This window comes from Filicampus tigris, chromosome 11 (assembly GCF_054856515.1).
Source record: "Filicampus tigris isolate MCC_2025a chromosome 11, RoL_Ftig_1.0, whole genome shotgun sequence".
NCBI lineage: Eukaryota > Metazoa > Chordata > Actinopteri > Syngnathiformes > Syngnathidae > Filicampus > Filicampus tigris.
The window spans coordinates 4,400,344-4,472,432 of NC_141227.1; the positions used below are offsets into that span (position 1 = coordinate 4,400,344).

General features: G+C 41.3%; 2 protein-coding genes across 5 annotated transcripts; one reads left to right on the plus strand and one right to left on the minus strand.

Annotated features, from left to right (window-relative positions):
- Positions 1-9,777: 9,777 nt before the first annotated feature.
- On the minus strand, positions 9,778-14,212 carry LOC147139485 (heme-binding protein 2-like). Of its 2 annotated transcripts, none has more exons than XM_086045916.1 (4): positions 14,069-14,212; positions 13,832-13,958; positions 13,347-13,512; positions 9,778-13,092 (listed from the first exon to the last, which is right to left on the minus strand). In XM_086045916.1, exons 1-4 carry the CDS (start codon positions 14,210-14,212, stop codon positions 12,921-12,923), a joined length of 609 nt encoding a protein of 202 aa, XP_085902042.1. In that variant the 3' UTR covers positions 9,778-12,920. The 2 variants fall into 2 exon arrangements, with proteins under 2 accessions (XP_085902042.1, XP_085902043.1); XM_086045917.1 differs by having other exon boundaries at positions 13,347-13,413; positions 14,069-14,207.
- Positions 14,213-17,288: 3,076 nt separating this feature from the next.
- Positions 17,289-43,325, plus strand: LOC147139486 (uncharacterized). Of its 3 annotated transcripts, none has more exons than XR_015088761.1 (4): positions 17,289-17,898; positions 23,113-24,192; positions 42,605-42,662; positions 43,179-43,253. XR_015088761.1 is itself a non-coding variant. In XM_086045908.1 (4 exons), the coding sequence occupies exons 1-4, from the start codon at positions 17,662-17,664 to the stop codon at positions 43,192-43,194; spliced, it is 1,380 nt and encodes a 459-aa protein (XP_085902034.1). In that variant the 5' UTR covers positions 17,289-17,661; the 3' UTR covers positions 43,195-43,325. The 3 variants fall into 3 exon arrangements, 2 of the variants coding, with proteins under 2 accessions (XP_085902034.1, XP_085902035.1); XM_086045908.1 differs by having other exon boundaries at positions 23,113-24,181; positions 43,179-43,325; XM_086045909.1 differs by lacking the exon at positions 17,289-17,898 and adding an exon at positions 19,287-19,356 and having other exon boundaries at positions 23,113-24,181; positions 43,179-43,325.
- Positions 43,326-72,089: the final 28,764 nt, after the last annotated feature.

Here is a 72,089-nt window from a genome sequence, read left to right on the forward strand (position 1 = left end):
AAATATCTTGATTATGACCATATCAGTGGATTATCCTTGGCAACTTCACACATTTGCAAGAATGTTCTTTGTATACTAGATGCATGTAGTGCATCTAGGCAACCGGCCGTAACAGGGATGAAAAAATACAGTCGGTTGGAAGATATATTAGACTGAAATACTGCTTGATTTTTTTCTTTGTTATATTGCAAGGTTCCTAAAATTCAGTTTTACAGTCATGTAGTTCCTTACCAGAGTAAAATGTTTGATTTTAAGATCCAAACTAGTTGTGTGGCTTGATTTATGCCAAACGTCACTAATAAATACTACTGTAATCTTTCCTTAGAAAGGGGATACTTAGGACTCTGATATTTTAAGGTGAAATTGCAAAGCAGCCTCCATTGTTATTTATGTGTCTTATTGTAAGTGACACCGCAATAGTCATACACTGTGTTGTCAAGACAACCACTCACTCAATGGGGCTGCTAAAATACAACTGAAAAGAAAGACCAGTGTTTCCACTAGATTTTCTAGTAATCTGATCAGTTATATTGGATCAACCGAGATTTGCGTTTTATGTAAATTTTGTGATAAACTACCGTCATAATTTACCTCGGACATCAGATCTGTAACACACAGAACGGGTGATCTGGAGCAACAATTAGCGGTAAATCACGAAGTTCGGAACTGTTGCATTTGTTAATCGCGGAAACCTGGCTACACAATCAGATTCCCCATGTGTCCCATGATCCCCCAACTGTACTTCAGGCTAACCGCTAATTGCTAGATTATGATGTCCAGTAATGCGCAGACTACAACTGACAACAACTTTATTGCGCGCTTGCGGTTCTAATAATACGGACAACAACTTTATTGCGCGCTTGCGGTTCTAATAATAACAATTCTGGACGGTGGTCGACTGGTTAGCACGTCCGCCTCACAGTTCAGAGGTCATGGGTTCGATCCCGGCTCCGGCCTCCCTGTGTGGAGTTTGCATGTTCTCCCCGTGCCTGCGTGGGTTTTCTCCGGGTACTCCGGTTTCCTCCCACATTCCAAAAACATGCATGGTAAGTTGATTGGATACTCTAAATTGCCCCTAGGTGTGATTGTGAGTGCGGATGTTTGTCTCTGTGTGCCCTGCGATTGGCTGGCAACCAGTTCAGGGTGTCCCCCGCCTACTGCCCAAAGACAGCTGGGATAGGCTCCAGCACGCCCCGCGACCCTTGTGAGGATAAGCGGTACAGATAATGGATGGATGGATATATATATATATATATTAGGAGTGTATAGTTTTTGTATAGTTTTAACGGAGAGCAAGTTACAATTAAATTTTCTATAAACCAAAAAACATTCCCTGTTATAAAAGCACAAAATAGAATAAAAACTTGCGCATTAGGGTTGTTCATTAATAATATTAATAATTATGATAATAATTAAACACAGGAAACCCCCCATTCTTGTATGGATAGAATGAGGTTGCAGATAAAGTCAGGTAGCACTTGCCAACTAGTAACTTTTAATTTGGTTCTAAGAGTTAGGGCGCAGCAGAGGACAGCTCATGTTCCACCACAGCTCTTGTGCGATAGTATATGCTAACATGCTAATATGTGCCCGGGATGGAACATTGTATCGTGGCTCCAGCATGTTTATTACACTTTTGAAGCCCGGCTCCTCAACTAAAGCATATGGGCGCATAGATGTTGCTACTGTATGTATATGCAGATTGTTTCAGTAATTACGAATATTGTTGGCTCTGTCTGCTTTAACTTTTCCAGGCTGCTTAAAAGTAGCGGGGATAAGTTGTTGATGTTGAGCGGGATTTTTTTTCAGGGTTTTTTATTGTACCGGGGCGATGTTAGCATGTTTGAAGTGTTACCTGCAACATACCAAACGGAGGTCCAACAACGCTGTAACGACAATGGATGGCACGTCGGATGAACACAGAGGCTTGACCCCAAGCCTCCCCCGCCAGACCTGGAATACACATCGGGGAGGGGGGGCCCTTTTAAGTGCCTCCACCCAGCCTTTGGAGAGACAGAGAAGGACCAACGCCTGGTCTTTCCACCCCCCTAATGGCATGGACATGCGAGCTCAACAGGGGGGGGGGGGGGCGTCTAACTGGCGCCAAAACCAGCTTCAGGACACCGGACCCCCCGGGTCTTGATTCAATCAAGCCGTCTCTGGCGGCTTGGCTGAGACATCACACCCCCAGGACGCGCCTCCCCAGGCGTCACCACCCAGCTGGAATACGCATCTCAACAACCAAACTGCACATTGGTAGAGCATGTGCCACTCCTAGTGGCGAGTGTGAAGATTGACTGACCCGCAACTTCAACGAAAAACTAATTAAAATGATGTTTTAATTTGTGTCCATTGTGTTCGTGTTGATCTTTGATCTCTCAGGACATGTCATGTCATGTCATGTCATCTTCCAAACCGCTTATCCTATACAGGGTCGCGGGTAATTGCTGGAGCCTATCCCAGCCGTCAATGGGCGAAGGCAGACTACACCCCGAACTGGTCGCCAGCCAGTCGCAGGGCACTCTCAGGACATATGAAATGAAAACAACACCCAATGCATGATGTTTGAATTATATTGCAGTTGTAGTTGTGTTTGATTCCTGACCACTTAGGCAAAAAAACAACAACAACAAAAACACAACTATTATGCGTTCCATCATGTGAAGGTGATAACCTGTTGTTAAAAAAAAAAAAACACAACAACAGGCACAACTGTTCTGCTCATGTGTGCCAAGCTCTAAAAAAACAAATTTTGGAAAATTTTGGAAAGCGCTCAACGCGGCCCAGACGTGAAAGGGGAGGGGGCACAGCACTCTTATTAACATGCGCACCTCCCTTTTAAAAGGCAGTGCAGAATGTCCTTCTCTCTCTCTCTCTCTCTCTCCCCTGAAAAGAAATGGAAGCCTCTCTCGCTTGGAAAAAAACAAGACTCTCTCTCGCTTCTGAAAAAAACCTCAAGATTCTGGAAAAACGCTTCCAAACTCACTCTCTTGAGAACGTCTCGTGAACTTTCTATACCTTTTTTTTAGTTAGAGTGGCTCTACTAACTCTTCTCTGTCATCAGCCACCCTCTGATCCGTCCCGGGTCAGAACAACTGCTCTTCTTTTTGTTTGTTACTTTTGAGTCGCCCGTCGACCAACCACGGCACACGTGGGGACCTTCAAATCTCCTTGTTGGTCCGATCACGGTTCCAGCCTTGCCGAGCTAGCACAGCGCGGCCGCATCCTCAAAAGGTGTGCCCCTTCCCTCAAACGGGGATCACAGCGTGCGTCCGGCAAAAAGCCAGTGTCTGGACGCCTAAAACAGGTAGCCCCACTTGGTCCGGAAAAGCCGCGTGCTGAGCCACAGAACCCCATGGCCGTTGTGATCAATTTTCCTTGGTTGAACCCTTTTTTGTTTTTCAGTTTTGGACTCGACTTTTCTTCTGGCTCCCTTGTGACGTCACTCGCCGCGGCAACGCTTCCTCCCCTTCTTCCGTCCGGTGACGCCAACCAAAAGCCCTACGGGCCATACTTTTTTCTGGTCTTTTTTTTGGATAGGGGCTGTGTAACATCAGTTTGCTTTCACCTTAAAAATGGACAGATAAAGCAGAACGCATACTGAAATATTATCACAATGATTTGGAAAAGGCAGACATATATTAGTGCAGTCACAGACTATGGTAAGCCGGCCAGTGTTTCCTCTTGTTTTTTTTGTTTTTTTTTAAGCAGCAGAAGGAGGACATCATCGTAAATACGATGTGCATGCTGTGTTGCGCTCGGGGTCTGCACAAAGACGGTGAGACTGAGAGCTTTTCTGGGCAGCAGCGGTTTACATATATAAACAGATGTTTATATATCGCGTGTTACCATTTAAGGGTACATAAAGAAACAGAACCAGTTATTTAGCGGCAAGCACCACCACAATTTGACTGGAGTGAAATAGCTAACGTTTGCCCTATAATGCACAAAGCTGAAACACAACACTGTAATTTTGACTGCAACCCGCTGCTTCGACAAATGAAACTTAACGATGCACGTTAATAATACGTCGCACATAACAGCAACTTCAGTAAAACCGGGTCATATTAGTTAGTAGTTGCTTGGATGAACTTACGATCCTCTAGCTTTTTGCTTTCTGTTGTCTTCCAGCAGCACCTGGGTGACGTCGCTTCAGGTGTTCGTTCATCACTCGGATTTACAAAGGATACAGACGACCAACTCGTTTGACTTTTCGTTGAAATATGTCCATACTTTGGACTTTCTTGGTGCCACTCTCCTCTTCTCAACCCTGAACGCACAAACCGCTTTCTGCTGTTCTCCTTTTTTTTTCTTCTCCTTTCTTTTCTGCTGTGCGCACTTGTTTACAACTGGCAGTATGCAGATGTTGACGTATTTACATCATCGACACTCGTCGTCGATGGTATGCAGTGCGGGCCGACGTATTTACATCATCGGTGACGTCGACTATGTCGACTATAGCCAGGACAGCCCTATTTCAATGCGAATGTTCCATATCCTTGCATTAAAAGGGGAAGTCAACGCAAAAATGTTCTTTACAATTCTTCTGCCCTGACCATGTGTGGAACTGGGGACACAGTGTAGACAGCGAGCTAAAATAATTTCCAATAAAAACACAAAAGAAGAGAATCCAACTTCACATTTTTATAGTCCTTTTTTTGTGAAACTGTGAACAAAGACTGTCCTACAGACAAGGACACAGAAATAAGTGGATAAGCATGCAAACAGATCTAAACATATAGATGCACACATAGACCTGTACACTAAGACTGTTATTGGATGAAAAGATAATGCAAGGTACATTCAACTACAATAAAGGTAATGCTAAGTACAATCATCTTAAACATAGCAAGAAAGCCTGTAAAATAAGAATATTCATGAAACTAATGAACATATTGCATACATATGTGCTTAACAGTATTTGTACTCACAGATTATGCCAAAGAATGAGCTAAATCAAGGAGGACGCATATGGATGAAACTAAACCCTTCTTCACTGATGTGTGTCTGTTCAAAATGGCTTGTTTTAAAAATGGGTGCAACAACCTTCGCCACTGCACTCACATCTTTTGTCATTTCTGGGGCCAGAATAACAATACAATGTTCTATGTAGTCCCACTAGCCTAAACACGGCATTCTGATTAGAGGTAATATCGGGCCTAAAAAAAAACTAGCCCGACCCGACCCAGGCCCGAGGGTATTAAAGCCTGACCAATTAACTTGATTTGCAGGCCCGAGCTCGAAGCAAACCCGGAATTTCATATTTTATTTGTGAGGACTCGGGAGGAGGAGGTGTGATTTATGACAACAAATTAAAGCCTGTCTTTTGTAACGAAATCTAAGTTAAACAAGACTGTATAAACATTTACATCTTTTATATTTCTGTGTCTGCAGAGGTTACATCAACCATCAATTTTCCATCATTGACGGATTTTTTTCAAGAGTTGACGGGAAAAATTTAAAGCCGTCCGTCATTTTGACAGGTTGAAAATTGGGGCATATACCTCAGCAACAGTACGTCCTTAAGAATCTAGCGCGGCACTTTAAGAGAGAGAGAGAGGCAGAGAGACAAAGAAGAACAATGACGGGTGGATAATAGACAGAGACAGGAAGGAGTTCTTTGAATTGAACAGCACCTTCTCTGTTTTATCCAAATTATTTATTTCATAACAAGTATTCCTTAGTTTAGTATCCACACATGGTTTTAGTTTACATTTTTATAAACATATTCATTTTTTAAAAAGTCAGCGAGAGAGAAGCCCGGCCCAACCCGACCCGAACGTAATGATTTACATTTTAGGCCCGACCTGGCCCGAAATTCGGGTCAGGCTCGGACTCTGGCTTGGGCTTAAGATCTTACCTCTAATTCTGATTGATATTGTATTTATGGAATATGAGACAATCAGTAAAATCCACCCGTTTTTGTCCAACTCAGGGAATGGCCATTTTGTCACTTTCTGTCAACCCAAAATGACATCACAGTTGCTCAGGGCTCAGGTAAAAAAACAATCATGGCTCAGCTTCAGAAAACAGGTGAGGTAACTTTGAAACACTAACACAATAAGCACTGATGGAAGCGCACTCACGAACCTGAAATTTTTTTTAAAAAACGAGGGGCATTTTAGGGTCGAGAAGCAGTGTTGTAACAATAGCATTGTTAGTTTGTGTGTATGTGTGACCTGGGGGACTGTTAAGTTGCTGCACAACGCTCAAGGCGGGAAGCACAGTGTATGTGAAACATGCTGTTGAAATAAAAGTAAGCTTGAGCAAATGTAAGAGCTCTAACCGTCCATTCTGTATATGAGACAGAACAGAATGAAACAGTTGTGTATATATATATATATATATATATATATATATATATATATATATATATATATATATATATATATATATAAAACATTTTTTTATGTATAGTGGTCTAATCTGTTTCTAAATGAATACAATTCATTTATTCATTATCCATACTGCTTATCCTCACAAGGGTCGCGGGCGTGCTGGAGCCTATCCCAGCTGTCTTTGGGCAGTAGGCGGTGGACACCCTGAATTGGTTGCCAGCCAATCGCAGGGCACACAGAGACAAACATCCGCACTCACAATCACACCTAGGGGCAATTTAGACAGTCCAATCAACTTACCATGCATGTTTTTGGAATGTGGGAGGAAACCGGTGTACCCGGAGGAAACCCACACAGGCACGGGGAGAACATGCAAACTGGTGGCCGGAGCCGGGATTGAACCCACGACCTCTGAACTGTGAGGTGGACGTGCTAACCAGTCGACCACATAAATACAATTGTATGCTGTTATCCTTGTCACCAATTTTTTTTTTTTACTGACGATCCTAAAAATAGTGGTGACGGTCCATGTAATTTTGCATGAAGGAACCGCGTTAAAAATAACAACGACGGACAGTGCTCACTACTGACGATGACGGACTTTCGGATCCGCCGCTGGTGAATGACCGAAGTTCACTGAAAATATGCAGTATGTCTGCCTGTGCTAGAACATGTGTATGCACGCGTATGAAAACACACACAGGCACACAACTGAAGACTGTCTTGAACATTACATTCTTAGTGCATTCTCCTCCACAGAGCAAACTCTATTAGTAAGCGTCTTCCCCCAGGGCTGACACTGACATCTCCTATCAGAATCTCCTGTGCAAGAGAAAACACACACAAGCACACACTCACACAAACACACACCAACACGCACGCACACACACAATTCGAGGAGGACTATTTGAGGATATGCATCAGGGAAGAAAGGAGAGAGGAATAAAATACTCAAAAAGAATGGAGACAAAAGGACAAAAACAGGCAAAGGAACTTTTTGAGTAGTTCTTATGATATATAGTTCAAGTATACTTTTTGAAAAATGTTTGAGTGGTATGTACTGCATATACCTTGAAGATGAAAGACATTACATTGTTTTTTTTTGTTTTTTTACTTACATCACTGATTTTAACAATATGACTCTAACATAAGATGGTGTGTTTTAATTTTTAAATATCACAGAATACAATCATCAGTGCTACAATCAGTGATGTTTCTTTGAGTGAAGGCGAAAGCACATGCTCCTTCAAAGAAGCCTGTTAGATGAGCCACGCACACATCACTGGCAATGATCAGGTTAACTTCTGGATCCACTATGCAAGTTAATTACACATTAAAGTGTGGCAAATGTTCCAAATGGATCTCCATGGAATTTACCATGTCTCATGAAAACAATAATGAAATTATAACCACCGCCAGACTTCACCGAATAATACCTTTTGTGATTGTATACAAATTTCCACGTTATGCATGTTGGGTGTGTCAGAAGTCTGGATGGGAAAATCGCCACACCTTGAAGGTGCGCAAACCATGCGAGAGAATATGCCCCCCCTATTAGTAAGTCAGTGGTTGTAGTGTTACTCATTTTTACATATTGAGTCTGATTACCAAAGGTGGGCATTTAATTCAAATTTGCCGGGCCGTTTATCACCATCCTCAGGGCTGGGCATCGTTTCTCCGTCAATAACTTCTGGGTATTTCAAGCGGACCCACATAGGTCACAGTCTGTCCCCCGTTGGCGACAATCAACATAATTTTCATGTCAGACGCTGGCGCCACACAAGCAGACACGCTGCCAAATAAAGAAAAAAATATCAAATAAACAACAGACACACACGCACAGATCAGTGAAATGCAACAAAAAGGGGCAAGTCATTGCATCTGTGGGACCGAAAGGTATACAACACTGTATTATTTTTTATTTGAGTGGGGCACCTGCCAGTGATGTGGCGAGAGCGGTAAAGTCCGCTCTCGATGCCGTTTGACTGACTCATACCGACCGGGCGGGTCTGAAATATAGACGGGAACTCATAAATGGAATAAAGCACAGAGCTGGACATTTGACCCTTTTTTCCGGTCAGTCCTCCGTCTGGGACCTGGGTACCCTTCCATCCTCCGACCCCCCACCCTTATTCATAAAAATTATCACCCCCGCCCCGTTCCGCCCCCCGGCCCAAAAAAAAAAAAAAAAAAAAATTCTGTGATTGACGCTGCTGCGGGAGGGATGCGAACGGCAGAGGCTTTTTAAGGATCATTAGCTGACTAATTTACTATTCAAACCCGCTGTGGACACGCTTCAAAATGCGCCACTAGTACTTTACTACTTACCCAACTGCGTGTGATTACTTCCATTGCGAGCCTCGGGGTTGGTTTTTGTCCTATTGTATAATTATTTAGGTCCAACAGATGGCCAGAAGTCGCAGTCAACAAGTTATTTATTTTGCACACTTCCCCTCCTTCAAAATAAAAGCATACCAGCAAACCACTATACACGGCAGATTTGCTATGGCATATTTCCGGACGTAGAGAAGACGCCAGATGAAGTGCATGAACTCCACCTTGATGAGCCAGCGTCATCCTTGAGTCAGTGCTGCGCGCAGCTTGAATATACTCGTGGACACAAGTTGTTTTGAAACAAGTCGGGGGGCGTCGCTTCAAAAAGACAGCAACAACAATGGATATTGTGCCTGCTACAACCATAAAGGGACCAAGATGACTAAAAACCTGTCGCCAACAGCACAATGCGTCAGTCACGTGAATCAATGCGGCAGTTGTCGCTCGCGTCGATGCGGGAGTAGAAAGAAGCCTAAAAAGAAGCCTTTAAATGAGTAGGCTGAGATGAAATTTGGCCGCCTCGCGACGACGTCAAACTCATGAGGGCCGATTAATGGGCCGGACTAAAATCCACTTCCGGCCATGCTTAGTCCAGCCAGTTTTAAAAATTTGTCACAGCTGTTGAACTTTACTAAGACGGCAATATTGTTTGCATTAGTTTTATCACAGTATCGACCACTTGATTGTGATGTCGAAACCTTTTTTTGTTTTGCCAGTCGTCGTCTCCTTCCGAGCAAAGCCCCTCCCCTCTACGATGTGCGCAAATGAAGCGGCTGCAGCATTGAGGTTTCAAATTTTCTGCGGTCAAACGCCAGCACTCGTCCGTCTCATTCTTCCTCTCCTTCCTTTTCTTCTCCCTCCATGCAGACTGAACGTGTGCAGTGCAATGTCTCAATGCAAGTAAGTACGCGCAGTTAGGTAACTAGAGGCATGTTTGAAGCATTCAGAGGGAATTTTGGTCGGTTTGCCCTTTTCGCAGAGTAGGTTGAGATGAACTCTGGCTGCCTAGCGACCACGTCACACGCATGAGTGACGATTAGTGTGAGGGACTAAAATCCACCTCCGCCCTTGCTTAGGGAACGTACCACTACGCAGACAAAAGGGGTGTGAGAGCAGTGACACAGGCTTTATTCCAACTGGTTAAAAGCACAAGAAAATATCAGTAACGAAAAACTACAAATACAAAACATTTTCACGAAAGCAAGAACAAGACTACTTCACTAACAAAAGTTGAGCGACCGAGCCACAGTGTTAGGAGGGCAACCGCAGAGCTATTTACAAAAACGGAAACACAAAGTCACAGTAGACTTTAACTTACACAAATGTTAAGTTCTACTGGAAGGTTGACCTTTGTTGTGATAGAGACAATGCGGGAATGGCAAGCAGCAAGTCAGCACACAAACTACTCCAGCATGTCCCTTGCCAAACCTAAATACTACCAACTGCTGATTGGAAACAGGTGGTCTGGCTAATTGCAGGTGCTGCGGCGGAAAGACCCCGCCCACGCTCAACTAGTGTAGACCGAGAGAGCACATTATAAGAGGCCAAAACCCAGGACTTGACACGGAATGCACAGCTCTGCTAAAGCATAGGCGAATGGCCACCTCTAGCCATACGTCTGCAGCCTGGGTACCCTTCTGCCGTCCATCTACCCGCCTTTTTGTCAAGCCGGATCAAATAGAAAACGGCCGGTCCATCAGTCATTTTAAACGCGCTTCCGAAGGGATCTCGACCAGCCCCTCCTGCAACGGGAGCATAGTTTAAGACACAGTTGGTGATGTGTGTAAGTGTTTTTTTAATACCGGCGTTTAAAAAAAAATGGTATCGAGCCGTTTTTGATGCCGAAAAATCATGGTACGGTACTGGTACCAGTATCCCATGCAACATTAATGCAGGGTGTACCCCAGTGCAATATAAGCCTGGGGGGCATTGGTCGTGGCCCCACCACAAATGAGCCGTGCATTTTCCTGTGGTTTTACCTTCGCTGCTGCTTCGATATTGGATGACAGTACATATTGACGAGTTTGGGCGACTTTTTACCATGCTTTCCACATCCCGGACGAGAAAGCGGAACCTGCGAGGATGGTTGGCTGGTTTGGCAGGCAGCGCAGGCAGTGGAGGCACTGGAAGCACTGGAGGCAACAACGTAAACAAAAGCGGGACTGCTGAGATGGGCTAACTAACAACAACTTTATTGCAGGCTTGCGGCCCTGAGGGTAAGTGGTTCAGAAAATGGACTAGCAAACGCTATGACACTGTACTGTGTCATTACTGTCATATTAATTAATACTTGTTGGAATACAAATGGCTACTGCTCGTTGAAGTGCACCTATGGTAAGTGGTATTTTTAGTCATCTGTTTTATTTGGTCGTTGAAAATGTTTTCACATGAACCATTAGCACTATTGTAAATACAGTACACTAATGAAAATAGAATATCTACTATAAAGCCTTCTCTATCTGTCTTAGAATCGACTGTGGTCTTTGTAACAAAAGGGGGAAGTGACGTATGCCATAAAGCAGTCAGCACATTTGTAGTTTTTTTGTGTGGCAGGGTTCCTACCAACCTCCTCAAAGTTGCTTAGTGCCAGTAAAAGCGATACAGACCCCTTCAGTCCATGACAAAGGTAGGCGTACCATTCAACTATTTGTAAGTCAATGTTTCATCAGAAGAGTTACCAAAGTATTTTATGAAGGTTGAAAACTTAGTGTTGCTTTAATATTTTCATAAAAGTAAAAAATTGTGTTTTCCAATTAAAATACAGAGATCTGGAAGGAACAATGAATGAAAAGCCATTTGCAGTAACAACTCCAGTGCTTCATGTTACCATTTTGTTTAATGTAACATTTAGCCTCTACCAGAAAATTTCAGGAGATATATAGTATCTTTCTGTCTAAACTCAAATGACCAATTTGGGCAGGCCAAGCAGACAGAAAAATTGATTGGTCATTACCTGAACTCAACTTTGATGTCATATTCAGTCTATAGAAGTGGCAAAATGGCCACCCCTGAGATGGCTAAAAGTGGATTTTGCTGCTTAATTTATATTCTACAAACACAATAGTAATCAGAATGCTGTATTTCAACTAGTGGGCCTGCATAGAAAATATTCTGGAAAAAAAATATGTTTGGGTTGACTTCTCCTTTTATATAAGTGAATAAATTCCATCTATTAATACACCAAAAAGTTGATTTTCAGAGTGCTCAATTAATTTCTTCAAATTTGGAAAACCCAGTCATCAAGAACATTTTCAAATATTTTACAAATTGCTTGTCTCAACCCACTTTTAATGCTGTGATTGGCTCAAGACCAGTCCAGGGTCACACCTCTTTGAAATAAATGGACGGATGGCTTTTAACTGACTGTTATTATGAGTTTCTTTTATGATAAATGACGTCAATCATGAACATTATTATGGTTTTCCTGTTATGCTTTTCACAATATGCATTTTGTAAGTTTGGGCTAAAATTTAACAACTGAACAGGTGTGGTTGTAAAAAAAAAAAAAAAGTCTAAGTTTATTTGAAAAGGAAAGGAACAATAATTCCAAAAAGTGTGTGCGTGTGTTTTGAATGGTTAAGCCACATCAGATCTGAGCCTATACTACCACCTAGTGTTAAATACCTGGAGTGGAATTAACCTGGAAATGAAATGAAATATCTTTAATTTTTGCTGTTGGTGTTATTACTTTTGGTTTATTTCCAAAAATCATTTAAGCTATTTTCTGAAGCCAACAGATGAGGGGTTGCTCTGCATTATAACAAACAGGCTAACCAAGAAGAACAGGATAAACCTAATCTTTTCAAGAGGACATTCACATGACCTCAGGCAACAAGCCTGTGGATGTGTATCTCTTGATAAGTGCGAAAAAATGTCCTAACCATACACACAACGATTCAGGAATGTAAGTATGGGTGCTTTTAAAATGTTTGATAAGCCGAAAGGATAACAACTACCTAACTTGTTTGCTGTATATTTTTATGCTGATTTGGACTACTACAGTATATTCATTTAAGCGGCCTAAATACATTTAATTTTTTTTATTTTTTTTTTTTTTTATGCATTTAACTTTTATGTACAGTAAATGCTAAATTTGTTACTTTGGATCTTTATTGTCTATGTGTTTAATTTCCCAAGTGCTCTTATTTTTATTTACAGAAGTTCAGATAAAGCAGGCTAAAATGATCTTGATGTAGGATATGCTCAGAAGAACAACATAAGGTTTACAATGCACAGTTGAAGATGAGATTATAACGCAGGAATCCAGACTTCATTGTACTTCCTCAGAGCCACACTGGAATTGTAACCTGCGCCTGAGAAGTAGTTGGTAACAAAGGACTTCCCAGCTTTATTCAAGTGGTCTCGCAGCTTCTTTACATTTTCTGTGCCTGCCTCCAAGCTTGGCATTCCTCCAAATGCTCTAAACAGGATATAGAAAAGGGATCACGTTAGATATTAAATTGAGATAGTCTGTATTGCCATTCATTGTTTTACTTTCTGTATGCTCCACATTCAAAGATCTGCTTCAAATCGTAAACTTCTCAATTTTGACTGCAATACTCATCAGACTTTAAAAGTTGTACTTTAACTATTGCATGCAAATGTTACTGTACACCATTCATTAACACTGCTGATAGCTGAACCCTATGAAGAAAGCATGACTTTGCTTCTTACCTGACATAAACATAACCGCCCGGCCTTGTTTGTAACCACACATCTTTGTTACTGGTTTCATCCGTTTCTGTTTTATTTGGAACAAACCAAGACATGTTTGCATACACTTTATCTGCATCTTGAATGACTGTGATGAGGACAGGCCAGGTGTTACACGTAAGATTACCTGTATGAATGCAACTCTGTATTATAAGACGGACATGAAACAGGAAAAAACTTGCTCAAACACAACCGACCTTTACAAAGGCAAAACACAGCTCTGACTGACACCGTCTGACATTTAATACTTGGACACAATTATCCTGAGATGCAGTAATCAAGGTGTTAAAATACAGGATTGATCCAACGTGAGCAATGCCATCTTGTTAAAGTGTGTGTGTGTGTGTGTGTGTGTGTAATATATATATATATATATATATATATATATATATATATAACATTTAAAAACTAATATGGAAGACAAATTCAATCCCTCAGAGCCATACCTTTAGCCTTCTGTCTGTCACAGAACCGTTTCAATCTGTAATGCGCAGCCATCACCTCAATGATTTGTTGACTTTTTATTTGAGTGGTAATCCAATGTGTTTCAACATACAGGCGGGTTTCAAAATCCTGCAGATAAATCCCCCAAAATTCATAAATTTACAACCATATCACGTAGAATTCTATATTTTCTTAAGAATAACATATCATTTGAGAATGGGTAAAAATCAGCAACTTACCTTGTTTGGCGTAACAACTGAAAAGTAGTCAGGGCATGTCTTATATGTTTTGCAAATACTTTCATTGCTCATTGCTTTACATAGGAAAACAAGGAGGAACAAAAACAGTGCAAAAAGGAAGTGCGCCATCCTCTGTGAATCCATCAAAACTGGATGACCAAGGTTGTACTTCACTGTTATCACAGTGAGTAGGTGTGGCTTTGACCCCAAAAAAAACAAACAAAAAAAAAAAAACACAGGAATAAAACTGCAACTCACCTGTCTCTACACAATTCTAATTACCTGTGGTCCTAATTATACATATAGCTCAAATAGTACAGTTAACATTAACCTACAGAGCTGGGCATTTTAGTAAAAATTGAGCGTCTGTTATTTGTCATCCGTCTGCAGCGTGGGTACCCTTCCGCCATCTGTCATTCGCCTTTTTTTCTGCGGGGGAAAAAAATAGTACATACTATAGGCCGGTCCGCCTCTAATTTTAAACGGACATCCGTCTGTGATTCAGACTAAATTTACACTAGCCGCCCGGCCGCCCCTTCCCTTGCTTAAAAACAAAATGGGAATGTATCACTTCAATTGCCGGGTCCATTCAGTTCGTGCACCGTTTTACCACAAGCTTCAGTATTTCATCCACAAGTACACATGAAATTGTAAATATGGTTAAGTACTGTTATTATTATACAGTAAAACACAATAATGTACGGTGTATGTGTACTGCATGCACTTTTTTGTGCCTTTGCAGCAGCCATCGAGCAGCTGCATCTCGCTCGCTTAAACCTGGAAATGTCGTTTTTTGTATGAGTTTGAACGCTTCTGTGCATTTGATGGGCTATAATTTGCGACGTCGCCACAGTGTTGCCGCAAAATTCAAGACTCAGTAGTTTGTGAAACGCGGCAGAACACCGCACCCTGCAAGTGTGCAGTGGGGGCTCGCAGTTGAATTGATCCCGCTCCAAATGATTTACACCTGTTGCATTGGAGAAGCAATAGAGGCCAGTCCAGGCCAAGCCAGGTCGCGATAGAGCGGGGCCAATTATTGGTCAATTTATTCAGCAAACACCTGTTGTGAGTTTTGCCATTCAGCTCGTTGTTTGTTCAATATTTAAAACATGTGTCAGTGCAAAACAGAAGCTTGCTGTGCTTCCCAAACATTTCAACAAGCCAACTGACAAACAAATTGAAATAGACATACTCCTGGAATTCTGCATATTCCATGCTGCAATGGCTATATAAACAGCGGGAACCAGTCATAGCAACTTTGTCAGGCCTCAGAACAGATCTCTTGAAGAAATAATGAATGTTTGGAGGTTCTTTGACCAGCTGCATCTAAAGTAATGCCTACTATCACTTTGGTTGAACATGAACTGAAGAGCTTACTTCTGACACTTGCTGACAAATGACAGCTTTTGGAATCTTCTGGACAGCAGTGTTTGTAATAGCCAATAATTAACATATGCATTGATTATTTTAATTTTAAAAAGTATGCACATTTATATTTTTTCTGTTTTAGTTACAAATGTAAAGATCACAAAGTGCCAGAGATGGGCACATTACCCTTTTTTACCGGTCCGTACGCAACCTGGGGACGCTTCCGTCCTCTGACTACGTCCGTCCTTGTGCTTTTAAAGCGCTTCCATCCTAAAATTCTGTCAGTCCACCCCGTTACCTTACAAAATAAGGCAATGTTATTTTAGGTAGAGAACGAACATCTTCCACTTCCGGGTCATAGCTTTCAGTGTTCTTTTTTTCTTCATCAGTGAAATGGGCGTCCACTAGAGGGCAATACTGCAGAGAAGGAATGCACATGAAAAGGAGTAATCCAATGTTGTGCAGGCTTAGCAAGGCAGTCTTGCTTTTTAAAAGAACCCAACACAACACGTCAGCCGGGACTTGACCCAGTTAGGGACGATCAGAGGGACGGATGAAAATCGACCTCCGTCCTTGCTCACTTCGTCCTTTTTAAAAGAGTTCTCGTCCTCCATCCACATAATGGGATGGACGGAACCTTCCGTACCTGGGACGGAATGCCCAGCTCTGATAACAGATCTTGCTGTCATGATGTTTGGAGTGTGTCACTAGAGTTTAGTTCATAAATTACTTAGACTAAATTTACATGTGGATCAATAATTCCATATTAACACAAATACAAGCATTCGTCTGACAACACTCAGACTCACCCAAACAGCAATTCTTTATAAACAAGTTCCTATTCTTAGTATTGTTTATATTCATGCACCTTAATCATGTCTTAATGACAAAGTGAATTATTTCTCCCGCATTATGAACCTCCTTGGATCAATATAATTCAGAACAGTTTGATATGAGTATAATATATACATGCACACCAAACAATGGGGGAAAAAATGGATAAGGTGGATTGTACAAAGATGGTCATGATATGTATGAAACATGTAAGCCTACTGTTTAAAGAACGTTTCAGTATCATTTGTTTACAAAAAAATAGTACCATTTCAAAATAAGTTATTGGACTTTGGGTTTTGGAGTGCGTTACTAGAGCTGTATTAGTAAATTATACTGAAGTTTACCTGTCTTTTCGCAATTTCGTATGAACTGAAATAACAGTATCAATGGGCCTAGACTTTACAACATGAATCGCAATTCTAAGTAAACTTATAAGCCAAAAAGTTTCCAGTTTGTATGCTGTTTGATAATGCTGAATAATAGTTTTTGCATAATATACAGTGCGATTGGAATGCATGTAATTACAGCTGACACCTGATTAAAATGTGTATTAGCATTTGTGGTTCCATATGTCGATTTTTGTCTATGCTGCCAGACAAGTGACAGAATATTATACTAGCAATGACACTCATAGTAGCACGTTTAACACGCAGAATTGTCAACTAGTGCACAATTTTGCCTCACTGGTAGTTAGTTTTTCTACAATGCCAAAGTTGTCATACTTCTGTGCAAAAATGTCAGTTGTGGAACGCAGTAGAGGCAAACAATGTTTCTGTTACTGTTATGTTGTAAGACACTGTCGTTCTGGTTGTTCTACTACTGCGCTAAATTGTCTTACCAGTGAGGACAAACAGCATCCTAGTAAATGAACCGTAACTTAAATCGAATAAATGCCAAAACTATGATTGGCCCTAATTGACATTGGTTGTAATATTCTATATAGCACACCAGATGGCGCACAAGGACAAAGAAGACCCAGAAGCACATTCAGAGACTTTTCAACATGAACACACCGGTTCATCCTAGCTCTCTTTGCACCTGCAGCCTCCCCTCGGGTTGCTCTGCTCGATCTTCTTTTCTGCGCAACGGAGGTGGGCACCGAGCGGCGGTTGGTGGGCGCATGGCGGCCTTAAGCACCTGGACAGAGACTTGCACTTATCACCAAGACATTCAAGGTGTCGGGCAGCGACCGGGCTATGATACGGTCTCATATGTAGTATCAGAACAGCACGGGGTGGTTGACGGAGCCGCAGCAACCTAAATGACAGATATTCCGAGAAATAAAAAAGGGCGGGCTGGGGAACTGCAACCCTGTTGGGTAAGAGTAGTGTAGTCTTGTTTTCTGGAATTCTTTGGACAATACTTTTTGGCCCTTTTTGGAGTTGTAAAGGATGGAGAAAGGCACAGCGCACAAACCGCAGCCGTCCAAAAGGACTGCAGACATTCATGCTGACGACATCGCAAAGGTTCCCGACGAAGAACTGCTCCTGTGGGGCAAAGATGAGCTGGTGAGACGGTTGCGGAGGACCGAGGCAGAGAAGAGAGGCGTCATCGTTGAGCACGGGAACCTCATGCGGGAAGTGAACAGAAGGCTCCAGCAACACCTTAATGAGATCCGGAGTTTGAAGGTGAGATGGCATGGGGGTGAGTGTGGGAAAAAAAAAGGCTTTTGAAGCGTTTGAAAGGGCAAGTATATTCATTTAAAATAAATAGTGGCCGTGGATTGTGGAGAGATACTTCTTTCGAATATGGTATTTGTCAGGGGGAAAAAAAGCCCCCGGAAGGCCTCCCGTAATAGACTACTGTAAATTAGAATTAAATCTTATACCATGTTCATTTTCCATGTACACACAGTAGTTTTACTCAGACTAAAACTATCATTATAATATGTGTTTAAATGAAAAACAAACCTATTCAGAAATGTATTATTAGCCTCTCTGATATTGATAAATAGATGATGAACCCCAGAAGCGTAACTAGGTTTTATTGACGAGGGTGACAGAGCCCCCCTGAGATGCACAGGATGTGAGCGAACATAGCGCACAAGCACACAATTAACAGTTAACAAAAAAAACAAAAATGGCTTTGGCAACATCTTTGGACAGATTTAACAAGGATATCTAAAACGTGTGCATGCGCTTTTGTGTGTGTAGGGGTGTGTGGGGGTGTGCATGTGTGTGTAAAACATGGCAGCTGCCTTAACTGTGCAAGTGTACGTATGTGGTATGGAAGCCCAGTATTGAGCAAATTATATCATTTGCTAATATACCAAATCAATTTAGCAAATCACAATAAAATGACAAGTAGCTAAGCTACATCAAAGCTATACATTCGGTTGAATAGACTTTACTAATGCAGTGACAGCATTGTTTTATTACAGTAATCCCTCGCCAATTCGTGGTTTGCTGCCTTAGTCCATCGCAGGGTTTTCAAAAATATTCATCAAAAAATAAAAATGAAAAAAATACAGACATATCGGCAGCCATATTGCAGAAAGATGTGCTGTTGCATTTTGATATGTGAGAGAGAAGGTTTCCGAGCATGCCAAACAAAGAGATGAGTTTACTGAGAGGCTTGGTACTTACCCACGGGGCACTCATTACAAGACGTGTGATCCGGATGACGGGTGACTACTGAAGTTGGCCTCTTCTCACTTCGTTCCGTCTCTTCCATTTTCTGGGTGGTTATTTTTTCCTACCCGCGTAGGTTTCCTTCTTCTGATTGGATTTTGTGACCATACTTTTTCATTTAGTCTTTTAATCGTTGACGAGATTTTAATGTAGTTATTGTTATCGTCTCGAAGAATGACTTCTATTTTAGTTTTCGTTTCGTTTCTATCTGAATAAAATATTTGTGACGACATAAATGATGAAAACTTTTAGTCAACGAAATTAACACTGCTTAAAAGAAGAAGGAAGGGAGAAGAAGAACACGACAATGAAGAAGTAGACAATGAAAAAGTGGCAGCAACAAGAGCAGAAGTAGTGACACTAACTTTCGCTTTGCACAAAAACAAGGGTTTTAAAGTGCACTAATCCACCAGGATTGTATTTTTGGCTATAATGCACTGTGGGATTCTAGTTAAGGTAAGCCAATTTTATGATAAAAATTAAAACTTTAACGTCGTTAGTAGCCAACGTTTCATCATAATTGTCCACTGCCGGATTTGTAGAGCATGTTCCTCTCACAGCCTGCATCTTGGTATTTATTCTTCGGTTTTCAATTTTAAAGTTAAATTTGTGGTGTAACTAGTATTTAGAATGGTGAGAACCATGTCGGGGTGTGTGTGTGTGTTCTCAACGGCGTAATAGAGGCGTACACCCCCCTCCAAGATAAAAATTAAAAATAACAATAATGATAAAAAAAAGTCAACCTCTAATTCACGTTTTTTCACCTTCCACGGGTGGTTCTGGTTCCGTGAGAAATGAGGGATTACTGTATGAACGTAAAGCAATAGTATATACTAAACAAATATACAATAATTGCAGCTGTTGTCATCATTCTCTCTTGAATGTTATTTAATCTAATTAAAGTTATTAAACAAAAATAAAGAAGATAAACTGCACAAATATTATTTCTGAGTAACACATTCCAACTCAGGTCACTGATAGTGTAGTGGTACACACGCCTGAGTTGTGTGCGGGCAGCGTGGGATCGAGTCCCGTTCAGTGACGGTGTCTGTGTGTGCCCTGCGACTGGCTGGCGACCAGTTCGGGGTGTAGTCTGCCTTCACCCATTGATGCCTGGGATAGGCTCCAGCACCTCCCCACGACCCTGTATAGGATAAGCGGTTTGGAAGATGCCATGCCATGACCACACTGCAAAAGTCATGCGGCGAAACATTGACTTTCCAACTCCATCAACCTTCTCATTTTTCCTACCTCCTGTTGAAATTCACTTAACACACAGACACACACATAAAGTTTTATTACATTGCTGCCCAAATATTTCTGCTAGTTAGTTCTATGTTGTTATCTGTTGATGTTTGCTGACTGGATTGTGATGACAATCTTAGCTGACGGTTGTGGTTTGAAATTCAGATCTTATCTGAATGTGTGCTCTTAAATATGTATGTCCACCATCTTTGATGTTGACATTAGCTTCCTTCTGGGGCAGGGGTCTCCAGGTCCTGTCCTCGGGAGCCCATACCCAGCCTGTTTTATATGTTGAGGGCTTGTGCAAAGCTTGCTGATGAGCTGATTATTTGAATCAGGTGTGTTAGAGCAGGGAAACATATAAAACAGGCTGGGTATGGGCTCCCGAGGACAGGACTTGGAGACCCCGGTTCTAGGGGTTTACAGAAAACACCAGAATGTGTACGTATTTTCAGATTGTTGTGACTTGATAAGCAGAGCTGGGCATCGCCTAACCGCCACCGGGTTCCGTCCTGCATATTTAATCGACCGTGTGGTCCCGGTCCATCCCTCGTTGGCGACAGCCAATCGGCGTCGAGAACGTAATCTTTATGTCACAAGCAGGCGCCGCATGAGCAGACACGTCGCCAAACAAAGTAAAAATATCAAACAAAAACAACAAACACACGCACAACACTGTTTTATTTTTTTTTTTTTCCTTACTCGGTCGCACATCAGGAGTGCGGTACCTGCGTGTGACGTGGTACAGGTTAAGTCCGTTCGCGACGTCGTTTGGCTGACTCGACCGACTGGGACCTTGTGAGTCGATTAAATGTGCAGACAGAAAATAGGCGATGCCCAGCTCTGTTGATAAGTAGCATGAATTTGTTAAGGCAAGGTCAAGGGGGTGAACAAAATCTACACATCCGCGTCCCCTCCTCTGCCTTTGTGTCCAAACTGCTTCACACAATTTGTCAACACCGTCTTGGGCGAGTATTAGCATGAGGAAAGGTATGGAAACGTGACGTCAAACAGAAGAGATGCATTTATTGTGGAGACTGTCTGCGCAAATGTAGCTTGTGTGGATGCTAGGATGTGATGTGACCACAAAGTAGCTTCCCTACTGAAAAGCTGTTTGATGTTGAAAACAGTGGCACCACTCCCCAACCATACTGACAAATAGTTAGTGCAATGCACATGCCAGAGGCAGTTTTGTTTGCAAGATATCGCATACTGACCTCTCCCCGCCGTTCAGGAGTTAGTCCAAAGTCTCCTTTTTTTTTCCATTGTTCTTTTTTTTTTGTTTGTTTTACCGATCCGAGCAAAGGAGCTGTCCAAAGTGCCTCTCTTGCCATGACTGGCTGACAGCTGCTTGTCCCGCCACCCTAAAGACCTGTGACTTTGGACATGACTTTGGTGAGAGCACATGATGATCGGGTGTGGTCTGGTCACTGCCATGTGTGGCCACTCACCCGGTCCAAGACACAGAAGAAATTTATGACACCATGTCTGTCAAACTGACATAGCGACTGTATATAATGTAAATAATGATCATAGAAATACAGATAAGTAGTAAGTGACGCCCACTCAAAAAGATTTTGATCTTCCTCACTTCGTCATAAGATGTCTGCAAAGCACTTTTTTCACTAGACAAGGCCTGAATAAAGGTCTTACTCTCATTTTGACCTCAGTCCTTTGCCCCAAAATGAAAAGAAGGCTTTTGTAATCAATGTACAAGATAACTAAACTGATAACACCTGCTCTCACCTTGAGTCTTATTTTTGTGAATAATTGTTAATTTTATTGTGTTAATTGTTAACAATGAAGTAGGTGGTTTTGTTGAAAAGATGTTTTTGTAACATAATTAAGATATCAGTACTATAATTTGCAAAGCTGGGCATTCCGTCACAAGGGCGCCCATTTAGTGGACGGTCAGACGAAGGACGAGAACACTTTAAAAAAGGACGGACTAAGTAATGACCAAGGTAGGTTTTCATCCGTCCCTCTAATCTTCCCTAACTGGGTCAAGTACCGGCTGATGTGTTGTTGGGTTCTTTTAAAACAACTGCCTTCTAAACAGACTGCCTGCTAACCCTGCACAACACTGGAGTGCTCTTTTTGATGTGTGTTTCCTCCCTGTAGTATTGTTCTCACAAGCATAGTCTGCCCACTTCACTGATGTGGGGAAAAAAAGCTATGACGTTCATTCTCCTCCTAAAATAACATTGCCTTATTTTGCAATAATTTTGCAATAAAAAGTGAAAAGGTGCAACAAAACGCAATAGTATTGTGTTGTTACCTTAAATACTCTCGTGATGTGCCCTGGCTTGCTCCGTCCGCATCATCATCTTCATCATCACATCACGTCGGTGGTTGCTGGCAGCTAAAAGCTTTCTTAGTTAAACAGTTGTAAACAATTCATTCCACTCACGATACCCCCTCATGAATAAGGATGAAGGGACGAGGAGGGAAAGGGTACCCATGTCGCGGACGGAGGACGGACCGGTAAAAAATGGTAAAGTGCCCACCTATGATTATTTGTGTTATATCGCTACTAAATAAGATTATGGAGACAGACATTTTACAGATCAACAACATGTTGTTTATGAACCCAGATTTGGGATTGTTTTGTGCTTGTGTACAATGCAAGAATAAGGTCAGAAAATTATAGGCCAGCTGGGGACTGGTGTGGGTCAAAAAATCCAGGCTATTGGTTAGTCCCACTTGACCCCTGAATAGCATCACAGCGAACACACCACACACACTATTAGTTACAGACAATTGCGGTGGGCATCTTTTCGGGGCCCAGGAGGTTTGGAATCCCCGCCACCCCCCCTTCCCCCCGTTGCTCTGAAATTTAATACACCCCGCATTAAATACACACAATACCACCACTTTTTTTTTTTTATCCTGACATAGCCATCCCTCACTGCATGGTTCTGATCTGTGTGTGAGCTTCCCTCTCTTGTATTTGTGTCTCAATAACAGGATGTGAACCAGAAATTGCAGGAAGATAACCAGGAGCTTCGGGACTTGTGCTGCTTCCTGGATGATGACCGTCAGAAAGGGAAACGGGTGACACGAGAGTGGCAGCGCCTGGGCCGCTACAGCAGTGGTCTGATGAGAAAGGAGGTGGCTATCTACCTGCAGAAACTGAAGGAGTTGGAACAGCGGCAGAGTGACGTTATGCGAGATAATTTGGAGCTGAAGGAGGTGTGCCTCATGCTGGAGGAGGAGAGGGCTGCAGCTGTTGCTTTTGGGAACAGTGGCGGTGGGCAAGAGGGCCCCGGCTGCAGGACTTCCATTGACAGTCAGAGCAGCCTGTCACAGCTGGGGGGAGGACTACCTGCACCTGGCCTGCTGCGTGATGTTGGCGATGGAAGCAGCAATTCCAGTACAGGAAGCACAGACAGCCCTGATAATGGTCAGCACAAACCGTCACCTCTGGGTTCCAGTGCTAGCCCTGGATCAAGATGTGCTTCACTGGAACCCCCCGACAGACTGGGAGATATGTGTGATTCCACAGGCAGGAGGCATAGCTCCACTCCAGAATACCACACCTTCCCCCAGCCATGCCGCCCACGAGGGGGGTCCCTCACCAACCTGGACAATCAAGACTTTGGAGGACACAGCCCAGAAAAACATAACAAGTCTCCCAAAAGGCAAGCATGCGACTTCCACCGGAAGGCCTGCAGCTCTGACCTACTTGCCCAGAAGCAGTTATTAATTTTAGGGCAAGTATCACCAGGGTGTGGGAAGGGCATGGCCAAGTCCAGTCCAGAGTTGAATCAAAGACACCGTACTGATAACACTATGGGGGCAAGCTGTGGGAGCCCAGAGGCAAAGAAAGCAGTACTGGGAACACCCGAGCATCTAAGAAAAGGGAGAGTGATAGTGGGGAGTCCAGAGTCAATACGACACCACCATCACTATAAAATCAGTCCTGGGCGGGAATACAGCAAGGGAGGGAATAGCGGAGGATCCCCGACCCAGGATGCGGTTCACAGAAGGGCTGCTGGAGAGGAGATGTCGCCCCAACACCAGAGTCTGTACAACGGTAGGCACAGGGTAATATTCATTTGTCTTTAAATTCATGTTGTCTTCTTGAACCATCTACCATTCTTTTTTTTTTTAAATATGTTAGGCTGCTTATTGCTATGTCCATGTCAGTGTACAGTGGAATGGAACCGCGATTTAACTGAGCCAGAATCACCGGACTTTGGATTTAATAGACAGAACATTGATTTCAGTCCACTCAAAACGCCCCTTTGTACAATAGTCGTCGAAGTCTCATCATTCCAGAATTGATACTGTACAGTATTTACTGGTGCTGAGGTGCAATCTACAGCCAGAGACTGGTACACATATTTTCGGGTTGTGCCACTATTGTCACAGATTTACAGTAGACTAGAGCAGGCTACGTGGCGGCCATGTTTACAGGTGCGATAGTCCCAGAAAAGCATGCACATTAGCTTAGCACATAGGCATGTGGCTCAAACGGAGACGTGTCATATTTACTTATCGATATCCATAGTTATTGTTTAACGGAGTAAGATTGTGTACGCATCTCTTGAACATACTATTTTTGGTACGGTATCCAGTTGTTTTTCTGGCGTCCAGTCGTAGTTTAGGTGAAAAAAGGTAACATCGCGTCTCATGAATGCGACCAGCTTCTTACCATACCCCAAGCACCAGTGAGCTAAGTTTTGAGAAATTTCAGAAAATTCACTTTCAAGCTTTTTCAAGGGTTCAAGGGCTAAAGCAGAGTTTTATATATGTATAACTCCACATAGGAAAGTGAACTCAAAGCTGTCAGGCAGATGTGCTAACTACTTGATCGTCATGGATGAGATTGTGAAATGTGATAGTTTCGATTTACAGCAACACTGGTAATTAACAAGTTGTTTTCTAATTTAATCTGCCTGATCTTGATAAAAATAAGCTTGTAGACAATTCTTTATCAACTAAAGTCGTTTTCGAAAGGTTCATTTAACACTTCAACTATTTACACACTGTAAAAAAAAAAAGTTGGGTGAGCTCAAAACTTCAAGGAAACAAACGTCGATAACATTTTAAAATGGGCAGTTCAACTGAATGTTTTTAATTTTGCGGTTGTGAAAATTGTCTTTCCCGCATTTCACAACAAAACACACAGCAACTAATAATTTTGAAAGTGAGCCTCCTAACATGATTATGGCATGATGTGTAAGTTCCCCTCGTTTTCATAGTGCATGTCCACGCTGTTATGCAGAGTAGTGGTATTTGTTTGATTGACACTTAATAGGTGAGCGTGGCGTGCTTTGACTGCATTCTGCCACATGGACACAGTGTGAGTGGATAGAATGGCTTGATTTTTCATGATTTTGAAGCTTCATTTTCAATGCTTGGAGATTTTTTTTAATCATTCAAATTTGGCACAGCTGTTAACAACATTCTTGCCTGTACTGTGTCAAATTTTAACACACACTAATAATCTGTTTATTGAATCATACCTAATTAAGTTTCATGATATTTTGAAATATTATACCCTGTTAATTTTATTTAAAATCTGTAACAAATCACTACCATATAAAATACGTTTTTTTTTTTGACTGAGAGACTGAGTACTTATGGCATGACACCTCAATTCAGTTCATAGCTAGTAGATGAGCATTCATTAACAGAAATTTTACAATTTGCTACGTTAGCAAAAGCCATTGTTGGATGGATGGACTGTCACTTGTATAGCGCTTTTCTACCTGGTAACTGTGTCTGCGTAGCATTGCGGCAATGGGGGCACTATTTGCACCTTTTCACTACATTAGCTGGTCTATTTCAAAATCAAGTAACAATAATCCCCTAACTTTAATCATATACTTGTTTTTTTTAGAGGTGTACAGTTTCCATAGCAATTAATTAACAAATGTCAATATAAGCTATGTTAGATGGCTGCAATTGTTTTAATTGTAATGAGATGTTTGTCCTGTTGTTTCTGCCTGTGTGGATAAATGCTGATTAAGAAGGGGAAAAATAGGTCATTAATGAGGATAAGCGGTTCTAAAAATGGATGGATGGATCTCTGCACATAGAAACAAATCGGGGCAAACAATTGGCAGTGCTAATTAATCTAATAAATTGATTGAGTGAAGCTTGCATGCAGAGATAATAACAGTTTGCAGAGATAATAACAGTTTGCTAATACACTGTTGCATTTAATTTATTAAAGGTGAAATTACCCCCAAATTTTTACCCAATTCAAACACTTCCCAGATGTCTTAATAACATGTCTATGATATGCCTTTGTCAAAATACCCCAAGGATCAAGAATTACAGGACACTTTTCACACTTTTTTTTTTTAGCCCCACTAAGTTAGCCTGTTTTGAGGTTGAATTCCTGTCTCATTCAAATGGGCCACTAACCACCCTGCTCGCCTATAATGCAGGACAATGCTGGGATGGCTTTTGTTACCATGACGACCACAAGTTGCAATAGGCTAGTGGCTACTACTGGCTGAAGCTGGAGCCAAGAGTGAAGAAAAAAAGTAACATTCATAAACACAGTAAAAGCATCCCTTTTATTTTCATTGATGGGTGAACTTCATTATCAAGCAGCCAAATCGGACTTGTCATTGTCTGTCGCTCGCTGCGAAGTCATGGGTGGAGTACCGTATATGTGTCCCTCCCACATTAAAATGACAGTCCGACATTGGCATTATGTCACATTAAATGGTGAAAAAAAGGATCAGCGCCAACGGGCCTTTTTCTTCACCTGTGAGGAGCATTTCCACGTCTTGATGGGACTTGCAGTTGAAGCTCCGGCAAGCAATACAGTCATTGTAATCATCGTCTGTAAGTTAGAAGCCTGGAAGGGAGTATCGTAACGTCTTGAAAGTGCGTAAGAAAGGCGAGTGAGGAATTCGCGAACGGGAGAATATACCCCTACAAGATTTCGACTCAAAGCAATTTGTTAATTAAATCAATTTCAGACAGCTCATATAACAGCAGAAAGGCTTCAGACAGGCCGGATTTCTGCAGATGTGAGTTTCTCCAAGGTTCTTTTCACAGAGTGCTGCAGTTTAGTACCAGCCCTGGTTGTCATGGTCTGTTCTTGTTGTGGTCATGTTTTGTTTTTGTTGTTCCCAGTTGCTCCAGTAGGGGCAGTAGGTGGATCCCCTTCAGCGCACCTGTTCGTAATCTTAATCAATAGACTATTTAAGGACTGCCAAGAAGACAACTCCTTGTCGGATTATTCCATTGCTTGCTCATGACCATAGCACCAAGTATTGAATTTTCTAGATGTCCTCTCATGTTTTCGCCATGTATTTTGCTCCTTTTGTTGACTCAAGTTTTTCGTCATAGTAAGGATTGTATCTTGTGTTATTAAAGCTACCCTCGGTTGAACTTTTTGGAATTGGTGTGATCTTGTCCTTTTACGACAAGCAATTTTCGTTATTTCTTTCCTTGCCTTTTGCAAGCGTTTTTGGTTGTTCTTGTTTTCCTGGTTTTGTCATACCAGCGCCTTTTGTTACACTTTGTCGGTCCTGCGTATTTTTTTCTAATAAACCCTTTATGCTCAAAACACCATCTGAGTCCACGCTTTTAGAGTCTGCTTTGGTTCCGGGTCCTCCCGGAACCCTGACGCTGGTGGTTCCAAACTCCTTACATTCACAGATAATGGAGACCACTGTGCTCATAATAAGGACGGTCAAAGCAACCGATTTTTTTTTTTCTTCATATTTCGTGTTTGTGTCTGTTTCACTGTGTGTCAGTATCTATCACTAAGAACTTGATCTTTGTTGGTGTCAAAGTAGATTTTTTTTTTTTACGCTTCATTGATTGCTGTGGAGATGGCAGGGATCTGTTCACCCTCACATCCATCTTGCAGTCACTCATTAATCTTCATTCCTCCTATCGTTTTGCATGACACAGCTTCTTTACCCTCTTTCCTACCTTTATAAAGATGGATCCTCTTTCTTTGATGGACCTTGTGTGCCCTTGTTTTTTTGTTTTTTTTTTACCAATAAAGTATCACCCTTCTTAAAGCAAAATTGGGATGCTGCCTCACAGCAACGCGGATGGATTAGGATCTGGGTTTGGACTCAAATTTTCAGAAGCACTATTACTACCTTGTAGACGGACTGATACCTGTTCTAAGCAGAGGTGGAAGCAAGCCACATATTGTATGTGCAAGTTTCATGTTGGGAGTTAGATTCAATTCTTCACCTTTAAGTTTCAAGCAAGTTCCAAATTATTGGGGAAAAAAATAAATAAATCAAGCAGTCAAGTGTAGTGCCATCAGGTTAAGGCACTTGGGATAAGCAATATACTTATTTAGAAGAATACATGTTATTTTTTTAATATTGTTCTGCAAAATATTTGTGGTCAGTGTTCCTTCAAACTGCCACACCAACATAATTAAGATTTTTAAATGGAATAAAATTAGTGAACTGTATCACATGGAAATCATAAAACAGTCTTTAAAATGTCTGCTGCAGCTTTGCGTATGTCTTTCCAATTCTCTCTTCATCATTAAACACGACAATTTAACATCAGTAATAAGCAGATAAGGCTTTGATATCACAGATTTAATAGGTACAAAACATGTCGACTGTGCTTCATGCTAGCACGGGTGCTCTGTGTATGAATAGATAAGCGTTGTCAGTGGCTGTTGCTTTAATAATATCCTGGCTTCAGCAGAAAAGGCACTTTCTCTTTCAGGTCAATACCAGGAGCATCCCGATTGGTGTATCTGTGTATGTGCCTGACACCCTGGACTGGGTGCAATTGAATGAAGAAAAACATTATTTTTGTAATAGAGCTTCTACTTGTGTATTAACGATCACAAAATAACCTTTTTGTTTTAATTAGCATTGACATAAATTTCATGCGTGTTGCATCGTATATTGTTCAATCTGTCTCTCTTGATCTCTCTCGGTATCTCGCGCTCTTCCTCGCTGCCGACTGCTCCTCTCCTCTTTCACTCTCAACTCAAATAGTCGAGTTAGACGGGTGCCCCACACTAATTTAGTCTCAGTTATGCTCAAGGTTTCTTCTTTAGAGGAAGATTTTCCTTGCCTCCGTTGCCTTAGTGCTTGTTTATGTGATGTTCACTTGGGTTCAGTTGATCTCTTATTAAGTGAGCGGTGTGGTTCCACACCTGCTCCATGTATAAAGTGCCCTGAGGCAGCTTTGGTGTCGTGATTTTGGCGCTGTATAAAAGAGGCAATTGAATATTTATTTGGTCTTATAAGTTCACTGGGTTGACGCACTGTGGCATGGGCCAGAGGACCATTTCAACCGTTTTCTCATTTACTTTTCTGTCAGACTGCTCTGGTTGTCAGATCACAGCTTCTTCTCTCTTTTTTAAGGTGACTTTGAATCCTGCACCCAGCTTCACACAGCTTGTGATGCACTTTGGTCTGGCGGCCACACTACTTAATCGAATCCATCTAACTTTTTCTTGTACCATGAAATGTTACTTTCATTTAGCTATAGTTTCCTATAAGACTTTGACGTTCTCAAAAGTCATGTTTTCTGGGGACAGATGAACATAGTTTTTTTTCCCTCCTGTTTTAGTTCCTCGTGACTATTCCGCAATAATTCTGTCATCTTCAGTCATTGAATGAAGCAGGGTATCGGGTCTTTTTTTTTTTTTCCAATATTTTTAAAAACACTGCTTATAGCATTACATCATTGCAGTTCCAAAATCCCAGAAAACGAATAAGAGGATTTGTAGCGCTTACATCACACCTACCTTTATCAGTTTGACAAACGATTTGGGAAATGAGAAAGGCCTCTTTGTGGTCATTCAACCGCTTAAAGGGGACAGGCTCCGTTCTCTGAACTGCACTATCTTGATTTCTGGCGCTGATTTTATGTTGATTTAAGATGATATGTCGTTCCTTTTACATTCACACATTCATCATAGCTCATCTCTTTGCAGAGATGTGGAAGTATGTGTGAGGGGAGTGTGTCATTATTTTTGGCATTAGGCCTGTTTTTAGGTTGGCTTTGACAAGGACAATAAGGGTAGTCTGTGTTGTATCAATGTGTACATCATACATGAGTTCAATGTTTTTTTTGCTGACATGGCTCCATGTCACATCTCTGGGCATTTGCAGAGGCACATACATGTACATATATAGTACCTTGAAACTGACATTAAAGATTGCTAGTGAGCTTTTTATGACCATTAAGAGAAGCTTGTATTTGGAGGTGCTTTGACCACATGAAAGATTGAGCTGGGCTAATTTTGATGGGTTCCTGACATTTTAGACCACTGAGTTATTTCAACATGAGCTTAAAATCATACATCAATCATCATATTTTAAAGATTTTTTGTCTATAGTTAGTAATGATTTGTCCTTTTCTCTGTTAATCAGTGATTGTTTCTCTCTGCTGAGTGGTCATCCTGTATTTTCTCGACAGAGATGAATTTTGGTTGGGTTTTGGGAATGTTATGCGCTGTGTTTTTAGATATAATCTATCATTTTTTTTCTCTGGCTCCAAATTTAGGCAGACGCGTGACCATTCTGACCATTTTCACACGTGCGTATGCCACTGGCTCAAACTTCTCTTACATGTTTGTATATTTTTGTTGTAATTTAATGTTTTGTTTTTCTTCATTCATATTTGCTCTTAGGTATTTATAATATAAAATAGAAATACAGGATTATTGATTGATAATAATAATAATAATAATAGACTTTACGCAATCAGGTTTTTTGGAGTTGAACGGCGATCAGCGAGTTTGGAAATAAATGATACTCAATCAGCGATTCGATTAGAAAATAGAGCAATTTATTTATTCAAACAACTTGTATATCGCTGGCGTTCCAACAAAAATAGTCACTTTTCAGGAGACCCCAAAAATGGCAAGTTTGTTCAACCATTAGCATTGCATCATGAAAGAGAGCAAGCCATTTTCAACACCTTAGATTGGTCAGAAATGTGTGAGATTAACACCTACGCGTGTGAACTGACCAATAGTATAGATTTTTTTTAAAAAATATGAAATTCACTCAAATGTGACTTATGAGGTTTTGGTCCGACGCCAGCGATATTTACTCGACAGTTGACTCCTGCCATAGCAAAACTACATTGCAAAAAATAATTGAAACCCCCTCAAAAACAAAAAATGCTAAACATCTGATAAACATTAAATATAACATGGAATGTTTAGATGTTTACAACATCTTCTCTGACATTAATGACAAAATAATAAAACACACGAACATCGCCAGTCATTCAGCTGGTCAGGGCTTTTGCCCAAACTATTTCTATTGGTTCAACAGCTGTAAACAAGTCCATACACTAACTTACAAGCTACAAGTTTCTCACTTCACATTGTGCTAATGCTGAAGTTCCGTTCCGGTGCCCATAGACCGCAATTATTTTGTCCTACATTGTTTGTCCACTTTTATCTGGCATGTATGCTGCACAGATTCGGTCTTATCCATGCAAACTGTATTGACTGTTGATTGATTGTTATATCTATAGCTCAACACATGTTCGGTATGACCGCAGTACTGTATATCTCATAACATGTTTAGTAAAAGTTTAGTGCGTCCATGGTCAACAGTGGAACTATTTTCCGTGCGAGTTCAAACAAGCAACACGCCTGCCTGCTGGCATCTGTGATTGGCCCAATGAAATTTTTCATGGTATTTCACACTATGGCAGCACAGAACGACTCTGGACTGAACGAGGTTGTGTTTGCCGTAGGGCTGCCACAAACAATTATTTTGCTAGTCGACTAATCACTAACAGTAGTCGCGATTAGTCGACTGGTCGGATAATATATAAAAGCGCAGCAAGCTGCTGCTCTTATAATAAGCATCATTCGCTTACAGCTTAAATTCTTTATGTACAAACTAATCATGAAGACAAGAGGTTAGTACATTCAACTTGTATTAAACTTAGCAACTTAAGCCATCATTCCTGACATGTTTATAAATAAAGAAGCGACTTAAATTGATGGCGATACTCTGGCCTTAAAAGTTTTAGCTGTACTGTAATTCTTTAGTGTGTTTTAAAATTGAACCAAAACTATACACTATGCAGAGTTGCACTAATACAGTGAAATTATCTATGAATACCAAAAGAAGTACTTGTATATATATTTCACTCTTCTTGGGCACCAATACTATTTTATTTTTTTTTTAACGGAAGGTAGTGAAAACAGAGGAGTAATTTGGGCAAATGCTCTGTGCTAAAGAAAACTAAAATAAACACTTGTATTGGTTTTTGATTTTGTGTTAATTTATACTTCATCAAAAAGGTTTTGTTATTCTTTTCACTAGTATGCATAATTGAAAAGTAGTAAATTGAGCTAAACAATCAAAATGCGGTATGCACTTGTAACAAAAAAAGGAAGACACTGCACTATAACATAGTATAATACAACAAACTTAATTATGGATTTTATTGTTATGTGATGCCGATGAGTGGCACGTATGTCGCTTTTGTGTTGAGTGCTGATATTTCGCATCACTCTGTTCGTGAGTGAGAGAAAGAGAGAGAAAGCGTGCGCTTCCTGCTTCGATGTCCACCATTGGCATAAACACACAGACTTTTGGTTGTTAATCAACGCGAGTTTAATGAATAATGGCTGCTTAATCCATAGAAGATGCTACGACGTACCAAATAGGAGCTTTATATCAAACACACCGTAACGTGTGTATGCTAACTGCAGCTGGCTTCTAGACACAACTGTGCCTATGTCAGATATGAAATCAGGCATAAACCATAACTTGCTTCCTTTATTTAAATGATTGGGCATCCCCATCCTGCTGCCATGAAAGGCAAGTTTGCATTGCATTGAGTATATTTGGTGAAATGCGCCGTAACTTTCGGACTCTGTTGCCAACACGAATTAGCCCTGACACTACTTTACCCACAATGCTTCTGTTTACATCAGAAAGGACCTGGATTACAATCACTGCACATGTGCGTTGCACATAGGAAAACAGCCAGCGGGAGAAGAGCGAGACGCGGCAGTCTAGAAAGAAAAATGATGTGCCAAATAAAAAAAATATATAAATAAACGACGATTTGGAACGTCGACGTCGTCGTGATTAGTCGACTAATTATGGCAGCCCTAGTTTGCTGTAATGTCTTATTTTGTGGATCCGATCAACGACGTCATTGATAGATCGTGTAGATTATGACATTACAGTTGGTCACCGTTTTTGATCCGCTCATCCATGAAAGTCTAAATAATAATAATATTAATAATAATAATAATAAAAACACATTGTATGTGTAATTAAATGTGGCCCTTTTAAATGGTAGTTAAACACATTTCAGTGAACCATCTCATTGCAGAACATTCCAGCCTTCTATTTATTTTTTATTTTATGAAATGTTCTCTTGCCGCTTTTGCCTCATGATCTGTCTGACCCACTTTACAGCATATGTCCAAGCAGAGCTGGGCAGTCCGTCCCTGGGCTGGACCGGTTGGACCCTCCGGCCCGGCCGGATGCCCATTTTTGTAAATTTTTGTAAATTAGCCAGCTAATGATCCTTAAAAAGCCTCTGCTGTTAGCATCTCTCCCGTGGCGGCGTCAATCACGGACCCTTTTTTGGGGGGCGGAACGGGGCGGGGGGGGGTGATAATTTTTATGAATAAGGGCGGGGGTCGCGGCCGGAAGGGTACCCAGGTCAAGGGCGGAGGGTCGCCGCCGGACCAGCAAAAAAGGCTCAAGTGCCCAGCTCTGTGTCCAAGTATCTCATTTTGAGTCTGTTGCAAAGGTCTGTTTCCACACCGTAATTTGTATTGTCTGATTCAATGCAACTTTGTTTGTTAAGCACTTTAAAAGCAAGCACATTGTACAAAGCAATAGATTTAAAAAGCAAAAAACGTCAAAGCAAAGAGGTTAACAAAGGTGGGTAAATGAATAAGATGAGATAAGATAAATACAGCAATGAGAGCAGTAAAATCAACAGGGATGAAGATAATAAGAAAATTAATAAGTCCACATCTTACTGGGTGTCAAATGTGTAGGAGAAGAGATGACAAAGTGATTTAATGACATGTAGAGAGGAGGCCTGTCTGCTGCTCAGGCAGGTCATTCCACAATTTCGGAGAATAAGATACAAGTCATGCTAATTTGTAAGATAGCCTAATACTGACACGACTATCACCTTTAACATCAGAATTAAGTTCTTGGGTGAGTACACTTTTCGCAGAGGTCTATCTGGAACTGTGTTAAAGCGGAGCATATCCAACTTTGCACAGCAAAATTAATAAATGTCTGAACTGTGGAGAGAAAATCTATTCACTAAACTGAACCGGAAACTGGAAATTAATTACTTTATGCTAAGCCCTTGGTCAGCCAGGAGGAGTAGCTTATGAGGTTAAAAGTACATTAGTATAAAGTATTTATAATAACAGCAATGATATTTGTTTTCACAATTGTCTTGAGTTTTGATTTTGACCTTTGAAGGCTACATAATGTTCTCAAAATTATATTACAGTAGATTTTTTTTTTTCTCTTCTAATTTAGCTTTGCTTCTGGACAGGAAATACAGTTTGCTGCTATAGGCTACACAATTTAAGAAATCAAAACCATTGTTTATATATACAAAGAAAATTAATTATTCATTCATTATATAATCATTTTGGTTGTGTGTGTATATATATATATATATATAAATTCACCCCACTTTAAAATGAACTGTCCTTGAATCGTATTGCGCCCCATGTATAGAGGTATGGAGCAAATCAGCTTTTATTGGAGAGATGCACACCCCTGATTATCAGCTTTATTATATTTTTAAAACCAACCCCCTTTAACCCTAACCGTAACCCTGGCTGCAGCACAGCTATGGTGGAGGCAGGGGGGTGACACACGGACATGGACGATTAGATTGGAAAGCGGTTCCCAAATTTACAGTGCAGATATGTAATCCCCTTCGCTAACTTTACATCATCCACCCATGAATGTCTGCTTGCAGTAAACATACTTTGCACGTTTCAATCTCCATCATGGACTTGAGCAGATCAGTTTCATCTGTCAAGGACTGTCGCACGCTGATTTAAATGGGAATAAGAGGAGTCGCTTTGATTGGTAGCGAATCAAGTAAGCTGTGTTCACGCCCATAATGACGCAAAATGCCCGTTTTTAATTGCGCCAAGCTGTGTGCATCTGCAAAAATACCAAAATCCAGTCTAGTCCCCCTCTGCGCAGATTTAACCTGCGCCTCCTCAAGACTTGGCTGGGCATGAAAATAGAGCCCATGGATTTACGGTAGTCTTTTAATGCTCACTGAACTGAAACCTCATGTGTATCCAGTGAATGAATAAAAATGTACCAATCATTTTAAATTCACCATATCAATTGATGTGTGGATATAAATTTTGAATAAAAAAGTATCAGTGGTATACAGTTCAACCAAAAACCAAGAATGACCATTCTAAGGTAGGTAATGACTCAGAGATCATTATGACATTTTTACAGGTATGCAGTCACACTTACTTGGCAGGAGGAAATACTGAGGTTTATGGGAATCATTTGGTCAGTTTCTTGTTGTAAACCCAAGACTGTGAGCATAAGTAGACTCATTACACTTTGTCCTGCATACAATAATCTAACTACCAACAGCAGCTTGTGAGGCACATACACGAGCAGACATGACCATCACAAGTTCAGCTTTGTTAGCAATTTTGAAACAATGGATGATTTACATAATTATGAGGTCATTCTACAGGACCAGCATACACAAAGCCAGTAAGAGTTTCTAAAATGTGCTCAGTACTAGTCTTACCTTATTCTACTTGGGCGGCAGGGCTCAGTGGTAGAGTGGTCATTTCCCAACCCTGAGGTTGTGGGTTCCATCCCCAGCCATTGTGACCATGTCGAAGTATACTTGGGCAAGGTACTGAACCCCCAGTTGCTCCTGATGCTGTCATTAGTAGGTAGATGAGGTACAGCGTGAAGCGCTTTGAGTACCAAAGGTAGAAAAAGTGCTATGCAAGTGGCCGTCCATTTACGTTTCTTCTTGGAAAAATATTATAAACTGTGGGATTCTGTATAATTGTAAAGGACGGTTCCTAATACAATCAATCTAAAGCCAAGAATCAGTGAAATTTAGCGATTTGAGCAATTGGAATCATAACCTGATGCTTTGTTAAATAAACATGTACAATGTAATGGGTCCTGTTTTCCAAGACAGGCTCACGTGCGCGCGGTGTAAACATTGGTGCATTTTCATGTATGTCCCGGGGAAAGTCACATTTACCATGTTTGGGAATTTGGCAGACTTCGCTGCGCCTTGCTGGGCATTCGGGAGAACCAAGGGCATTTTCTATTCTGCGTCCCCGGCACACCTGACAGTTTGGTGACGGAAAGTAGACTTTAGACCAGATAAAACCAGGTCTAAGTTGTGGCGCAGGTGGTTTAATGCGACTTTTATGGATATCTTCTTTCAGTTCCTTGAAAATGTATTTGTGCGTGACGATCTGCTGCATGAACTCCAGCAAGCGAGTCTGTCATGCTTCCACCATGTAGACTGCACACCTCACCTGTGCTGAATTTTAAGGGAATGAGTGGAGCCACTTCAATTGGCTGGGAATCAAGTCGGCTGTGTTCATTCCTACAACGGCGCCAATGGCTATTTGTAACTGCGCCCGCCTACAAAAATACCCCCAAGATTAAGACTCCATCCATGTGCACACTTAGATTGCACTTTGCACTGGACTTGAGATGATGTTGCTTTTTTTTTTTTTTTGATTGCCATCCTATGAACTTTTATACTGCATGTGGCCCATTGTGTATTGGATCATAGACTATTAATATACGGAAAATAGCACTAGGGTGATCATGATGAAAAAGCATATAAGAAGAATAGAAGTTGTAGTATTTTGAGAAAAAAATACAAATGCTGAGATGAGGATTACTGTGATGTTACACTTAATATGAAAAGTTTAATATGATTGATTCATCATTTGTCTTTTCTGAGAATAAATACACAATGAAATCAAAATCTTTTGTTTGTTCGAACATCTTCACTGCCCAAATTAAAAAAAAAAAAAAAGATATCTACAATTACCGGGTGTATATATTATGGCATGTTGCTAGATTTGAGAATGTTATGTTTATGTGGCTCATCTACTCTTTGAAAATCCTTTGTTCTCTTAAGATAACAAATTTGTTCTCTATTTGTGTGTCTTACAATGGTACAACTTTTCTCATAGTACTATGACAATGCCATTACATGTTGTTTCTCTCCAACTCTTTTTCGTTGTTTCAGTTTGTCCTCAATATTCTTCATATTGATCACACTTATGTGTGAACAAGTAAGAAGTATAAAGGGAGGCGGGCCTTGGTGCATCATGGAAGGAATAAACTCTCATCTTCTTTCAAAGCACCCATTAGGCGGACGTACCACCACTGAATCTTGGACACCATTAGCAGATTGAACATGATAGACAATGGGAGCAAGTAGCACGTGAAATACAGTAATGAATAATGCAGCGAAAAACAACAATGACAAAAATGGACAATGGAATAAATTCAATTCTGAACATAAAAATTAAAGTGGTGGATAAGCCACAGCAGAAGGATGACGCCTAGAACACAAGACGCAACCGAGATTTTACCTACAAAAAGATTCCAAATACAAAGTAGCAGAAGATAACAGAGGTAAACATTTGCAAGCAACAAACAGATAATAAGTAAGACAGATACAAACTAACAGAATACAAAAACCTACTCATAAGTCCCGGGGTTGACCGGGACTCATTTTTCAACAATGACTGCGTTTTCATGCAGCCAATATTCGGGTTAAGGTCAAAATGAAAAGTTTTTAGTCAATCTGTAAAACATGTTTACGTGGCTTGAGCGGAGAGAGTTACCGCCCATATTAAATAACCCAACTGAAATGGCGAAGCACGGACGGCATGACACAATTTTACGTCATCTCCGCTTGTTATTTGCTTCCGTCAATAAAACGCAGTATATCATGTCATTCACCGCACAAATGAAGGAGACCTTCTCCTCCTCGCTGTGGTGTCGTACTTACTCTAGCTTTCGCCATGTTTTGTTTATCACTAAACGTATTTCGGTGTATTGCACGCCAAACAGCGCGCATACAAGCACTTCCTGTACTACAAAGACCAAGATTCCTTGCGATTGAGCATGCGCAAAGTGTCCCGTGCATTCGGCATACTATTCCGATTGCTGCATATGGAAATTGTTGGAAAGGGAGTGTAAACCAGGCATGATATTTTAAAAACCCGAATAAGGGTGTTTTCAGGTTATTGCGCGCCTTTACATGACTTTTAAAAACACCAATATTGGCAATATTCGGGTTTTTAAAGGTTTATTGGCTGCATATAAATGCAGTCATTGACAAACAGATCAGCGTGCATATTTATGCTTTTCATCAATTATAACAAATAGAATAAACAACAAACCAAAAGATTCACACACTATAGTTTTTATAAACCAGTAGTGCATTTTTTTCCAAAAAATAACCAAATTAGAATATGAAGTGCATGCTTGGCCTACAATACTTGCTCAGATCAAAATAGTATTCAAAAATACATAAAGTACAAAAACATAAAAAAACACAACAGAGCTCCGGACGTTGGTATCACGCATCCTACAACCCTCTGCGCCAAATGCAAACAATGTCATTCTGGCAGGGTAGAAAACTTGTCATTTTCGGAAACACCACAACAAGAGGGGCCAAAAGGGGCAAGAATTGTACAGGCTACCACAAGAACAACCAATTAGCGCCGGTATGGGTTGTAAATTCACATTAACAGAATATTGACTGATAAACGCAAATTTTATCACTGCTCACCTTCGCCTGCCACTGACCGCTGTGGTCCTGTCAGCTCGGCTGCGTAAACTAAAGCACGCGGGGATCATTCACGTGACGTCCGGAGTCTATCAGACGGGTGCGTGATTGGTCCGCGGATGCTGCAATGATAAGATTGAATGATAAGTAAACAAATGGCTGAAATGTATCCAATGCCCTTTAATATGAAACTCTTAAGACGAATAAGGGACTGTCTTAGCACACACTATATTTACGGCCACTGCACTGTACAGAATTGCCTGCGGGTTGGTCAAGTGATTGACAGAAAAATCAACAAATTGGGATTATTTATTTATTTTCTGTTATGCCCTTGACCACGTAGGCCCCTTGGCTCCACCCCAGGTAAGCGCGTTGGTAAAGGCATGCCTGACTACGGGTCACTTACGAGGCAATGGAAGCAAGCAATAAACAATAAATCGGCACCATCCTTTTGCTTTGATGCTGCTTAATTACCTCATTGATTGTAACAAACAGCCGGTGCATTGAAAGAAACTCTGCCACCAAAGATTGACAAGGGGTCTCGGGAAAGATAAACCAAATAGTAGAACAGGCAGGTGGAGAAACAGGAACATGACAGCATATTCATTTTCATTAGCACTTGTGCAGAGAAGATACATGCAAAGTCAAGGCCCGAGAGAAAGACGAGAAGTGCAGAAATTGACAAAACGTTGTCAGTGAAATTGTTGGAGTGCGTTCAGGTCTCAAATTTTGCAGTGGTAGGCAGGCTTACTTCTAGCCCAGTGCAGTCAGCAGCAGCGGCGGCGGTGGCAGCAGCCACCATAATAATAATAAAAAGGCTTGTTATCTATGTTTGTAAACCAAATAAAGAAGCTAAAAATATGTTGTTTAAGGAGCTTTGTGAATACCTTCTCTGTCTTCACTGCCTTCATTATGAATGAACACACACATGCAAATACCCATTCAATTCGGTGCCAATATCCGATTCCGAACACTACTTGAGTGCCCTTGAGCAAGGGTTCGACCTGCCCAACTGCCGGGGGCATGTGTTTATGTGCATATTTGTAGGCTCCTTAGTGTGCAGCATGATCCCTTTAGCTGTGGGGTGCATAAAAAAAAAAGCATATAATAAAGCATCCATCCATCTTTTATACCGCTTGTTCTAATTAGGGTTGCGGGTGAGTTGGAGCCAATCTTAGCTGACATTGGAGAAGAAGTGTGAGACACGTTAAACTGATCACCAGCCAATCATAGGATGCATATAAACAAACCATCATTCACACACACATTCACACCAGAAATGAAGACTGAATTCCCTTCTGGAAATGTTCTGTTTTGTTTTCGTTGTTTCTCATTTGCCCGTCATCTCCTTTGGGTGGAACATGTTTCCCAGCAGTAACCATACCTGACACCAGCCTTAATTAGGCCAACCATAATCAAAATGCAGCATTTCAATTAGGCCCCATGCAGCTTGTTTCTTTTTTGGATTGAAACGGTTCACACAAAAATCAAGTGTTCATTTTTTTCTTACAAAATGGACCGATAAGTTGGTGGAGCTTATGAATATTTAGCAGTAGAGTCACACATCATTGACCTGGGGGGTTGCTGGATAATAAGATGGTAGTTTGCGGTTAGATAAGGAGTACACAAATAAAGGCGGGCCAGGAAAATCTCTATGTCTGTTATTACATTGCCCATGAGGTCACCAAATGTTACCGTTGAACGGGCAGTTTGTTACATTGAGCTTTGTCTGTGAGGTTTCTTGTGGGCTTGTGTTTGTAATGTAATTCTGTGTGTGTGCGTCTGTGAGCGTTTGTGTGTATAATCAGATGTCCTGTGTTAAGTACAGCCCTGCTAACTAGGCCAACAGCTGCTTCCCTGGTCATTTATCTCTAGTCAGCTTTGATGCCCCCTTTTTGTCCTTATATTCCATCAAAGGGACACCTTGCCAAATGAATATGTTAATAATACACCATGAACGTTAGAGTCTGACACAATGCACACATTTAAATCTTATTGTAGGGATGTGTACACATAAACTCAAGTGCCCAGGTGAATGTTTAAAACCCCTTTATATATAATGTATACCAATGAAAACAGTGTGTGGTTGTGTGTGTTCAGTACGGCGGGTATTGTATCGCATTCGGTAAAGCCACTGTTCTGTCCCTTTGGTGTTCGTGTTTCAAAGCCAGGTGGGAGTGTGGTGATGTTTGTGTTTGTGTGTGTGCGCACTCTTTGATGGAAAATAGCCCTTCTTTAATTCAAGATTCTCCGTCTGTTCTTTGCTCGTTGCCCTCGTCTCGGAAATAAAAATGCCGAACGCTGGAAAAATAGGCACACAACCTGTACACTTCCTTCATCCATCCACCCTTGTCTATCATTCTCGCTGACATGCACAGTGAGTGAAGTGAACCAGAGGACACAGCTGTGAATCAGCCCAGAGGCTTGTCTTTCAGTGTGTGCGTGTGTGTGTGTGTGTTTGCAAAGCTTTCTCAGGTAGCCTGGGCCACTGGGATGCTGCTGGAGGTACAAGCAGGTCACTATGTGAAAGAGGGCATATTGACTTTAGGAGGAGGAGAGGAGGGATGTTTGGAGCTGCACAGTTTCTGCATGTGTCATTTCACAGTATGAATGCTGTTCTTTCTCTTCTTACACACGCACGCACACGCGCACACGGCAAGGTCTCTGTTTTGTGACAGGAACACTAAGCAGATGAAATGCGCATAGCTGGCTTGCGATGCCCATGAAGCGTTGCACATGGTCGAGTTCACAACTGCGTCGAGATGAACAGACAGTCTAAGAATAGATCCGTTTTTCATCACGTTCTGAAATTAGCAATAGAAGAGTTTTTGAAGTCTACACTCCGTGATGGCCATTTAAAGTTTTACAATTTGTGGAGAGGAGATGTTGGATTTCCAAATACAGTACATCAACAAGACATTGCTAAGTAGTTGGCAGTCACCAACTAGCATTATTAACACCACTTTTTTTTTTACTTTTAGTTCATGTTAAATAGACATTCCCACACCCAACCTGCATTGCATCATTCTGAGACGTTTTTTTATTTATGGTTTGTTACACTATTTAACATAAAGAGGGGAGGCATGATGCATGACACCAGTGCAAACTAAAACCACAATGAACATTTAAACCTCACTGGAAAGACTTACAATAATTTAATAATGCAGCATAGGATGACATTATTATTTCATAAAGCAGTTAGTGAGTGTTTAGTGTTTCATACTGCTACAACACTATATAGATTTGTTGCTAGAGGATAAACCTTTCAACTTTGCTCACTTACAACACAGCTGCAATCGTTTCAAATGAAATACATCTGAGTTAGTTTAAAAACAAGATGTTTACAGCCAGAAGGGATTGACACAGACTGACACATCTATGGGACTGTAACCAAAGGAAAAGACAGGAAAGGAAGACCGGGAGGGAAAATTGCTGCCAGTGGCTGTCCCACTGTGACAGGAATCAAGGGGATTGACAGAAAAAGAAAGTGTTTCATATGAACAACTGGAGCTACACGTTTCACTCAGTGTACCACGTGTCTGTGAAAAGGTTGGATTTGGAGGCAATTTTTGTATCATTACTCTAATGATTGACATGTATGCACATACTTCTACAGTCTGCATTGACTCATGAATATAAGAGTGTCATCAATGCTGTTACTGATAATGTCTATTTCTTCCCCCCCCCCCCCCAGTTCTGATATCTGCTGGCTGCTGCACCAACTCCTGCAGGAGTGTAACGCTTTGGGACAGGTGAGCCTCTTGCACATATTAAAAAAAAAAAAGCTACAAATGGCATGGTTTTCAAGACGAATGAGATACAGGAATTAAACATAACATTACATGTTGTTTCCCATAAAATGGTGTTTTGAAAAAACAAAAAGGTTACCCATTAAAGTCTATTCTGTGTCACCCTGAATGACGCCCTATTGTAATTTATACGTTTAAGGCCGCTAAACATTATTGAGTGCAACCCTTATGCTACCCTCACCTTTAACTATCATCCGGTGTGTGTGTATGCGTGTGTGTCACTGTGAGAGGTCACCCTGCTGTGACTCTGGTTTTAATGCACTGACCGCTGGTGAGTGATGGTAGGAGGTTAATATTTAATGATGAAACATCTCCTAATGGCTGAATAAATCAGCCTCCACCTTTACCTCGGGAGTAAGGATCCTTGCATTCTGCTGACCACACACATGAAAACCTCACAACACATGCATGATATGCATACATATGCAGTAATTGCACTTTTTCCCTTGTGTCTTCCAGCCTTGGTGGCTCCTGACCGCACATGCCTCTTGATCAGATGCTGCTTGACAACACACACTCCAGAGAGAGCGTGAAAGAGAGCGAGAGAATGTTATTAGCACAAGTATGGATGGAAGGACACGTTGATCAATGCACAACTGAACGGTTAAGTGGTCATGAAGTTCTTAATCAATCAATGGAGGTTGAAGCAACTGCTGCCCTACTGGCTGCTGCTGCGCACCACAAATGTTAACCACCACAAACGACTGAAATTACTTTTTGGTTGTATATTGTAAGATACCAACATCTGAACTGCCAAACTTGAGAACCTACAAACAATAAAAATGCTCACAACAAAACTGTTCCACATCTGTGCAAAAACAGAGAGCTAGGTGTGGAACTACTGTCTAGGAGAAGAGAGCGCCAAACATTTGGATGACCAAGTAGTGATAAAAATGAATGAATGTTGCTGATATAGCTGGTATTTAAGCAAAAGGAGTTAGAAAACCATTACAATGCCATTGTTAGGGTAATGGTTCACATAGTAGCTGACTTGTATTCTGCTGGCTGTGGCTCAATTCTTAGTCAATGCCTCATTCAGTTTACCTTTCATGGACAAATGATCGATTAAGGGATCCTGCCATATTATAATGTATATAACACACGCACACACACACACGTATATAGATATATATGTACAGTGGGTACAAAAAGGTTTCAGATCCCTTGATAATTTTTCACTCTGTGTCATTGCACCCATTTGCCAAAATCAAAAGAGTTCATTTTAGTTCTCATTAATGTACGCACCCCATCTTGATAGAAAAAAATCTGAATTGTAGAAATGCAAGTACAGCCATGAGTCTTCTTGAGAATGATGCAACAAGTTTTTCACACCTGGATTTTCGGATCTACTGCCATTCTTCCTTGCTGATCCTCTCCAGTTCTGTCAGGTTGGCTGGTGAACGTTGGTGGACAGCCGTTTTCAGGTCTCTCCAGAGATGCTCAATTGGGCTTAGGTCAGGGCTCCGGCTGGGCCAGCCAAGAATGGTCACAGAGTTGCTTCCTAGCCACTCCTTTGTTATTTTATCTGTGTGCTTTGGGTCATTGTCCTGTTGAAAGGTAAACCTTTGGCCCTGCCTGAGGTCCTGAACACTCTGGAAGAAGTTTTCTCCAGGATATGCCTGCCCCCTCTCAGTCTCTCCTGCTGCAGCCTCCACCTACTCCCCCTGCTGTGAGTGTCACCCCCTGTCTTGGCTCCCTTCCTGTTCACCCGCTACACCTCGGACTTCAACTACAACACCCCTACCTGTCACCTGCAGATGTTCTCTGACGACTCTGCGATTGTCGGCCTCATCACAGACGGAGACGATCGGGAGTACAGAGAACTTACTCTGGGTTTTGTGGACTGGTGCCAGCAGAACCGCCTCCTGATCAATGCGGAGAAATCCAAAGAGATGGTGGTGGATTTCTCTAGGCGCCAACACTCTGCACCTGCACCAGTGAATATCCGGGGAACAGATGTTGAGAGTGTCTCAACTTACAAGTACCTGCGTGTTCATCTGAACAATAAACTGGACTGGAGTGACACAGATGCTCTCTATAGGAAGGGTCAGAGCAGACTCTTCCTACTCAGGAGACTGAAGTCATTTGAGGCTCAGGGGACACTCCTCAGGAACTTTTATGACTCTGTGGTTGCATCGGTCATTTTTCAGGGAGTGGTCTCCTGGGCAGGCGGCGTCTCAGCCCGGGACAAGAAGAGGCTGGACAAACTGGTCAAGAGGCTGGGCTGCTCCCTGGACTCGGTGGACTCAGTGGGGGACAGGAGCATGATGGCTAAACTGTCATCAATGCTCGACAACACGGCCCACACCTCCTTCAGTGACAGACTGTTACACCTTCGCTGTGCAAACGAGAGATTCCGCTGCTCCTTCTTGCCTGCTGCTGTCAGACTGTTTAACAAGAACATCGGGTAGTGTCTATAACCTGGCAGACATTAGTGCAATTGTGCAGTCCTGCACCTGAGCTTATATTGTGCAATACTCAACATTCCCCACTACTGTATTTTTACTCTTATCCGATGCTTATATTTCACTGCAGCACTGTCACTTAAAGTATTTTTTCCCTCTGTACTATGTACAGGCTAAAAAAGTGTTTCTTCATACTTGTAGATGATGTAGATGTATGTTGGTGTGTATATACATGTGTATGTACACATGGTTACTGCATATATTTACATTGGTTTTTGATTCTGAATGTTTGCTGTTAATGTTATACATTAACGGCTACATTATCCCGCCGTCTCTGTGTGACCTATATCTTTGCTGCTGTAACGATGAAAATTTCCCCACTGTGGGATCAATAAAGGCCTTCTTATTCTTATTCTTATTTCTGTACTTGGCGGCATTCATCTTTGCTTCAATTGCAACCTGTCGTCCTGTCCCTGCAGCTGAAAAACGACATGATGCTCCCACCACCATGTATCACCGTGGGGATTGTATTGGGCAGGTGATGAGCAATGCCTGGGTTTCTCCACAAACACCACTTAGAATTAACTCCAAAAAGTTCAATCTTGGTCTCATCAGACCATCCATCCATCCATCCATTATCTGTACCGCTTCTCCTCACAAGGGTCGCGGGGCGTGCTGGAGCCTATCCCAGCTGTCTTTGGGCAGTAGGCGGGGGACACCCTGAACTGGTTGCCAGCCAATCGCAGGGCACACAGAGACAAACATCCGCACTCACAATCACACCTAGGGGCACTTTAGAGTGATCAATTAACCTGCCATACATGTTTTTGGAATGTGGGAGGAAACCGGAGTACCCGGAGAAAACCCACGCAGGCACGGGGAGAACATGCAAACTCCACACAGGGAGGCCGGGGCCGGGATCGAACCCACGACCTCTGAACTGTGAGGCGGACGTGCTAACCAGTCGACCACCGTGCCGCCTTCTCATCAGACCAGAGAATCTTATTTCTCATAGTCCGGGAGTCCTTCATGTGTTTTTTGGTAAACTCTACAAAGCCCCGACCGGTGGAGGGCTGCAGTGATAGTTGACTTTTTGTAACTTTCTCCTTACAGCATCTCTGGAGCTGAGCCACAGTGATCTTTGGGTTCTTCTTTACCTCTCCCACCAAGGCTCTTCTCCCGCGATTACTAATTTAATGGGCGGCCAGTAGGGGTGTAACGGTACAGTCGGGTGTATTAATACGGTTCGGTTCGGTCCACTTGCGTTAGGTTCGGTTCACTTATTAGCGCGAGCTTACACACGGACGCTAACTGTTGCATGCGGGAGACGAGAGTGGCGGCACAAAAGCGAGAGCCAGAAAAGAGCCAGAGCTCGAAGCTCCCCGCGTACACTGCGGTCTCCTGTTTGGGAACATTCTGGCTTTCCTTAACCCCATCGCCGATGGGGAAAGGTGTGTGGATAAGTCCGAAAGTTGTGTGCCGACATTGCTATATGAAATCGGCGGCTAAGTTGCGGCTAGCACGTCTAACATGCACGGCATCATCCGACCGTGAATGTTTCTTAGACGAGGAAGCGAGCAGTCTTTTTAGCCCAAAACGTCAAACTTAAATAGCGAGATTTATCATATTGTAGCGTCTTCCAGGAACACGCTGTCAGACGTAGTTTAATTATCACATTTTTATTAATCCAAGTTCAACAGCTCGCGCCCTTCTTTCTCTGCTGCTCCACTCGCTTGCCGTATGATGCATTCATGAACCTCAGAAACATCACAACTCAGCAACACACGAATCCGACCACAACACAGATAACCCAATTCGTTACAATATGCTGTTGAACATTCAAAGATTTCAATGCCTAAAAAGTGTATACAATTTCATAAAGCCTTTTAAAAAATGCTTCATTATAAAAAGAGTTTTAATATAGTTAGAAATAATTGTAACTGTTATTGTATGTATTTTTTTTTTATCACAAAACGTGTATACATATACTGTAATGACAACTTGTCTTTAACTTGAATACTTAGGTGTGTCATAGGCTTTTGCTGCTAAGTGTTTAAAGATTTCAGTGTTATAATAATTTACAAAATTAAGAGATCTTTATTGTTAGTGTATTTTTTATTCCGGTGTAATTTCTTAGAATATCACCCGAATGGTTCGCTTTTATTTATTTTTTCAAAAAAATGTACCATTTACTTGTCATCTTTTCAAAATAAACATATTTTTAAAAAAAAAATCAGTTTTTTTTTTACTGAAAATATACCGAACCGAAATGTGATTTAGCGTACCGTTACACCCCTAGCGGCCAGGTCTAGGAAGAGTTGTGGTCTTCCCAAACTTCTCTCATTTGTGGATTATGGAGGCCACTGTGCTCTTAGGAACCTTGAGTACTGCAGAAATTCTTTTGTAACCTTGGCCAGATCTGTGACTTGCCACAATTCTGTCTCTGATCTCCTTGGGCAGTTCCTTCGACCTTGTGATTCTCATTTGCTCCGACATGCACTGTGAGCTCATTTAATAATGTTCATCTTATTATTACTATTATTCGTTAAGTAGGTTTGAAGTTTCTTTGTTCCGACTGTTGACTTCAAAGTCCAATCAGTTTAATTAAACACAGTTGGTGAGTTAAATATGACGGGTTTTTTTGCATAGGGTCTAAATCAGGGGTCACCAACTCCATTCCTCGAGCGCACCTGACCTGCAGGGTTTCAATCTCTCCCTGCTGTAACACACCTGTTAGAATGATCAGGATCGTTATCAGCCTTCTCAAGAACTTGCTGATGAGCTGATCATTTGAATATATATGATGTTTCAGTTTTTCGTTTTTCATAAATTTGCGAAAATGTCTACCTTTCTGTTTTTTTTCTGTCAAGATGGTGTGCTGAGTGTATATTAATGAGAATTAAAATGAACTTTTTGGAACTTTTTTGATTTTGGCAAATGGCTGCAATGACACAAAAAGTGAAACATTTCAAGGGGTCTGAATACTTTCCGTCTGAATACTTCCCGTATATATATATATATATATATATATATATATATATATATATATATATATATATATATATATATACTTAGTATCTGTGTATGTACTGCCCCATCTCAAGCATGCACACCAAAATACAGCCTCCTTGCTCAACAAAGTTTTGCGGAAACTGGTAGCATTGTCCTGCGCAAAAGAATGTGATGATTTGGCAGCTGTAACAGTGTTTTTTGGGGTATTTTCTCTGTATACTTTACTTGAATTGGTTAGAATTAGTGAGTCAGGAGCATGAGCAAAATTCAATGGGTTCTTGTTCTTGATCTATGGCTACTACTCACACATTGAAATAAGGATGTAATTATTTATGTTTTGGGTTAAACGCCACAACTTTAAATTTGATGTAAATTTTACCCTTCATGAGGGTTTATAACTTATCAATACTGAGTGTTTGGGTGCAGAAAGACAGCTGTTTGCAATAAGTATGCTTTGTAATTTGAAGGTGAATGTCTATATTTCAACAGAATATGATATGCTATAATGTAAAAGCAATACAAAAGAAATGCATCTTCATTTTCAACCACAAAGTGGTAGCACAAAAGTATATCCAGATCCATCTATTCAGTTATTGATAGAACATGCATTAGTTATTCATAAATGTTTAGAAACACCTCTGCAATAAAAACACATACACAACCAAACATAGCGTTAGAAAATGTTAAAGGTAATGGTGGTTTATTAATCACATTTACAATGTACAGTGCTCCCTGCATTTAAGATGACCCTGTGGAACACCTGAGGACTGAATCGAGTTGTTTTGATCAAATAACAGACTGGATATTAAAATTGTGTTCTTTAAGTTGTGCGAGAAACCAAAACACCCAGAAAAAATCCACATGAGCATGAAAAGAACTAATCCCCCTCAGACAAGCACCAAAATGGGTTTAAGTGCAGTGGGAGGTGTGATCAAATTTTCTTTCTGTGAGGCAGCAGTGCAAATCACTTTTCCTCAATGCCGCCCAGAGGAAGCTGCTAAGAACCAAATCTGAAAACTTAACTCCAGAAAAAGAACCTTGTAACAAAAACTATTTTCTGTATCATGTGAGGTTTGTAAATGGAAGCTCAGGTTCTGAAATGCTACATTCATACCCGACGCGGATGAAGCGTTCCGCTTCGCTTCATTCGCTCGCGTTTGACCGCGGGAAATTTGAAACCTGAATGCTGCAGCCGCTCATTCATGCACAGCGGAGAGGGGAGGGGCTTCGCTTGGTAGTAGACGACGATAGCATTTTTAAACATCGCAATGGCTGACACAATATGCTAATGCTAACAATATTGCTGTCTTGGTAAAGTTCAAGAACTATAAAAAAAAAATAGCCGCCGAGTGAACAGGATGCTGTGTGGCTGTGTGTGACGTGGTATGTCTGATGCAGATTGGCCGCCGCGAGGCGAAATGGCAAAAAAGTTCATTTGTTTTATACGCGACGAATGGGGTGTATGGACGAATTTTTGGTGCTTCGCTCCATGTCCCACCGCTCCAAATGCGTCATTCGCGCCGCCCTGCACGCAACCACGCCCGCCCGCACGAACTACGTTGACTCCGCCAGAAACTCTCCCAACGCAGTTGGTGTGAATGCAGCACAAGAGTTTTTCCTAAGGCGGTGGTTTATATTCATGCCTGTCAACACATATGAAAATAAGCTAATATATGTCCATCCTGCATAACCACCTAACCTTGTCTCAGTTTCATTGATGACTGAAATGAAGAGAAACATGTTATGATATCAATCGTATTAGTATAAGTCAACAGTAGTACTGTAAATCTGTAATTTTATAAATATATACTGTATCATAAATTATTATTTTTGACTCCTCACTATATGATATTGCTATTGTATGCAAAATTGTATGTAGAAACCAATAAAGTGACTTTACACAAACCATTTTTCTGTTTAGGCGTATTTGCGTCATTTGTACTTTTCAATAATTTCAATGTATTTTTTAGAGCAGGGCTGCCCAACCACCGGGCCGCTTTGGACCGGGCCGCGGAAACGAAAGAAGGTTGGGGACCAGAAAAAAAAGTTTGGGACCACTTCTTTAGAGCACAATTTCTGCAGCTCATATCTTCATTTAGAAAGGAAGTAATAAATTACAATTGCTCTTCTTACTGTAACATAACAGTTAAACAGATCATACAAAAGTACAAGAAAAATGATAGTGTAAGTAAACAATGTTGCAACAGGAAAAAGATGAAAATATTGTATGAGATTCATGCCTGCCTGCAGCTGGTGTGTGGGTGGAATATGTTGCTTTTCTATCCACAGCGTTATGACCAGAGGATGTTATCCTCCACATGACTGTTTTACATGAACAGATGCAAACTCCGTAACTACCATTAGAAAACTACAAAGCTCAATAGACACAAACCTCTGTCAAGGTAATCACATTGTGATCTGTACCTCAATACAAAGAACTAACTAAACTAATTAACTCATAATATAAATATGTCCTGCTTAAGTCTCAGTGAGGGTTATGAACTGAGTAAAAACCAAACTGTTTTTATATGAAACTGTCTGACATAAAACTGAATTCACCTGAGGAGAATTGGGCTGACAAGGACAGAAGTGAAAGACACCAATCCAATGAATATATGTGCTTCTGCGCTGTTGTGCGGGTGAACACAGCCGACTTGATTGGCCGCCAATCAAAGCGGCTACTCCCATTTCCTTTAACATTAGCACGCAAAAGGCACAGTCCTTGACATGATGGAAGAAACACTTGATGAGGCAGTGCGCTAGCAGACTTCCACGGGCAAGTGATGTAAAGCTGGCTAGGGATATCACAGATTTGTGAAGTGGAAACATGGAGACCACTTTTCACCCCAAACGTTCGTGTCAGCGTGTGACAACAATAACATTTATGTGAGATGAACCTGTACTGTGCAATGGAAAACATGCGATTTACAGCAGCATACTGTCAATAATTCGGAAGAAAAATATACCACAAAGTGAGCCACAAGAGAATGCATCCTCCTTCTCACCCTATTTGGGTAAGTACATATTTGTTTCGACATATTAATGGAGATTTACTGTACACTTTGAGTGTTTAGGGCGGGACAATATAGCATGTAGCTGACACATCTGCCTCGCTGTCCAAGGTGTAGAGTTCAAATCTCTGCTCCAACCTTTGTAAAGACTTTGCATTAGGGATTTTCTCCATTCATTCAAAATCATTTGTCAGGGTTTGGGTTATTTCTATCATTTCATTATTTGTCATTATAATGAGATTTTTTTTTTTTCCAAATCACATCCCCACTGATGTGCGCTGCTTAGACCACAGGTCTCATGCCACACTTGTTTTTTTTATTATTTTTTTATTTTTTGTATTTAACTTTTTGTAGTCTTTGATTTCCATGTGTTACCAGGTTTGCAAGATAATTAGGACTGGGAATGCCCAGGTTTCCCTTTTTCAAGTTAGTCTCGTCAGTCAAAAAACCCTTTCACAAGTGGCTCAATAATAAACTAATATGCACATTATTAATAAATTAATCTCATTAATAAATTATATGTAAATGAGCTTTGCTCAGAATGGATTGCTGTTCACTTTAATTTGAATATGGAAAACAGCTTTCCTCTGATTGGCGGCCATGTTGGTAAGGCTTTCACGCCTAATTTTATTGGAATTGATTATTCCATGGATTACTCGGGGAGGAAGGTGATCCAGCCACCGGCTCATCACGGGTTTATGTCCCCGTGTTTCCAAGCGACCCCAGCTCCGCTTCTCGGTAATGACATAATACTAATTTAACTTAATTTGGTCAATTTAAGGGGAAAAAACAACCCCAAACACTGGTCATATAATCCAGGGGTGGGCAATTCCAGTCCTCGAGGGCCAGTGTCCTGCCCGTTTTCCATCTCTCCCTGCTGCAACACACCTGGTTAAAATGATCATATTATCAGCAAGTTTTGAAGAAGCTGAATGACGATCCTGATCATTGAATCAGGTGGGTTGCAGCAGGGAGAGATGGAAAACGGGCAGAACACTGGCCCTCGAGGACTGCAATTGCCCACCCCTGGATTATATGACCAGTGTTTGGGGTTGTTTTTTTCCCCTTAAAATTTTCTTCCATGAAATATGCCAAAACACAGCACAATTCTGGTTTTGAAATGCTTAGGAATTAGCAACCACAAAGTGGGCATGGATTTAAACAACGAGTAGCCTATGTTCGCCCAAATCTGATCATTTAGCATGCTTTTCGCCTTTTAGCGGCTATTGAATACAGTAGACAAACCGTATAGATTTCAAATTTAAACTATGTCACAGACTCGTTTTGATCAATGTCATGAATACAACGGGAAACATATGGATTTTGATGACATGGGACCGTTCATGACTGCAGCAGAGAGGAGCTAGATTACCAAAGCAAAGTCCAGATGATTTGCCACAAGTCTTGTCTCACTTAGCTTCTTCCATATGTAAACCTCTTTTTCTGATAATTTGCTTCAGTTTGGATTCAGGCATGACCACTCTTCTATGTTATATTGCAAAAGTAATATCTGTGCACAAAAAAGGTCTACAATCAAAATCTGAAAATAACCTGCAAAGCAGGGGTCTTCATTTCTGTTCCTCGAGGGCTGGTGTCGTGCCTGTTCCCCCCTGTGCTGCAACACACCTGATTCAAATGATGATAATCTGGTAGTCAGCAAGGTCTGCAGAAGCTGGATAACGATCCTGATCATTGGAATCTGGTGTATGTTGCAGCTGGGAGAGATGGAAAACAGGCAGAACGCCGGCCCTTGAGGAACAGGATTGAAGACCTCTGCTGTAAAGTTTTATAATATATAGTTGATCATGCCTTGCAAGCCCTCCTCGAGAATAGTCATTTTATACTGTCCAAATTATGCAAACTATCTTAAATCAGGGACGGGCAACTTAAATGATGGTGGGGCCCATAAAAAATAAATAATAAAAATAAATAATAAAAATAATAAATAACAAATAAAAAACAAGATTTTAGACGCCCGTTTGAAAATTTGTGGCTGCCGATCAGACATGCGGGACGGATCAAAAATCATTAAAATGCGGGACAGTCTCGCGCAAATCGGGACATATGGTCACCCTAACACATACACACACTCTCTTTTCCAGTCGGTTTCATTCTCTATCACAACAACACATATTAGCATGGCAACAATAGATAATAGAATATCTTGGTTCACTGTTGGGCTACCTTTGTCCTGTTGTATTTTTGGGGGTTTAATCATCTAACTGCTGTTACACATAAAGTGATTAAATAACCTCTGTTTAGGTTCATAAGATGTATTTCATGCTGTCTATGCTCTTTGTAACGTTAAAAAAGCTGAATTTGGCTAGAAAGCTGCCAGAGAAAATCATACCACAAATATTTATGAGCTGGAAAGATGCCAGAAATTTGAATACGGAGCAACCATTGCAGTGCTTAGCTGATCACAAAGCACGAATGCACCACACTTTACATCTGATACACAAACACGCACACACACACACACACCCGCACACGCACACACGCACGCACCCCATCCCCCCCTGCACACACACACACGCACACACACAATCTTTTACACTTAGTTTCCTTCTCTATCACAACAACACATATTTGCATGGCAACAATAGATGATGGAATATCTTGGTTCACTGTTGGGCTACCTTTGTCCTGTTGTATTTTTTTGAGGGTTTATCACCAAACTATTGTCACACATAAAGTGATTAAATAACCTCTATTTAAAGGCGAAGTCACCCAAACATATTTTCTATGCAGGCCCACTAGTCTAAACACGGCATTCTGATTAATATTGTGTTTGTGGAATATGAGAAGTCCACCCGTTTTTAGCTAGCTCAGGGGGCGGCCATTTTGTCACTTCTGTCGACAGAAGATGACATTGAAGTTGCTCAGGGCTCAGAAAATGACCAATCATGGCATCTGGGGTCATCCATCAGCAGTGAGGGTACCCTTCCGTCATATGTCATTTTTCACAGAGGAAAAAAAAGTACCCGTGAATAGGCCGGTCCGGCTCTATTTTTAAACGGCCGTCCGTCGGCGAGTCCGACTAAACTTTCACTTTCACTTCCGTCAGTGTTTCTGAACTATTAAAAAAAACCATTCTGTTTGGGTTGACTTCTTTACATTCATAAGCTATGATGTGACCTGTAGTAACGCTTTCACAATCGCTCCCAGTAGTATAACTGGACTGCTTTTTTTTAAATGTTATTTTGCACAGGTCAATGGAAGTGAAAACAAAAGGAAAACAGAAATAGCAATTCCCTACGAAGTGACGCATATATGCTGAGACTCTCTGTCGCTGCACCAAGTTGTCAAGATGAAGATGTATAACCCTGGTAAAAATATTACTGTACATTGCAGCAATTCTATTCAACGATCCATCCATTTTCCACATGGCGAATCCTGTTCAGGCAGAAGGGGAGCAGGAGCCTCTCAACTGATTCCAGGCAAAAGTCAAACTGCACCATCAATTGGTCTCTAGTCTGTCACAGGGAACATATTGATGGTGTCGGGACAAAACCTTGTACCTCCAAATAGTCACTTTTCAGGAGACCCCAAAAATGGGCAATTTTGTTCAATCGGTTGCATTGCATCATGTAAAAGAGCAATCCATTTTCAACGCTTTAGATTGGTCAATAATGTGTAAAAATAACCCCCACGTGTGCGGACTGACCAATAGTATAGATTGAAAAAATGTTAAATCCACCAAAATGTGACTTATGAGGTTTTGGCCCGACGCCAGCCATATACAAAGTAGATACAGAACTAATATTCACACATTCACATTCACACCATAACTGAGAGGGACCTGACAACACTGCCTGCACCTAAATCAGGTGAGTATACTCCTACAAGATCAATTCCATATACTTTTCAAACATACTTTCTGTATTCACTGAATTACATCATAATCAGATTTAATACAGTAAATTACATATTCCCATATATTGAATTAAATGCCTGTATAGTCATACACTTTGTATTTAAGAAAACATTTTCCTGACAATGTCAAAACCCACACATCTCTTTGAAAGTTAGCTAAGTTTCAGGTTGATTAGATTTTACCCTTAAACTAAAATATTTCCAAAAATGGACAATGATACTGTAGTTAAAGTCAGCAACTGCATCACTGGCATTCAGCAAAAACCCATTTTAGAACTTCACAACAAACAGCTGATGAAGAAGGATGAATCCATCATGTTGAACCACACTCAATCCTACACTCAAGATTTTAATTTCTGCCCTCTGGTTTGGACAGAAGTGAAAACATGGCTTCTCGGTGCAATATAGCTAAAGTAACAAATTGACAATAAGCCATCAAAATGAAGTAAGGCATGTATACTACAAAGTCAACTCACTGGGGTTTATTTGTATAACATAAGTGATCATGAAAATAATTAACGAAAAAATGCTACATCAAACATGCATCACTGAGGTAATTGGATTAACTTTTTGCGCAGAAACGTCCATTGTTTCTTGCCAACCCCCAAATTATGGTCATAATGTACTGTTCTCTTTCTGTTTGTTCTGAATGGTCAGTCAGAAGTGGCAAATGGGCAGCGAGGCAGATACTTGTAGGCACACATCTTGTGCTCACATCCCTAACACTAGCATGCATGCACGCATGCACACACACACACACACACACACACGCACCCCCCCGAACACACAAACACACACACATACACATGCACATTTCTGCCTCATTGACTGCACACTAACATAATAGACTACTGAGCCGTAATCAACTGCTGGCAACATCATAGTGTAGCCTGTTTGCTCAAATTTAGTAGGATGTAAAGAAAGAAAGTGGGGTGAGTTTAGCTTCCAAGCTGTGTGCCCTTTTTAACAGTAGCTATAAAATTCAGTCAAAAACTCCAAATTTGAGATCATCCCAGTACATTAATTGATCACAACACCCATTACATGTCAGGGGTGCATCCCCACTGAGCCACATAGACAGCTGGATGTCCTAATCAGTCAGGTTTCACCAAAGGAGCACTTAAGGTTTCAAAGGCGCTTAATATCCAAGAGTCCACACTTTTTGACACATTGTCCCAAAATTCAGTTGAAAGATTCAGCTGTCAGGATGTGTGACCTCTGAGTTTAAAACAGTCAGGGGTTCAATGGAGGCTTTGGCTTACAGGCATAGTCCTAATTTTTAACAGTGGTAATACATTTTAGAAAAAATTCAATTATAAGAATGTGTGACTTAGGTCTTTCCAACTGTCAGTTTCAAAGTGGGGTTTTAAAAGGTGAGTTTAGCTTCCAAGCTCTGTGCCCTTTTTAACAGTGGCTATAAAACTGAGACAAAAACTCCAAACTTGAGATTGTCCCTGAATAGGAATCCCAATACCAGAGCTTTCAAAGTCAGGAGTGCAAACCACTGAGTCACATAGACAGCTGCAAGTTCTAATCAGTCAGGCTTTCAGAGCGTGTAAGGTTTCAAAGGCAATCTCCAACCGGTCAGGATTTTTGACAGCTTTCCCCAAATTCAGTTGAAAAAATGCAGCTGTCAGGATCTGTAGCCTCTGGTTTAAAGCAGTCAGGGATTCAAAGGAGGGTTTCGCTTCCAGGCACGTCCTCATTTTTAACAGTTGTTAAAAAAATTGAGTACAAATTCAATTGTAAGAATGTGTGACCTCGGTCTTTCAGACAGTCAGTTTCAAAGTGGGTTTTAAAAGGTGAGTTGAGCTTCCAGGCAGTGTGCCCATTTTTAATAGTGGCTATAAAATTGAGTCAACTACTTAATTTGTGAGACTGCCCTAGCACAGGAATTGATCCCCAAAGCCCCATGTCCAAAGACAGTGTTGGGACCCATGAAGCCACGTAGAAAGCTGCAGTGCCAGTCAGGCTTTCAAAGGCTTTCATTATTTTTGACAGCTATCCCAAAATTCAGTTGAAAAATTCAGCTGGCAGGATGTGTGACCTCAGTGTTTAAAGAGGTCAGGGATTCAAAGGAAGGTATGGCTTCCACACAGGGTTCTGATTTTGATAAGTATACATTGGTGTAAAAATTCAAATGCAAGAATGTGTGACCTCAGGTTTTGAAACAGAGTTTCAAAGTAGGGTTTAAAAGCTCTTTGGCTTCCAAATAAGATTGACCAATTTTAACAGTGGCTATAAAATTGAGTCAAAAAGTTCATGCTTGAGATTGTCCCAGCACAGAACTTGATCCCAAAACCCCTGTTCCAAAGGTAGGGGTGCTACCCATTGAGCCACCTAGACAACTACTAGACTCATCAGTCAGGCTTTCAAAGGAGCGTTGACGGTTTCAAAGGCGGTTAATCTCCAAGCGGTCACGATTTTTGATTGCTGTCTCAAAATTCAGCTGTTAGGATGTGTGACCTCTGGTTTTAAATCAGTTAGGGATTCATAGGAGGGTTTGGCTTCCAGGCAAGGTCCTAATATTTAAAATCCATCCATCCATTATTTATACCGCTTATCCTCACATGGGTCGCGGGGAGTGCTGGAGCCTATCCCAGCTGTCTTCGGGCAGTAGGCGGGTGACACCCTGAATTGGTTGCCAGCCAATCGCAGGGCACACGGAGACAAACAAACATCTGCACTCACAATCACACCTAGGGGCAATTTAGAGTGTCCGATTAACCTACCAAGCATGTTTTTGGAATGTGGGAGGAAACCGGAGTACCCGGAGAAAACCCACTCAAGCACGGGGAGAACATGCAAACCCCACACAGGAGAGGCCGGGGCCGGAATCGAACCCACGACCTCTGAACTGTGAGGCGGACGTGCTAAGCAGTCGACCACCGTGCCACCTCCAATTTTTAACAGTGGTTATAAAATTGAGAATTGAAAACTTAAAATGTAATAATGTGTGACCTCTAGTTATGTCACAATATCAGCAGTATCGTGATGTCGCGATATTGAAATATATTGTCGTCATGTCACGATATTAATGGCATTAAATCTGTTTAAAAGTTGTTTTCCATTTGTGCAGTACCACTACCCTCTGGTGGTTAGTTTATTACAGCAGTTTAATTTGATACCACCTATGTTTAAGACCCACGCTAATCGCTAGTAGGAGCCCATGACTGGCCAAGCCTATTTCTTTGTGAATGCAGTTATTATGTACAAAAACAGATTATTGTGATGAGTTTTTTACATGAGCTCTTTTTTAAAAAAATTTTTTTACAATATCATGAGTTTTTTATACATCGCCAACCTCCCCACAATATTGTGTCAATTATCGTATCGTAAGGTTTATATTGTGATATTATCGTATCGTGACATCCCTAGTAACCTCTGATTCCGAGGTCCTTCTTATTTATTGGGTTTGCTTCTACCATATCGACCCTCGCAGACCCTGAGGTCCTCCGGCACTGGACTTTTAACAGTTCCTTCAGTTAGAACCAAAACACCATGGTGAGGCATCCTTCCAATTTTATGGCCCATGATTGTGGAATGGCCTGCCAGAGGACCTCAGGGCTGCAGAGAGCATTGATATTTTTGAAAGGAGGCTCGGTGGATGGGGTCTCCTCCGTCTGCCTGGTTTGGGTTCACTCCTGCAATGGAGTCCCTACGGCCGGAGGCTGGGCTTGGCTCCTCGTGTGAATGCCCCCCACCAAGAGGCGGTGTATCCTTATTCTGGTCCCCTGTGCTCAGCCATATGTCTCAGCATTTTTAACAGTTCTTATTTCAATGGGTAGGTGGGTTTGTTAGGGTCTTTGTTTGTTGTCTGGTTTTATTGTTACTGTCAAGCACTTTGAGCTACAATTTTTTTATGATTAGTTGCTATACAAATAAAGTTGAATTTGAATTTTTACTTAATGTTATAACCACTTTTCAAAATCAGTACCCATAGAAGACAAACCCTCTTTTGAATCCCCGACTGCTTTAAAAACCGAGGTGTTCCATCCATTATCTGTACCGCTTCTCCTCACAAGGGTCGCGGGGTGTGCTGGAGCCTATCCCAGCTGTCTTTGGGCAGTAGGCGGGGGACACCCTGAACTGGTTGCCAGCCAATCGCAGGGCACACAGAGACAAACATCCGCACTCACAATCACACCTAGGGACAATTTAGAGTATCCAATCAACTTACCATGCATGTTTTTGGAATGTGGGAGGAAACCGGAGTTTCCCGGAGAAAACCCACGCAGGCACGGGGAGAACATGCAAACTCCACACAGGGAGGCCGGAGCCGGGATCGAACCCACGACCTCTGAACTGTGAGGCGGACGTGCTAACCAGTCGACCACCGTGCCGCCAACCGAGGTGTTGTTATTGAAAAATAGACCATGCCAGCTGGATGATCCTTTTAAGGCTAAGAAAATGCTGATCTTGACAGAAAGTTAAACATACTCAAATCAGTCTGACTTTTCTCCTCAACATATTAGTCATCCTGCTCAGAGAGCGTGCACAATATGTATGCTTACAATATGATGAAACCCACTGCCCGTGTTGGACCTGTACTTTCATTGTTTTTATTTTTGTTCACGCCGTCCCCTGTGGCCATGGTGTCGGCTCCTTGATAGGCCAAGTTCCAGTTATCCCATGAGTGCATATATATGAAGAGTGGTGCAGCATCATTTTTATTTTATAAAGGGGCACAGAGACTTTATTCAGTCTACAGTCATTTTATGATGGATGCTTGGTAACGAACCAAGCAAATTACAAAGAATTTTAATATTCAAATAGTTGAATCTTGCTAAATGAATAAAATTTCACGAACTAAATTCAGTTTCATCATTGAAAAGATATTAGTAGAGTATCTTATCCACTACAATAGTATTCCATTTGATGGTTTATCTTAATTCACAGATAATTTCAGAACTGAAGAGATCCCCAGGAAATGTGTCAAGCAATAAGCAGTATTAAAAACACTTAGGGAAAGGACAAAAAAGGTCAACGCATTGTGCAGTTTAGCTTTATTGCCAAAAACGAGCCAATAAAACTGCCATTTTTTCCCCCTTTGTTCTTTGACGAATAGCAGTAATGTGTTTCTGCTGGTCACAGTAAATGTACGTGCATGATTCCTTTGAATTAATAAAAGTGTTTACAATCAAGTGTGGTAATTTCTCGACAGCATTGTGGTGGTTGTAATGTCTGCTCCATAGCCTCGGGGCTGTTTGTTCAAATCTCGGCTCAGGTCCTCCCATGTAGAGATTGCATGACTGCCTGTGCAGGTTTTCTGCAGGTTTTCTGGCTTATTTCCACACTGCTTTTTAGGTTAAATCAAGAGTCTATATCAGGTATAGGCAACTTAAATGCTAGAGGGACAATAATTTTGCATGAATGCTACTGGGCACCACATAGGACCACTCATTTCCTTAATCACAGAAACGTCTCAAAGGTCTTCACAGACCTACAGTTTATAAATATTAATGACATCGCCTGATCTTGACCCCTAGGAGGGAAAGAAAGATCTCCAGAGGGAAAATGAGAAACGTTGAGAAGGGGTCGCAGGATGCAATGGTTGCCAAGTGGGCAACATTTAACACCATATGGTGCTATACAATGTGTGTTAGAATAATGTAAGAGTCCATTTAATAAGATGAAATACTGCAGGAAGATTCCTTCTGAGAGGTGGGTCCTCCTCAAAACCCGGCCCGGTTGGTCAATGAAGAAAGATCCATAGCAGTGCCTCCAAGCAGGTGGTCCACCTCAGATCTTCTTCGGTTTAGTCGGTGCGTATCTTTTTCCAGATCAGTCGAAGCAGAATCCGTACAGCAACATCCATTTGTTTCACTGACACCAAACCAGGAAGGAGGGGGGAAGGGGGGGTATGGGGGGGGGGCAAACAGGGGAAGCGGCAGTCACACAGGCCAAATGTAGTTCAACTGAAGGAGTATACAAATAGGTCTTAATGTGGAAGTCAACCCAAACATATTTTTTTTCAAGTATATGTTCTATGCGAGCCCACTAGTTGAAAGAAGGTATTCAGATAAAAATTGCGTTTGTGGAATAAGAGATAATCCACTCGTTTTTAGCCATCTCTGGGGGCAGCCATTTTGTCATTTCAGTCGACTGAAAATGACATCACAACCATTTGTGATAATCACGGCTGACCTGTTTTCTGAAGCTGAACCGTGATTGGTCGTTACCTAATCCCTGGGTAGTTGTGATGTCATTTTCAGTCGACAGAAATGACAAAATGGCCGCCCCCTATTATCACTAAAAAGGGGTTGGATTTTGCTGCCTAACTCATATTCCACAAACACAATACTAATCAGAATGCCGTGTTTCAACTAGAAATCCACAGGATTTCATTTGGTCAAAATGGGTCTGTTTGGAGTCACATATATTTACTCGAAAGCTGCTGTTTTTTGTACTCCAAATGACCAATTTAATGCTGAATCAGCATTATGAATTGAATCTGGATCAGTGTCTGTTTGTAATAATTAGGATGTCATTTTGTTAAGTGCGTTTGGCCTCATCAAGAAAATATTTTGATGGCTCTACACTGTTTTTGGATACCACATAATACACAAGCAACATATCACCACTATAAATATTTACAATTCACTACAAATATGCATTGCCAGAAAACATAACGGACATTGAATGGTAAGTGGCCAGGGAAGCCCACTCACAATCTATGTTTTGCAAAATAATAATGTTGATCACAATTTAGCTTAATTTAATTCCACTTGAAACATAAAGCATAGCAACTGGACATATGCTGTGATATTAATAAATCAGCCATGAAGCTGATTAATTTGTGATGACGTGTGGCGTCAGCTTTAATTGACATCCGCTTGAAATGATGACATCGAGGAGTGAAGTCTTATTTCTCCAAACTTTGGTCCCTCCCCGCCCCTCTGTTTTTCTCCTCGACCCACTTAGGGGTCTTTGTTCGGAGGAGCTAACATGTAGTCAAGAGAACGAGGATCAAGGACTGAAATGGTTGCAAATCAGACAGTCCTGATAACGCGGAACCAAGACCAGACAATAACAAAATCCATTTAGGAAAAAGAAATGATCTGTTCCAGAGTCAAACCGAAGAATGCAGATCATGGCAACTCAAAAACTGTTTAGAAATGGCAATACTGTATTACAAAATCAAGTTTACAAAAATAGTCTTTTCATGCACACTCTATTAACCTTGTCTCTAAATTATATACAGCCAAAGAATTGGAATGGAATGATAAAGTCCAATATCCTATCATTACCAAACAACAAATGCTAATCAACCAAAAAGCCATTGATAACACATACTGAAGATTAGATGTTCCAAGTGGCATGTGTGTGGCTGCAGCCCCCCGAACAGCTGCTTTGTTCATTCAGCACCAAGACAGATCAAATTGTTCTTGTCTGACTGCCACTATTGACATAACAAAAGCCATTTGATTACAAGCCCTGTTCATTTGCATTGGACACATGGAAATGAGATTCCAAGGTGGTGATGGATGGGCCCGAGCTCGCAGCTATTTAAACAGTCTGATTGAGGATGTGTGGGTCCACATTCCCAGCATTCCACTTTCCACTATCACTATTGCCATCCCATATTCAAGTAATTGGCTTGAAAGGGAATTGCCATTCCAGTGGTGTAAAGCTGTAGCTCAGTGACAGCGCTTGCTGCAAAGTAACTTAAAAAAAGAGCAGATAAATAGCCATTTCACATGTTGTCCAAATGCATCAAAAATGCATATGCATTCATGGCTCTCTCCAAGTCCAAAATATGAACAGAGCTTTGCCACATTTGGAGGTTGTGGTTGATAGGTTTGGTTACTTCTATATTGTAACATTGAGTCATCTGCATTTCACATTGTTAATTGCTACTAACTTCACCGACCATGTCAATATAGTGGAAATGTGCATCTTAATAGTAAGAACTTAGTAACTCAACGGAGCTTATATAATGGAGCGCTTTGCAAACACGCTTTTTGTACCTTTCAAGCCGCCGTCCATACATTCCCTCGTGTGTGGTAACGTGTAAGTTGGTCACAGCATCAATTTCCTGATGTGTCAAAAGCATTGATGTTCATCACTCAATTAGAAGTGTCGATATTGGGATTTAAAAAGACTTAAGTAGAAGTTGAAGTATGAACTCCATGTTTTTGCCAAAATAAAAATATAAAAGTAATGCTTTTAAAACTATTTCAACTATAAAAGGAAGAGTAATGCAAGGAGAAAGCAATGCATTGCAGCGGAAGTCAAGGCAAATGTTTTTTTTTTTCAATACGTTCTACGTGCCCTGATAGTCTAAACACTGTTTTCGGAATAATATCGCCTTTGTGGAATGATGAACCGAACCCACCACAAAATTTGGGACTTGGCTTTAACTCATTCACTGCCATTGACAAATTTACTTGTCTTTTTACAATCCAGCCATTCAATATAATAATAATAATATTTTTTTCAAATTTTTTCAAACATTAGCATAACAGAGGGTCAGAAAATGTCTGGCAGTCAATGAGTTATGAACAAAAGCTTGGGGTGCATCACAGGAGCATATTGTGCACTACCCACCTACCCCTAAAAACGTTTTTTTTTTTTTGAAGGTCTCACTGAATATAATGTTATATTAAAATGCTGCATATTTACCCTTTAAAAATTATCACAAATACATTGCAGTGCCATGTGTTTCATGTAGCAGAAGATATGATGACTCCCGGTATTTCAGCATTATAATGGTACAAAAAGTCCAACTTCAGTGATATGTCATCACTAACCTTGATTGGTAGGTAAGTGTGAATCCAAACTTGAAATGTGTGAAGTCCACAGAAGTACGATGACAAAACTGATCAAAGGTCCATCCATCCATTATCTATACCGCTTCTCCTCACAAGGGTCGCGGGGCGTGCTGGAGCCTATTCCAGCTGTCTTCGGGCAGTAGGCGGGGGACACCCTGAATTGGTTGCCAGCCAATCGCAGGGCACACAGAGACAAACATCCGCACTCACAATCACACTTAGGGGCAATTTAGAGAGTCCAATCAACTTACCATGCATGTTTTTGGAATGTGGGAGGAAACCAGAGTACCTGGAGAAAACCCACGCTGGCACGGGGAGAACATGCAAACTCCACACAGGAAGGCCGGGGCCGGGATCGAACCCACAACCTCTCTGATCAAAGGTCATGAGTGTTAATTACAAATACTGCAGGGAGCACTAATATGACTTCTAAAAAATATATAAAATATCTATGCATTTGGCTAAAGTCAAAGTATGCCTATGCAGGCATACTTTAAATTTTGTCTATGGTAATAAGTACTTGCAAGTCAGTCCGTCCAGGATTTTGAGAAGTTGCGATCTCAACTACTAATGAAAAAAGAAGAAAATCCAGCGAAATCGCACTTTCCCACAACTTTGTTTAAACACAGAAACTTTCCTGCAACAACTGTTTTAGAAATTAACATTTCATGTAAGTTTGGGGGTTATTTTTCCTGAAATGGTTCCGCGGGTGCCATACTGGAAGCAGTAATGGTAGCTGTATTCACGAAGAAGAAAATCCTCATGTGACATCCTGTTTCAGACGATGGCACCCGTTGACGGCAGAGAGGGACGTGGAGCAGAGAAAACGCAAATCATTACCAACTAAAAACACGGCATAGGACCGTGCAAACCAATACCCGGACCTTCTGCATGAAAGCAGGGGTAAACTATTGTTACGGCTACTCTTGCAAAAAAGTCAAAAGAAAAACGTCAGAGTAGCTTTCAGGAGGATGTTTGCGACTCACTAAATAGCAGAGCTGGGCACTTGACCTTTTTTAGCCCGTCCGGCGCGACCCTCCACCCTTGACCTGGGTACCCTTCCGGCTGCGACCCCCCGGCCATATTCATAAACATTGAATAGGAAAAAAAAGAAACGTGCACGATGCCCGCGTGGGAGAGATGCTAACGGAAGAGGTTTATTTAAAGACAATTAGCTGGCTAACTTATTATTCAAACCCGCTGCGGATACGCTTCAAACGCGCCACTTTAATACTCACGTACTTATCCATGTAGTGTATGGACCTACTTTTCCAGACGTAGTTATTCGCCCTGTGATTTCCTCAGTGCACCGCGACGTGCGCGGAGTGATATAATTTCAAGTGTTATCAGTGATTCAACTCGTCTGTGAATGAATGCCATTCGCGCAATAAAAAGAAGCTGAGCTCCGAGACTTGTCCAAGTTATTACGTTTTGAAAGACACAACAACCCAGCTGCATGTACTTACTTCCATTGCGAGGCATGGGGTTGGTTTTGTCGTATTGTATAATTATTTGGGTCGAACAGACGACAAGTCTGCAAGCAACAAGTTACTTATTTTCCACACTTCCCTCCTTCACACTTCCCTGCCTTCAAAATAAAAGCATGCCAGCAAACCACTACACAGCAGTTTTGCTACGGCGTATTTCCGGAAGTAGGGAAGAAGTGCATGACGTGCCAGTGTCATACTTGAGTGCTGTGCGCAGCTTGATTTTCCTCCCGGATACAATTTGTTTTGAAAGAAGCCTAAAAAGAAGCATTTCACCGAGTCGGCTGAGATGAAATCTGGCCGCCTCGCGAGCACGTCACACGCATGAGGGCCGATTAGTGGGCCGGACTAAAATCCACTTCCGGCCATACTTAGTCCAGCCATTTTTTAAAATTTGGCACCCCCCACCCTCCGCCACAAAATTGGGCATCTGGCCGGGCTGGAGGGTCCGACCGGTCCGGCCCAGGGACGGACTGCCCAGCTCTGCTAAATAGTAAGCACTCGCGGGGATATCTTCACGTTCATCAGAGGGTTTGTATTGACAAAACATCTCCGTGGTTGACTACAAACTAGAAAAAACAAATAACTTAGGCATTGATCATCTAATCTTTAGTGATCCAGTGTTGTTTAATTGTGGACATTAAACGGTCTCACTTCTCACTCCTTCATCACAACAAAGAAAGACTTTGAGACGCTCAACCAGATCTCTAATCAGCACCTTTGCGTACCTGTACACCAGGGGTCTTCAGTCCTGTTCCCCAAGGGCCAGTGTCCTACCTGTTTTCCATCTGTCCCTGCTACAATACACACCGGATTCAAATGATCAGGATCGTTATCCAGCTTCTGCAGACCATTGGTGAATATCTGTAGCAGGGAGAGATGGAAAACAGGCAGGACACCGACCCACGAGGAACAGAATTGAAGACTCCTGCTATACACAGTGGTGCAACGGATCATCTTTGATCCGTAAGCAGTACGGATCAAGCATCACGCTTCGGGCCGGGCGCGATCCGCAGAATGGTTGGTGAATAAAAACTGTGCGCGTTCACATTAAGTCCATGTAAATAGTTCGCATTCACTGTAATAGCAGCAGAGAAAGTTGAAAACCCTCATGGCTATGTAAGCCACATATGGGAGCGCTTTACAAACAGACTCAACGAACATGCCACCTCCTCAAAGACTAACTTCAAAATAAAGCTTACCAAATAATACATTGCGTCATTGATGCCAATGCAATAGCCCTAGTAGATTTTTTATAGTACTTTACTTTGAAGTTGACCTCCGTGGCAGCATATCAGCTAACTTGACTTCTGTTTTCAACGTCTCAGCTTGCCACCTACATCAACAAAACGCCACCCTGAAGTCATATTCAGTCGCTAATTTAGGACGCTAACAAACCGCTAGTTAATTACGCTGTCATTGTATGATATGGCACAAGTCTCTGGCATTAGTGGCTAGCAGCTGTTATCATTAGCAACATGTGCCTGGCTGGTAGTTCAACAGCTCCTTGGCTTACTTTTTTTTTTTTTTAACTTCCCTTTCAATATTGTGGAGATTGTTTTGTAATGCGCTGTCCATGTGTAAAGGAAGGTGCCTTAAAATGCACTTCAAGGTCTTTTTCATTAGGAAAAGAATAAAATAAAATAAAACCTTGTCTTCATTTATTTTATAAAAACACTTCTGCTCATTAAATAATTTTAATAAAACATTCAGCTCAAAATGTCTGGCAGAATACTTTGTTATTTTATACACAGTACCATGTATAAAATAAGAATGTTCTTATTTTATTCTTATACAGTGTATAAAATAACAAGGTATCCTGCCTTATATTGCGTTCCTAAATCCTAAATGGCCATATTAGACATTAGGAGTTTTTTTTTTCATGGGCAAAAGTGTTTTATAAAATAAATGAAGTCAAAGTACTAATTATCTTTTTTTTTTTTTTGCTGATCCGAAACACAGTCCGATCCGTGACTCAAAATTTGTGTCCGATCTGAACCGTGACTTATGTGATCCGTTGAACCACTAATGAGTACCAAAGTCAATGTCCTGGTACTCATGTGAGTAACCCATGAAAAAAATTATGTGCACCCCTGCCTATATTGTTCTAAATGCAGTCTAATGATGGATTATAAAAGTCATCCATCAACAAGCACTTCACGACTTGTATTGTTTCAATTACACGTGTAAGTTTTGAAAGAAACATGCACTCTCTACAAATCCCCACGGAGGTGATGGAATCGAGGTCTGTCGGGAGTACAGAATGAATTAAGGTGAGAAACTTAGTTACCGTATGTAACGTGTATGTGAATGATGTATGTTAAGGGGTGCTGACATAAATCAGTCATTAAACCTGTCTTTAAATGTGTTATTTCAAGTTTAATTATGAGACAAATTTGAAATATTGTATGTGCAAAATGATCAACTGAATAAGTATCACTAACTTCCCTTGGTTACAAAGTGTTACTTGTTACTTTTGTAATTGTAAATGTACTATTAGATGCTTTCACACGATACTAACAACATTCACAACTTGTTTTGAAAATTTGATCTACTGCCCACCTGTAGTCACAGTACAAGCTAATGTGATATTACATTTTAACAAGGCACGTAGTTGGGGGAAAAAAATTCTAATTTGTGCATCGTGCCAAAAGTTTTCGCTTTCTTGTCAGATCTGTGAAGCTATCAACATCCTACTGTCTGTTATTGACCACCCAGCTTTTTGAATCTTGACCCAGGACCTCCTATGTGGCACTTGCATGTTCTCCCTGTGTGTGTGACCCTCATGAGGACAAGCAGTATAGAAATTATATGAATGTATGAAAATGGATAGAAAAAGGTTTCTAATACTGTATGTGTCGCACAGACTAAAAAAGTCAATTCCAAATGTGGAAATGTCAATTCATGCTACAGATTAGAAGAGGAAATTTCAATGTGAGTTGAATTAGGGAGAGTGAGAGCATGACTCAGCACTTTCTCTTCTCATTAGAAGTCATGGTGTGTATGCATTGCAGTGGAATTTTTTATGAAACTTTTCAACTCACCTTGGCCAAGTTGATTCTCAGACACAGAACTATGTAGACAGGAAACTCTGGACTTTTCCGAATGGCAGCCCAAACATTGTGGAATCTAATTACCGGTATTGTAAAATGAAGTATGCCTATATAGGATGGCTGCAATTGGCAGGCAGTTGAGCTTCAGCATAGAAACAACAGGAATGATGCTGAATACTGCGTCGGTAGTAACGTGAACATGTTGATAACTTTTAAATTCATGTTTATGAATTGCATTTGTGGTGAGAATGTCTCATGAGAGTGTAAGGCTTTGTGACAGTTGTGCGCCTGTGATTTAGGCTGGATTTACACTGCGGGTACAAGTGCCCAATTAATGCCTGGACTGTATCTGATTTTTTGTTTTTTTTTAACTGTCTATTGTTGCTGATGCTGCTGTTCAGAGGCTCACATTGCATATTAATAACTTTAGCGTCAACACCAGGTTGTGACAACACAGAATTAACAACTATAATCAAAAAAATAAATAAAAATACATAAACACTGTAATACAAATTCAGTATTATTAAACTTTACTTGAGGATAAGGAGGTCGGATAATGGGTGGATGGATGTACGTACCATCGAGTTGTACTTTGTACTCAGTGATTTAATGAAGGTAACCCTGACTTCACTTTGCTTTGCTTATTTACTAATCGACTAACGACACATATTAAAACCATGTCTAATGCTATATGCCAGTGATTCTGACAGTGTGGAAGACATACCACTATTGTGTTTTTAGCATAGAGGGCACAGCATGCTTGATTAATTGAGAAAAGTATATTGGCCGTACTGCACAGTGGAAATTGATTTCAACCTTGTGAGTCTTTACTTCTGTCAATCAATGCTAACTAAGATACTAGAAAGGCATATGGCATATGATGATATTTGGCAAGGTCATATTACATTGATAAATTACCATCTGGGTCATGCACGCCCAATAGTTTGTTAATAGCAATTTCTGCTTCAGGCGTGTGCGATACCCGGAGAAAACCCACACAGGCACAGGGCGAACATGCAAACTCCACACAGGAAGGCCGGGGACGGATTTGAACCCACACCCTCTTCACTGTGAGGCGGACGTGCTAACCAGTCGGCCACTGTGCCACAACATATTTTGTCCATTTTGAAAATGGCATTTTTGTCATACATCTGGTTCGGAAGTGCCCCCGCAGTAGCAATATATATTTATTAGTGCTGTCAAGCGATTAAAGTTTTCAATCATAGTTAATCACATTTTTCCATAGTTAACTCGTAAGTTAATCGCATAATTTATCTGCCCCATTACTTTCTTGAATTTTAATACCCTTACGATGACCAATCACCACAGCTCACCTGTTTTCTGAAACTGAGCCATGATTGTTCGTTATTTGAGCCCTCAGCGCATCTGTGATGTCATTTTCAATCGACAGAAGTAATAAAATGGCCAACCCTTGACATGGTAAAAAATGGATGGATTTTACAACTTAACTCATATTCCGCAAACACAATATTAACCAGAATTCCTTGTTTGAACTAGGGGGCCTGCATAGAACATATTCTTGAAAAAAAAATGTTTGGGTTGACTTTCGCTTCAATTGAAAAAACAAGCACTGGATTCAACTCAAGCAAACACACACACATACACGCACGCGCTTCTTTCAGCTGTTACTAAAAGCATGCTACTGAACACCAATTGATTGGCTAACCTTGTCTTGCTTTAGAAAGAATATATATATGACAAACACAATGCTGCATTTTAAGGGCAAGCAAGGAAAGTCCATCAAATCTAAGCAGTCTATGTAACCATAGGATGTATCTGCATTTACACTATTTGTGTATATGCTGCGGCTACGTATGATATAAGCTAAATATTAGCTGGATATGTGCATTTGTGTGTTGAACTTGTTGGTTCAATGTTGCAATTAAACTTACTTAGCCAACTTTGGGCGATCATGAGCCGCATCGGGTCATTCTATGGCTAGGCGGGCTGGACAGGATCACAGACCCCGTGAAGGGCGACTGCTGTCACTGCGGTGTCCTGCGGCCGCCGCAACTGTGGAGATCTGTGGGAAGGGCCCGCCCAGAGTCGCCGCCGCCGCCTCTGCCCACGCTTGCCGGCCGGGACGAAGTGAGCCGAAGAGCTGGGCGCGAGTGGGGGCGAGCTAACGTGCTATTCCTACGCAGCTTCGGCGGCAGGAGCGCAAGGCACTTTTTTTTTTAATCGGTCGTACTTCGTTAGCAGCTCTTCCGCGCGGCTAACTAGGAATCGAAACTTAGCACCGACATCCTAAAATCTGAACGGTTCCGGATCGATTCCACTCTATTAGTTTTCGGTGTCCAACCCTAAGCGGGACACAGCCGTGCATGTGTCAGCTGAGCCGAGCAATTCATCCTCATCGTCAATATTTTGAAGCAGATGTAACGCTTCCTCTACGCTAAAGCTTTTTTTTTTTTTTTTCAGCAGCCGCTGGTTGCTATGGAAACCTTAATCATGCGATCAAAAAAATTGACGGAACTTAGAAAATAACACGCTAAATTGACAGCCCTAATATATATCTATAGATATCTCTCTCTCTCTCTCTCTCTCTCTCTCTCTCTCTCTCTCTCTCTATATATATATATATATATATATATATATATATATATATATATATATATATATATATATATATATATATGTGCCCTTTTCTTTTATGTGGTGTAAAAGCTCATCTCTAAGATCTGGTTATGTATTACTACATTATTATTATGTTTCAATGACAACAGTTCCAGATGCAGAGAGCTTTCTTTGATTTTTAGAGAACAATTCCGTTGCATGTTTGCATGATTCAGGGCATGACAACAGTATATCAAATTTAGTTTCATGTTTATGGACTACACTGCAACTGCACTGCCTGTGCTTTGACTTTCAGGGGATTCCACCTATGAATCTTTTTCAGCTAAAGTTCACCTGAAGGCTTCGTGCAGCAATTTTCCTGCTAAAGATTGCCATGGCAACCTCATCCACCATTGCTTCCTTACAAGAGTCCCTGGTATACTCTGTAATGTTTTCGTTTAGGCGCAGTACTTCCATGTATTGTACAGCATTTTAAAATGGATTAAGTGTAGAATTTGAATACATCAATATCTAAATTTTCATTTTTGGAGTCATATGCCTGATCTTGTGAAACACATTATATACAGAGCTGGGCATGACCTAACCACCACCGAGTTCCCATCTGCATATTTAAACGACCCATGTGGTCCGAGTCGGTCCGAGTAAGCCAAACGGCGTTCAGAACGGATTTAACCAGTACCACGTCACACGTAGGTGCCACACTCCTGACATGTGTGACGTGAAGACGGTTGTTTGTTTGTCTCTGTGTGCCCTGCGATTGGCTGGCAACCAATTCAGGGTGTCCCCCGCCTACTGCCCGAAAACAGCTGGGATAGGCTCCAGCACGCCCGCGACCCTTATGAGGATAAGCGATATAGATAATGGATGGATGGATATATACATATATATATGTATATGATTTTCTGACGTTTGACAAATGATGGGTAAAATTTTAAAGCATACAGTAGTTGGAAGCCTATGTATTTAATCCGTCTTTCATCTATTTTTCACGGAGAGACTTAGATGGCTGCGGCGAACGCGGCGAGGAACAATAGTGAGTTGTTTTTACTTGGGGGACAGATTTGAGTGACTGGCCAGGCTGTGAACAGGCTTCTAATGCCGGGGGGGAATCGCCGACGGCAGGCCGTTTAAAATCATCTATTCATTTTTCAGTT

Bases quoted from the DNA above. Each gene is read 5' to 3' on its own strand.
- LOC147139485 (XM_086045916.1), bottom strand. From the start codon at position 14,212: ATGGATTCACAGAGGATGGCGCACTTCCTTTTTGCACTGTTTTTGTTC. The intron at 13,513-13,831 runs GTATGGCTCTGA...GCATTCATACAG, and splicing joins TGACAGACAGAAGGCTAAAG to GTAATCTTACGTGTAACACC. The intron at 13,093-13,346 runs GTAAGAAGCAAA...TATCCTGTTTAG, and splicing joins GGCGGTTATGTTTATGTCAG to AGCATTTGGAGGAATGCCAA.
- LOC147139486 (XM_086045908.1), top strand. From the start codon at position 17,662: ATGGAGAAAGGCACAGCGCACAAACCGCAGCCGTCCAAAAGGACTGCA. The intron at 17,899-23,112 runs GTGAGATGGCAT...TCTCAATAACAG, and splicing joins ATGAGATCCGGAGTTTGAAG to GATGTGAACCAGAAATTGCA. The intron at 24,182-42,604 runs GTAGGCACAGGG...CCCCCCCCCCAG, and splicing joins ACACCAGAGTCTGTACAACG to TTCTGATATCTGCTGGCTGC.